The 70293-nt window shown below is 45.6% G+C and overlaps 4 protein-coding genes, 1 long non-coding RNA gene and 2 other non-coding genes across 7 annotated transcripts in view; 3 read left to right on the top strand and 4 right to left on the bottom strand.

Annotated features, from left to right (window-relative positions):
- Mak16 (MAK16 homolog) overlaps positions 1-1734 on the top strand; it is an 8985-nt gene extending 7251 nt beyond the window's left edge. The window contains exons 9-10 of the mRNA XM_059244276.1: positions 211-276; positions 449-1734. Coding sequence (XP_059100259.1) covers positions 211-276; positions 449-649 — 267 coding nt within the window. The 3' untranslated portion in view covers positions 650-1734. The remainder of the gene's footprint in view (positions 1-210; positions 277-448) is intronic.
- Tti2 (TELO2 interacting protein 2) lies at positions 1158-10290 on the bottom strand. Its single transcript, XM_059244275.1, has 7 exons — positions 9449-10290; positions 7428-7614; positions 6757-6849; positions 5194-5381; positions 4974-5117; positions 2726-2888; positions 1158-1330 (listed from the first exon to the last, which is right to left on the bottom strand). Exons 1-7 carry the CDS (start codon positions 10099-10101, stop codon positions 1229-1231), a joined length of 1530 nt encoding a protein of 509 aa, XP_059100258.1. The 5' UTR covers positions 10102-10290; the 3' UTR covers positions 1158-1228.
- Positions 10291-10828: 538 nt separating this feature from the next.
- On the top strand, positions 10829-10933 carry LOC131894799 (small nucleolar RNA U13). Its single transcript, XR_009375028.1, has one exon. It is a non-coding gene; the product is annotated as a small nucleolar RNA U13 (small nucleolar RNA).
- Positions 10934-28882: 17949 nt separating this feature from the next.
- Positions 28883-48819, bottom strand: Rnf122 (ring finger protein 122). Its single transcript, XM_059244351.1, has 6 exons — positions 48450-48819; positions 39562-39718; positions 33588-33633; positions 33296-33337; positions 30166-30248; positions 28883-29910 (listed from the first exon to the last, which is right to left on the bottom strand). Exons 1-6 carry the CDS (start codon positions 48472-48474, stop codon positions 29796-29798), a joined length of 468 nt encoding a protein of 155 aa, XP_059100334.1. The 5' UTR covers positions 48475-48819; the 3' UTR covers positions 28883-29795.
- LOC131894801 (U1 spliceosomal RNA) lies at positions 46359-46522 on the bottom strand. Its single transcript, XR_009375029.1, has one exon. It is a non-coding gene; the product is annotated as a U1 spliceosomal RNA (small nuclear RNA).
- LOC131894161 (uncharacterized) lies at positions 47628-49648 on the top strand. Its single transcript, XR_009374857.1, has 2 exons — positions 47628-48969; positions 49156-49648. It is a non-coding gene; the product is annotated as an uncharacterized LOC131894161 (long non-coding RNA).
- Positions 49649-66717: 17069 nt separating this feature from the next.
- Dusp26 (dual specificity phosphatase 26) overlaps positions 66718-70293 on the bottom strand; it is a 5014-nt gene continuing 1438 nt past the window's right edge. The window contains exons 2-3 of the mRNA XM_059244952.1: positions 69603-69817; positions 66718-67231 (exon numbers count right to left, since the gene is read on the bottom strand). Coding sequence (XP_059100935.1) covers positions 67032-67231; positions 69603-69817 — 415 coding nt within the window. The 3' untranslated portion in view covers positions 66718-67031. The remainder of the gene's footprint in view (positions 67232-69602; positions 69818-70293) is intronic.

Here is a 70293-nt window from a genome sequence, read left to right as displayed (position 1 = left end):
AGAAATTTTCTGCCAGCACCCAATTGGACTAAGAAAGTCTGCCAGCGCCAGATTTCTTTTAATTTATAAACATTAAACTTGAGAGTAATAGATTTTGGTAGCTGAATATGTAGATAGACTCTGCTTCACTTATTTATGAAAAGAGGTAAAATTAGATGTCTAAACTGGATCTTCATTGTTTTTTCCCTAACCTGGTAACTTTTATTTTAGGATGTGGGGAAAAGAGAGTTTGTAGAAGATGATGAAGTAGATGAGAGTGACCTGAGTGATTTTGAGGTGAGCTCTGTGGGACAGAGATTGTCTTGTGGCCTGCAGTAAAGGAGGGAAGGGAGGGATCTGCACGCATGCGCAGATGTGTTCTCTGGTCTGTTCTGAACTGGCTGAGCAAGGCAGGGAGTGTGGAGAAACCGTGCACTTTCCCTGTCTGACTTCTGTCTCCACCTATTAGGATATGGATAAACTGGATGCTGGCAGCGATGAAGAAAAGGATGATGAATCCTCCAGTGAAGAAGAAGAAGAAGAAAAGGCCCTTACGGCCAGACACAAAGGCAAAGCACCCTTGAAAGGACCTTTGCGGAAAAAACGGGCCTATGTGGAAATAGAGTATGAGCAGGAGACAGAGCCCATGACTAAAGCCAAAACCACATGAGTTCCCTTCATCTTTATCCTGGAAAGTCAACACTTCCGACTGTGTTCTTTTGTGCTGTTTCATACTGTATTTATATTGTTAATATTTATGTCACTTCAGTGGAGCAAAAAATCTGGAGTGAATGGAGAAAAGCCTTATATTGTAAAGAGTATTTTTATAACATGTGCTGTAACAGCTTGAGTCTGAGGAGCCTAACAGATGAGTTCCTGGAGCTAGAATGGCATTGTGGCTGTAAATATTCCTAAATTACAAGTGCCTATTCTCCCCTCCCAGTTTTTACTTAGAAATGTGTTTCTTCATCCTTTTTGGTTTTTTGAGACAGGGTTTCTCTGTGTAGCCTAGGCTGTCCTCGAACTCTCTCTTGTAGACTAGGCTGGCCTCAAACTCAGGCTGAACTCGAACTAGCCTCTGCCTCCTGAGTGCTGGGATTAAAGGCATGTGCCACAAGTGCCTGGCTTCAGTTTTTTGTTCAGTTTCTCTTATAAGGACAAACTGAAGGAAACAAAAGTTCCAACTTAAAGTGTTTAATATAAAAATAGACTTTTCCGTAACTCCATCCATATGATCTGGTTAGTCATCTTAAGTGTCATTGCAGGGAACATCTGCAGAGTTCTGCACTTTCCTGATGCAGCTCACCACTGTGCTGTCTTCACAGGATAGGGCAATTTTAGCCAGAAGACCCTGCAACATGAAACCAAACAGGCATTAACTTTGGTAAAACCTATATCCCCATTGTCTTCTTTTCTTCACATACTCAAAAAATGAGCGTGTAGGGCACTGGGAGAGAGTGCTACCATCAGAACAGGTGTTACTTAAAAACTTAAAAGTAGCCCACTGGCTCTGAAGAGCCTCCTTCATTCTAGCCAGAACAACTCAAGCTGGACCTCTGGCTGGAAAACTACAAACAGTTTTAAGGCCTAACCCTAATGAAATGTTTAAAGGAACTGAAAAACAAACTATATTCCCTTTTGGGGCATGAGTTTCTTCTCATGCTCCATTAAACTTTAGAGATTTCTAATTGTGGTAAAAATGGGAAATTAGTCCTTTAATTATATGTAAATAAATGCACTTGTAGATACCATAAACTACAGTCTTCCGAATTCTGTGGACTATGAAACTGAAGGAAGAATTTCCTGCTGGTAAATTAAGTATTTGGAAACTGGGGAGCTAGCTCAGTGGTATGAGCATGAGGGCCTAAGTTCAGTCCCATGTTTAAAGCCCACGCTTGTCATCAGTGGGCACATACACCAAGTAATCTCAGTACTGGAAGGAAACAAGCAGATCCCCGGGGCCTACTTGGCCCACCAGCCAGCCACGCATGCTTGAAAAGTTCCCAGTCAGAGCATGTCTGAAAGAAAAAGTGGGGAGGGACGGTGCTTAAGGAATGACACCCTCCATTGCATTTACCTGCACATGCACACAAGAATAGGCAAACATCTTAGGGGGGCCACGTTCTGGTATCTCAGTTACAGGATTACTCTGTGGCAGCTTACAGCCTCCTTTCTTTGGGCTTTGTTGGTACCGTTTTTTTAAAGATTTATTTCTTTATTTTATACAGTGTTCTGTCTGCACGCCAGAAGAGGGCACCAGATCACATTACAGATGGTTGTAAGCCAACATGTGGTTGTTGGGAATTGAACTCAGGACCTCTGGAAGAGCAGCCAGGGCTCTTAACCTCTGAGCCATCTCTCCAGCCCTGGTACCTGTTTTAATTCATAGTCTAGAACAGAACTTGGAGGTGTCTCACTAGCACAGTAGGTGTCATGTCAATCTTAGAACTTAAATTTTATAAAATCTTGGTGGCGGGGCTTGTTCTTTCTTACCCTGATATGTCAGTAACATCTGATCCTCTAAGTGGTTTGGAACAGTATTAAAAGAGTTCGGCCCTAGCACCAAAAATAAATAGGGTAAGGCATCGAACAAACAGTCCCAGACTAGAGGGTACAGAGGTGGGGGCCTAACACTCTCCATGTTGATGTCCAAACTTGGCTGGCATACGAGTAGCCAGTGACAATCACTGGGGTTACCTAGGAACAATGAGGCCAACTGAAACCTACTTGCAGACTCCTGCCTTACCTTCACCTGCCCCTGAGAACAGTGGTCCAGGAGAATCAGGCAGTCTGTGGCTTCCTGGAGCAGGGCGCTCTTCGTGGCCTCAGTTGTGAGGCTTGTGTCCCTTGCTACATCACATATCAGTTTCAGAAGAGCCTTTAGCAAGACTACAACTCTGCAGGAAATTCTGGAACCAGGAAGAAAAGCTTCATATTCTAAACTGGAATGTTAAACTTGGACAAGTCTTGGTCCAGACATGGGAAAACTGAAGTCAAATGATGTTTGCCATTGTAGCTCTGCAAACAGGACCAAAGACAAGACTGCAGATTGTGAGCCTCAAAGTTACTTTCTACAGCACCCAGCCTGTGTACACACACTGACTTGCTCAAGAACACTTTCTACCAGTCAGAAGCAGAGACAGGTGGATCTCTGAGTTTCTGAGCAGCCAGGGCTACAGCCAGGCCCTGTCTCAAACAAACAAAAATACCAGAAAACTCAACTTGGTTTCCTGCCAATGCTTGATTCTGTTCAAGGAAACTGCCCTATTATGTATGGACTGAGAATAAGGTGAGCCAAGATCTCTCCTGTTCAAGGCCCCGTAATTTAGACCTGAGAATAAGGTGAGCCAAGATCTCTCCTGTTCCAGGTCCCGTAATTTAGACTTGAGATGAGACAGCCCACAGTCAAGTAACTTAATGCCCGGACATTAAAGTGAGGCTGCAGGTATTGGTCTGTGATTATAATCCCAACACTTAGAACATGGGAGGATCTAGAACTTGAGCTTTACTACAGAAAAACCTTGCCTTAGAGAAATAAGGGTGACTGGTAGTGCTTAAGTGGCAATACGAACTTTCAGTCACTGGCCACTGTGGTGATATTTTGTTGTATGTACTCTAATAAAATTTGCCTGAAGTATCAGAAGACAGAGCCAGCCACTAGATTAAACATAAAGGTCAGGCAGTGGTGGCACACACCTTTAATCCAATCACTTGGGAGGCAGAGATCGTCTGGATCTCTGTGAGTTCAAAGCCACCCTGGACTACAGAAGATTAATCCAGTCTAAAAGAAACAGAGCCAGGCAGTGGTGGGACACACCTGTAATCCCAGCACTTGAGATCTCATGCCTTTGCTACCAGTATTTGGGAAGCACACAAGCTATTAATCCCAGCACTAGGAAGGTTGAGACAGGAAATGATATGGCTGGGTGGACAATCCAATCACTGCTCTGCAAATGGTGAGAGATGTGCCTTGAAGCACTCCATTTTTCAATTAGACTGAGGACCTGTAGGATCAACACAGTTAAACATGCCTATTGAAACACTTCTCTAAGTAGGCTTTTTGGGGAGGAGCGGTGATAAGGATCAAAACCCTTGTGTATAATAGGCAAGTATGCCACCACTTTAGTACACATCAGCCCTAAATAGCCCTTAGTATTTTGATATAAATTATAATTATAATCTGGACAGACCATCTATGTAGTGTGTTGAATGAGAATGGACCCCATAGGCTCATATATTTGAATACTGGGTCCCAGTTGGTGGGACTGTTAGGAGGTGTGGGACTAGGGGTGGGCTTTGAAGTTTTAAAAGCCCATGCCATTTCTAGCTGGCTCTCTCTTCCTTCATCCTCCATGTCTCAAGATGTGAGCTCTGAGTTCGTGCCCCATAGCCATAGCCAGGTTGCCTTCTGTGATGGTCATGGACTCTAACCCTCTGAAACTGTAAGCCCCAAATAAACTTTCTTCTGTAAACTGCCTTGGTCATGGTGTCTTACCACAGCAATAGAAAAGTAAGACAACCTGCAAAGTTTCCCAACTTATGTGACCATAGAATTGTTTGTTGTTGGTTTGTGTGTGAGTTTTTTTGTTTGTTTGTTTTATTTTTTGTCTTTTTGAGAAAGGGTCTTTCTATGTAGCCCAGGGTGACCTGAAACTCATTATATAGATTAGCTGGCCTCAAACCTACAGAGGTCTGCCTGCCTCTGCCTCCTAAGTGCTAGAATTAAAAAAAGGCTGTGCCACAGTGCCCAGCCTTAGAACTTCTAAGGAACAGAAGTGATTTAACTGTCAGAACTTAGAACTACTGGCTGATGAAAGCAGTTCAAATAAGGGGTTCAAATATGAGTATCAGAAGTAGCTGTAATCCTAGAAATGAAGACAGTGAAAAAGATTCAGAAACACTGAATGTCCTGAATATTTTACCCAGACAAGTTCTGAAGAGAAAGTCAACCTAACCATGCCCTTTTAGCACATCTGTCAGCTTGGATGCTATACCTAGGCCAAGTATACTGCATGACAAGTTTCAGGGTTTCCAGTATCTTCAACCTGGTTTCTTCTTCTGGTCCATCATAAACCTCCAGATAACCAATGATAACTTTCTCCAGCCTCTTCAAGTGCCGGACAGTTAGGATCCCCAGCCTAAAAATAAGAGAAAATGTGGTGATAAGAAGTTGAACATGGCACATATGACCAGAGCAGAAGCCCAGGTGCTCACTTCTTCACAAAAGCTGGCAGGTTTCTGGCATAAGTCCTCCGTAAGAGAAGGCGATGCTCTGGCTCCATGTGGGTGAGGATCAGCTGTAGTACGTCATGACAGTGTGTAGTGGCTCGAGCTGCATCTCCCTTCCAGTGCAGAGCTTTCTCTAGGACAGGAAATAAATCTAGGAGGCACAGCAGCACAGCCTACGAAGAAAGAATGGAAAGAAACCACAGTTCATTCATTTGCATTCACAACATTTCTGACTTTTCTAAGATCCTCATTAATCTACTGTCTCTAGGATATGTCACAGAATTCTAAAAGATACCCATAACTAAAGTACAAGGTACATATTACTGCAAATTTTCAAACTTCCTCTCCAGAACTGTTCTTCACTAATCTGTGAAATGGAAAGATTGGCGAGCTCAGGCCTTCCTTAACCCAGGGATCTAGGTCTATTGTCCCTTAGACTCAGTGACACATGATAGTTATGGGCATTTTACATCAATCTGCTCCACGGAATCTAAGATGGTTCAAACTCCTTTATCTGAAGTTATGGTGTCTAGGCTTTCCTTTTTAGCTCTCTGAGGAACTCAGGCTTTTCTAGCTGTCTGATGATTTTAAAAATCTCCTTTCTCCATCATGTTAATAAATTTTCCATCTGAGAGTAACTGGATTCTCAGTACCCAAAACATTAGAGGTAGAGACAGCACAAAACAGAAGCCAGGAGGAGCTGCTGGACACTGTGTTGTGCACCTGCCATCCCAGCACTTAGTAGCCAGGGCCAGTGCAGGTCCCAGGCCAGCCTGGGCTAGAATCAGACTCTTCACAAAAAACAAAAGCAGCAGGTTGAGGAGGCTCAGTACAGGGCACTTTCCTTGCATGTATGAGGATTGGGATTCAATACCAGCACAAAGAAAAACAAGAGGTCCCCACTTTGTGTAGCTTGTTTCTTGTCTTTAGTTTTCTTCTCCCTCCCAAGAAACTACTTTTTACCCTTCATAAACATTATCCCGTCAGTCCCACAGTCTCCTAAAGCCACCCTCAACCTCGCTAGGTGCCTGTTGCTGCTGGTCACACTTTACACCTCTTGTAATATAGCTATTGCTGGACTGCACATACACAGAGATATATGTGTACAGTTATATATTTATATAGAAGTCTTCCAAAGGGTTTCAAGGCAGAAACACTCTGAGTCACTTATTCTTGGAACCTCTATAGACACGTAATAGGTATCAGGTAATGGCTGTTGACTGGGAGAATGACATTAAAGTATCTACACACAAGAGATTTCAAATACATGTGTTGACATGGAGCAGCAGAGAGGAAGAACATTTAACTTAATAAAAACAGACCTACCCCCAAGCGGCATAGGTTAACACTCATAAAGATAAAACCTGGGCCACTCTGAGGATGCTCAGGAGAGTGGATGCCCACTTAACATGGAGATGCTCTCTAGTAGACAGCAGCTTTCAGGTGCTCTCATTTTCCAAGGGGAAAACAGGTCTAAAGCGCTCCTGCTTACATAGTACTACCTTCTCCTGCCGGAACCCAGACAGTTAGGAGTATATCTTACAATACCTGAATGAGGTCGTGCTCTGGCATGTACAAGTGATTAAAAAGGGCATGGTAGAGGACCTGGGCTCTGTTGTACTGCAGCAAATCAGCAGCTGGCTGTAAACACACAAATTATCCAGTTAAAAGTTTCTCAAGAGTGGCAAAATATAGAAAATTTTAAGTTAGATATGGGCATATGGAGAGTCAGTAAACCACTATCTACTTTTGCGTGCCTTTTAAAAGCTCCATAATACAAAAGTCTCCTTCAGTAACACTTTGCACATTTTGGTATGGTTCCTTTTGAGTTCTGATTTTTTTTTTTTTAAACTTGAGACTACCTGTTAATTTCTATATGTATGCTTTGGTTTTGCTTTTGTTTCATTTTTATAATGAAGCATGATCCCATCTCTTTTAAAATTACCCTTTTATTTATTATAATACCAATGAGATACTACTTCTACCAGGTTGGGAGAGAAAGACACATACATTATATATGTATATATGTACACACACACACACATATATATACACACACACACATAATATATGAAGAAAAATATAAATAAGTGAATTAAATGACAACATGAAAAGGAAGTTACTTATAAGACATAAACATAGAGCAAAAATAGATCAGAAATGAAGAGCAGCCATGAGTAACTGTATAATCAGCATAGGCCAGAGCTGAGGCTGCTTACCACATTAACCACAATGTGATGGAGGCACTGGACACCCAGAATTTTATTCTCAGTCTGATAATCATCTGAGATGAGCAAAGATGGAGGAAGTATCTTTTCCAGATGCTGGCTCAGCCAGGGCTGAGTGACTTGTTGCAGAGTCCATGAGAAAACATGTTTGACAGCAGGATTATTCTTCCAAGATTCCCTTCAAGGACACATGAAACCACACTAAGTAAAATGACATGGCATTAGCAAAGGAAACTAGTTAAGCTTAAAAAGAGGTTTTTTTGTCTTTAACAGATTTATACACATATGTATATGCATATACCTATATGCATATATGTATATATATATATCTTTATATAACTTGTTTTTTAAAATACATTTTATGATTTGAATTGAATTAATTTATATAACTTACACTATATACACTTAGCAATTGCCCAAACTCTGGGTAATATAAGCATTTTCAATAAGTAGCAGCCATTCACAACTACAGCTATGTAAAAGACCTGAGGGGTCAGTGGTGGTCATGTTGGTGGATGATATGAAATGTGCTGAGAAGGGAGAGGAGAGTAAAGGTGTCTTACCAGTACAATGTCAAAGCAATAAACAAATCAGTACATGAGCACCAACTTATAGTTTACAAAAGGAGTTTGCACATGACTCAACCTCCTCAAAATAATAACTGTATAATAGGTATATCGCCTTTAATTACAAATAATTAAACAAGACTCATGGAAGCTACCTGACCTAGTCCTACCCGAAACAATACAAAGAAACACTAAATTGTGCACAGTGTTGCACCTCTGTAATCTAAGCATTGAGGAAACGGAGGCAGGAGATCTCTCAAGGTTGAGGCCAACATGGACTATGTAGGGAGCTCAAAGACAGCCTATAAAGTAAGCATGTCTTTTAAAAAAAGAAAGAGGCACTAGTTTGAAAGCCTTTTAGCTCCAAGTTTATTTTGTCTCATCATTCTGGTGCCAGAGACCTGGGGATCTAGCTCAGTTGATAAGGTGCTTGCTTAACATGCACAAAGCCCTGGCTCAATCCAATGGTAAGGCATGCCTGTGGGGCACATATGCAATCTCAGTACTTGCCTGTAAACCCAGCACTTGGAGGCAGGATCAGAAATTCAGGGCCATCATCCCTGGCTCCATGAAAACCTGCCTGAAGGGGCTAGAGAGATTGCTCAGTGCTCAAGAGCATTTGCTGCTCTTCCTAAGGATCCATACTTAGATCTCAGCAACTCTTATCAGGTGGCTCACAATCATCTGTAAGTCCAGCTCCAAGGGATCAGACACTTCTGGCCTCCTCAGGCACATGCACTCTTATGCAGACACACACCTACACATAATTAAAAATAATACCCACCACTCCCCCCCCAAAAAAACAAAAAACAAAAAAACCTGCCTGGAACAGGTGTGACAGCACACACAGAAATTACAGGTTGACTAATCTTTTAGTTCCATGCTGGTCTAGTTTCGGGGTGGCCAAGGCTATACATAGTGAGACCCTATCTCAAAAATAAATAAATAAAAACAAAATTAAAACCTTGCTCAAAACAAAGCAAAACACTAAAAGTAGCAGGTCAAAACCCACAGCAAGTACTTTAATAGCAATCCGATTCAATCCACTTTATAATAATAAAGGGTTTTCATTATTTATTCCAATTATTACTTCTGTATATAATAATCACCCTAATCTAATAATTAAGAGTTATTAGAGTTAGAGGTCTCAATATTTAAATTCAAGCCGAAAGACTGGGTCATTTCCAAATACCCAAGGGTACTTAGCATAAGATACTTGATTCCATATAAATGGGACACAATTTCCATGGCTATTATCAGAATTTCTAACTTCCCAAGGCAGTCGTTCAGTGCAGAAAACGGAGTTTGAAGACTTCAGTTCTAATCTCGAATTTGCTTCTGTCTGGTTATCTTATTTCTAGCAAGTCACAACCGCTCTGGTCCTTGAGAGATCGAATATGCCAACATCTTTACCTGCCAGGTAAGAGTGAGAAGTGCAGTACTCACTTATTCAAATGGGGTTTAAGGAGCCCCAGGACCGCAGCAAAGCTCCCTCGATCGTCCTCATTTTCTCCGCACAGGAATCCTGCCACGGAACTGCACTCAGTCACTCGAAGCAGTAAGGACAGCACCTCATCGGCCACATGCTGAGACCTTGGACTGGTCCATGGCTGCTGCGATCTGTGTGTGGTGGCAAACACGTACATGGGTCCCGCCAAGTGGCGGAGGCCTGTCTTCCACGCGGGGCAGGCGGGAGAACGCTTAGCAGTCTCAACCTTCCCCAGCAGCTTAAGAAACAGCAACCCAGCTTCAGTTGCTTTCTCAGCCACTCCGGAGTGCCCATCGCCTCCATCTACCTTCTCCTTGGGTGGGGCTGCGAACTTCTCCAGGGCTTTCGCCACCTGTCCCAGGATCTCCGGCATCCCCCGGAGCGGCGACTCGCCACTCCTACTCCCCTCAAATAATCTGTCACTCTCGGCGGCTTCTAGTAAAGCACCGAGGTCCTTAAGAATGGCATTTCTTGCGTCGCCCGGTCCGGACTCTCGGCGGCTAAGACCGTGCAGCATCTTGGAGAAGGCATGTTCGAGGGAAGGGGGAGACCCCTCTGCGGCCGGGGAGGGGCCGTCCCGTGGTTTCTCCTCTGCGCTGTCAAGCTTCATTCCTGATCGCACCCGGGTGGGTGGGTTGGTTCCCCCGCGGGGCCGGAGACCAAAGCGGGGAGGGATCTGGAGTCTCAGAGGGAAGATCTCCCCGGGGCTGGGAGTCCCCCAATGGACAGAACTACAACCATGTACGGTGGGACACGCGAGCTTTTTAACCAGTGGGACCCGGTTAAGTGGGTGTAAAAGGGGGCCCTGCTATGGTGAGAGCCTCAAACTCCTACCACGTGAAGGAATTAATCTTTCTGAAGACTCAAGAACAACGACAACAACAACAAAAAGTTAAGTGTTAAAGATAAACTACTGAGCCGTGACACCAACAACGTTCCCGGTACCTAGAGTTCTCCCCGTAGAGCCTCTGTATCCAGCAACTTCCGGCCCCAGGTAACCCTCGTTGCCGTAAAGTGCAAAACTAACTTCCGCCAGGGGAGCCGCAACGCTTCTTTTCACGACTCACGGCCGAAAAGCAACAAACAGCCCGGCGGAGGACGAGTAAAAGGTGGAGCTATGGGGAATATATTTGCATAATTAAGCGTCCGCTCACTAATTTTACTTCTGATTTCATTTTCTCGGGCAGAAACAAGAGAATGCTCACAAAACCTCCCCAGAAGTTTTTAATTGTATGGGATTTGGTGTGTAAAAACCAAATAGATCGGCACTACGCTAGTCACCCTCTGTGAAAACTGGTAGGACTGACTTGATCCTTCCCCACGGAAGCAACACCCTGATCCTTTTTTGGTTCATAAGCGTGATGATTGGGAATTCACGCCCATGCGTGATGTGTGCCGCCCATTAAACCTTGTTACGACATTGGCACATTACCCGTCTGACGTGAACTTAAGAGGATCCACCAGTTTTGTTTTAATCTTAGTTTCAACTCTTTGTTTCTTTAAAGTCGCGCTTGCTGGGTTATTTCTGCTTGGGGTCTATCTTGGGCTCATGTTAGCCTGAAATAGCACAGTTAAGAAAAGTGTCAGAGTTGTGCCTCATACAGGTGCTTTGGTGCATATACTTGTGTTAAGAAAAGTTACCTTGTTATTCTATGCTCATAAGTGTTTTGTCTACACGCCTATCTGTACAACTCGTGCGTGCCTGGTCGGTCCCTGTGGAAGCCAGAAAAGAGTATCTTTGAACTTGAATTTCGGAATGTTTGTCAGCCATGATATGCTCTTCACTGCTGAGCCATCCATCCCTTCAGCTCCGTGGCATGCACTTCTTACTACATTATTTGCAACTACCCTATCTGTGATGCCTGTCTGCTTCCCCACCACCCACCTGTGTGACCTTCCGCAAAAGTGCGATAGCTCAGATCTCTGTGTCTCAACTTCTGTACTGAAGGAGAAATGTAGATAATAATTCTAAGTTCGTAGGGCTGTTGGGAGATTTTTTTTTTTAAGGTTTAATGTACCTAAATACTGAGAACAATATCTGATCAACAAAGTTTGTACAGATGTTAGCTCCTATTGTTATGCCACAGCACTAGCAATAACTTACATTTCTTCTTGCCAAGGAAATTTGGTCATTAGACTCCTAACTCGAGGTCTCTTTCATTTGGCTTTTCCTACTCTGACCAATTGGTGGCACTCCTGATCAATCACTGTTAACCACATCCAAGGGAACCTTCCCATACAAAGGCCCAAGTGCAGCATGATGCTGGTCAATAAGAGGTTATTGTGTCCACTCTGTGTGGTTCGTTTCTTTTCAGTAACATGTGCCCCTGTGCTCAGTGGATCCAGGCGTGCTCTTGGACTTAAGGAATGCTCTTTATTGTAGAGATCTCGTGCTGAGCTTCCTGAAACCAGAGCTGGCTTTGTTTTTACTCCTAGTGCCTGGCACAATTTATAGTCAAGCAACAAATGTATCCTGAACCCCCATGACCACACACAGAGGACAGACTGAATTGATCACGGTCCAGCCACACAATGCAGCTGGGTACAGCTGCACTGAGAAGAAGAGAGCAATCTTTGTGTAATGCTGTGAAACTCCAGGATATATAGACAGGTGAAAAGAGTAGGAGGAGGCAGTGTAGATTTCATCTTCTTGTAAAACAGATGGGAAAATAGAGAGCAAAATGTATGCATTGCTTTGTGTGTCAATAAAGTAGATATGCAGTCTAAATAACAAACTAATAAAAAATTACACGTAGGGTGTACTGGTTTGTTTTGTGTCAACTTGACACAAGCTAGAGTCATTGGAGAGGAAGGAGCCTCAGCTGAGGAAATGCCTTCTTGAGATCCAGCTGTAAGGCATTTTCTCAATTAGTGATCAATGTGGGAGAGCCCAGTCCATGGTGGGTGGGGTTATCCCTGGGCTGGTGGCTCTAGTTCTGTAAGACAGCAGGCTGAGCAAGCCAGGGGGAGCAAGCCAGTAATCAGTACCCCTCCCCCCCACCACCACCACCACGGCCTCTGCATCAGCTCCTGCCTCCAGGATCTTGCCCTGTTTGGATTCCTGTCCTGACTTCCTTCGATGATGAACACTCCTGTGGAAGTGTAAAGCTGAATGAACTCTTTCCTCCCCAACTTTCTTTTTGGTCATGGTGTTTCTTTGCAGCAAAAGAAACCCTAACCAAGACATAGGGGAATAATAGAATGAATGGAATAGGAATGAAAGCTAGACCTCTCTATACATACGTCAACAGTTTTGACTTTGAAATCATGTGAATGCCTTACATAGTTATTTTTGAGAGAAAATAAATCAGGCGTGTTGGCACATGACTGTAATACTAACATTTGGGAGGCTAAGACAGGAAGATCCAGGCCAGCCTGGGGTAAATAGTAATGTAGCTCATCTGGGAGCATGCTTGCCTAGCATGCACAAGACAATGGACTAGAACCCCCAGCACCACATGAAACTAGTTATGCTGGTATATGCCCGGAATCCCAGCAGTCAGATAAGAAGTTCAAGGCCAACCTGAGCTACATGAAGCCCTTGCTTGAGAGAGAGAGAGAGAGAGAGAGAGAGAGAGAGAGAGAGAGAGAGAGAAGAAGAAGGAGGAGGAGGAGGAGGAGGAGGAGGAGGAGGAGGAGGAGGAGGAGGAGGAGGAGGAGGAGGAGGAGAAGGAGGAGGAGAAGGAGGAGGAGAAGGAGGAGGAGGAGGAGGAGGAGGAGGAGGAGGAGAGAATTACAAAATCACATTCACTAGAATGCCTAGAAACAAAAAGCACTGAAAATTTTTGCCAAGGATCTGGGGAAACTGGGAAATAACATGAAATGCCCACATGGTGGGGAATGAAGGGCTGCAAATGTTGTGGAACAGTCTGACAGTTTCTCTGAGAACTGAACAGCGTTAACCCAGAGTTGAACAGGATTCAACAGTTCTCTTCCTAGATACATAGCCAAGACAACTAAATTCGAGTACTGATACAAAAACTTGGACTTGAATGTTCACAGCTACAATCTTCTTAGGCAGTGAAATCAGTTCAACAGGAAAAAAAATGGATAAGTGCTCTAGCTCACAAGTCAAGTGTCACCCTAAGGTCCATATCAAAGGCTCGTTCCCCCAGTGGTCCTGTCCGGAGATAGTTGAAACTTCAAGAAGGGAGGTTCTGCCAATCAGGCATGCGTTGCTGTGACAAATACTTGAGACTGTTCGTTTCTTTTTTTCTTTTTCTTTTTCTTTTTCTTTTTTTTTTGGTTTTTCGAGACAGGGTTTCTCTGTGTAGCTTTGGAGCCTGTCCTGGAACTCACTTGGTAGCCCAGGCTGGCCTCGAACTCATAGAGATCTGCCTGCCTCTGCCTCCCAAGTGCTGGGATTAAAGGCGTGTGCCACCACCGCCCGGTGAGACTGTTCTTATAAAGAGGGAAGGATTATTTTGGCTCATGGTCCCAGATGTTCTCTGCCTTTGAGTCTGTGGTGATACTGTAGATCATGGTGGGAGAAAATGGAAAAAGCTGCTCCTCTTGTGGATTCTGAGAAGAAAGAGAGTCAGAGACAGGCAGGCATGCGCGCACGCGCACGCACACACACACACACACACACACACACACACAGAGAAAGAGAGAGAGAGAGAGAGAGAGAGAGAGAGAGAGAGAGAGAGAGAGAGAGAGAGAGAGAGGAGAGAGAGGGAGAGAGAGAGAATGACTAGAATCATATCTCCAATGTCTCCTTTGAAGGTAGGCTTCTGTTGATCCAAATACTTCCTACCAGCCTTACTTCTAACAGTTCTACCACCTTGCAGTAGTACCACAAGTTAGGGAACAAACTTTTAGCACATGGGCCTTTAGGGTTTTAGTTCATATCCAAACAAGCCTATGAGGTAAGTGATTGTGTTCTGCCATAGACTCCCTGGATGATGCACCACAGGTCCAATGCAACCTGGCCAATAGATCATATACTAGATCATATACTATATAGATCATATACTATAATCTGCAAAACTATGAAACAAACCTTTTTCTTCATAACTGGACTACCCCAGCTGCTTTGTTATGATGACTAACACTAAAGAGTAAATGAAGTGTGATCAAGACACAAAGCTGGGTTTTGCTTAGCCATAATTAATGGAAGTTTTTGGTTTGTTCTGTTCTGTTTGATGAGCTTGCTTAGTGCTGGGAATTGAACCTGTGGTCTTACCCATGCCAAACACATGCTGCATCACTGAGCTGGACCCTTAGCTGTAAGTGAGATTCTGATGCATACTACAAAATAGATGAACTTTCAAGACATTATGCAAAGTAAAAGAAGCTAGTGATAAAGGCATATGTTATATAATTTCACTGACATGAAACTCCCAGAATACACATACCAATAAAGTCACATCATAGAACAGTGGTTCCTAGGAGATGGGAGGGGGAAATGGAGGATGGCTGTGAACATTTACAGGGATTCCTTTTAGGATGCTAAAAATGTCCTGGATGTGGCTAGCGGTAGTGATTGCCCAATCTTGCAAAAATTTAGGAGCTGTACACGCTAAAATGGAATATTATGATTTGCACATTAAATTTCAGTTAAAAGGCGCTAAAAATAAAAAATAAAAATAAAAATCCCAAACAAACACTAAAACCATTTCAGGTGAAAATGTCTTCATAAGGAAAAATAAAATGAGAGAAAGTCAAAAAGAGCAATCTGGTTTCTTCATTTTACTGAGAACAACAACTACAGTGATTGAAACATGACATTATTCCCAATTGGGCTGTCAAGGTCCCTGTGGCCCAGTCGCGGTTTATAACGGATTTCAAAATACCATAAGACAATTATTGCTGAATAAGTCCTCCAGCCACACTTTCTTTGAGTTATTCGTCATTATCCCCAGTTTTAGGAATTGTGCAATAGTATACTCCATTAGCTTTGCTTTGGATATCACCTGAGACGGGTCATGATGGTGGCAACTTTTCCCCCCAGGAAATCAGAGGTAATTCACATAAGCTGAAAACCCAGACCCTTCTTCACTTGTGCCCAACACTGTAACCTGAGAGCGCTCACATCAAGGGCTTAGCATGCACCCTGTGAAGAGCGGGACATGTAAGCATCTATAGACTTTCCTTCCGATTGCCTTGCAATGGGTTTTTCAGGCAGGGAAATGGAACGCTGAGGCTTTCTGTCAACACAGATTTTTTTTTTTCAAAACTGGCTCTGGACCCATTGTGAAACTGCCAGTTGGACCAATTCACTACAAAAAGCTGAACCCCAAACGATGCAGGGCCTTGCTTTCTATACATTTTCAGCTCCTTTGTCTCCACTTCTATATTAACGTCCATTCTCATTGGGCACTCATAAGGCTATAGGAAGATGACTGGGCTGTGCCAGCATATACTCCTCCCCTTTGTGGAAGAAACTCTTACCACAGCCTGTTCCCACTCTCCAGACTACCATGTCTCTGTCTTCTTCTAAGTGCCCCTAAATCTTATCTCCAGGGAGGAGTACTCGAGATTTGGGGTTCCTGTCTACTTGTTTGGGGCTGCCTGTGAGTAAACTTTGTTTCAGTGACTGCTTTCCTGTATCGTTGGTAAAACAAGCTTGGTCTGGTAACAGGACAAAGCAACTACTGTGGCGTTGTTCATATGGGACTGTAAACTCTTTGACATTAATTGTAAAGACTGCTTTACAAGAACACACTTATTTATTTTGAAGAGCATACTAGTGAGACAGATGTGCCCTTTATTTAGTAGGGGGGTGGGACTCATAGTGAAAACTGCAAGTCGGGCCACTACTTTTATTCATGTGGCCCACTGTCAGTCTCCATAGTGTGCTGAAAGAATAGGGTTGTTCACTTATGTTGCAGGACCAAGACTGGATTTAAAAAGAAAAATTAAAGGCTGAAGTGGCAAGGTCTGGAGCGCTGAGGAAGAGGAATGAGAGGGCTTGTAGCCCAAAATGATAAACAAATAATAAAGAGGGATAGAGACCTGGGCCAGTAATGGCAGGCCAACTGGCCCCCCTTGAAGCCCTTGAGGAAGGTGTGTAAGGTGCATATCCTAGCTTATTTTTTGGTTTTTCAAGACAGAGTTTCTCTGTGTAATAGCCTTGGCTGTAGCGTAACTTGCTTTGTAGACCAGGCTGGCCTCAAACTCACTTAGATCTGCCTGCCTCTGTCTCCTGAGTCCTGGGATTAAAGGTGTGCACCACCACTGCCCGGCTCATCTCCTAGTTTCTAATGCAGCTGATTGTAACAGACTAAGTAATGACAGCTTCTAAAAATGCCTCCACTTGTTTTAAGGAACTGCAGACCATCCTGTAGACAAAAAAGTTAACTAAGAATAATTGTCACTTTTTGGTCACCATAAGGAACAAAGAGATCTTAAAATAATTAATAGCACTTGACTCACTTGCAACATTGGGCAGTAATACCAGCCAAGCGATGAGCAGAGAGCCAAGGTCAATAGCTAACAAAGTCAGAGACAAAGTTGAACAGGAGGGGGTTTCCACCACCCCTAACTTGGTGTACAGTGCATAAACAGAGTGTGATTCTCTCCCTAGTTGGGCCAGTACACATGCCTAGAGTGTACAGGTCCATCACTGGCTTCACCCATGATAGCTAGAGCTGATCAATCCTTATAGCAAGTTTCTGAGTTTCTGCTATAACTCTATAAAAATTCTAGACCAGAAATGACTTTTTCCTTTTTGGAAATCATACCCTCCATTGGGAGTTTCTCTCATTTTCCCCTAATTTCTCATTTTTCCTCAATGTTTCATTTTTTTTTCTTCTGGAATTCTCCTTAGTAAATTTCCACTTTGCCTACACCCACCCACAGCAGTCCATCGCTTTAATCTGCATTGATGTAAGACAACAAACTCAAGAGTCATTCACTACCCCTGGTTGTTATTTGGTGACTGTATGTGGCACCCTAGATCCTTGGTGCCCAAGACATAACTAGACTGACGGTTCTGTTATACTCAAAAGCCCTTTATCACAAACACGCTAAAATTTGTGTTGGTAAAGTTGATAGAAGCATGTCGGAATCTTAGTGAAACAAAAACCTTTGAAAAAGTGAGAATATACCTATAAACAAGAGTGTTGTGAACAAGAACTCACCATCAAAATAACAACGGGAGCATCCATATTGAAAGTCGGGCTAACTCTGCTTTCTTCCTTGTGATGGAAACATCTCATCCCCCAAGTACTGTTCATTCTCCAGTCTCCAGGATCGTTTAGCTTCCTTTTTTGCCCCATGCCTTCATTTTGTGTTTGCTGCAATCAACTTTTTTAGGGTAGGACAGGACCTACCCCAAAGCTTGTCTTTCCACGGGGGCAGCTCCTTCTGTCTGTTTCTAGTAGCCCCCTCTGATTTTCTTCCCTTTGCCTCCTGTTTTCCAGCCATTCTCTTTATTGCGCCCAAATGCTCAGTTTCATCGTGAACATGTTCTCCCTGGGGCCACATTCCTTCCAGCAACTATATTATTTCTCTGAGACACAAATTGTTTAAAAACAAAACAACAAACAATGTACATGACTGGGTTCCCTACCTGTCATTCTCCTAGCACTGCAATTCTCTTTAGTTAGAGAAAGTTAGCATTTGGTTATGTCTCTCAAATATTTAAGACTTTGCAATGAGTTATTTTGTTTGCTTTTTTCATTCGGCTAAGTGACTTAGCTACCCCCACAGCCGTATAATAGTTTGTTTGCCTCTTTAATGCCATTTCGAGAGTTATAACTAGTGGTAGAGCTAATTCGTATACACAAGGCAAATAAACAGGGCCATTTGTCCTATAAAGTGTCCAGAAACTGCATTTAGCATATTGCTTGTTCTTACTATTTTTTGTAAGTTTCTAGGGATCAAACTCAAGCCTCATATATACCAGGTAGATGCTCTCTGAGCTATATCCTCCATCCGATTTTTTTTTAAACTTGGAATCATTTAATTTATTACGCTAAATCCTCTTTTCCTGGCTTGGGGGTATAGCTTTTTTGAGAGGTTGATTTGTTATAAATATCCACATCTTCTTTCCCTTGGTGGCTTTAACAGAACCACCCCACGATTGTTGCTTAATTTCATTACTTCATTAAGATTACAAAATGGGAATTTTCTAATTTTATTTCCTTTGGCATTCTTTTAGTGGGAACTACTCCTTAAGCGGGACTTTCCATCTGTAGCTAGTTATGCGATCGCCCTGAATACATCTTGCGCAGGGACGACAGGGAAAATGCCTGATTTTTCCCCTTGATGTACCAGTGTTTACAGTAATGAGCGTCGTGCCCCAGTGGCCTTCAATCGACCCTCAGCATTTGCCCATCTGCTGTTCCTGTCAGTCTCATCTGGTCTCAAGGAACTCTGTAGATGTAATGACTCTTTCCCAAAAGTTATACTCCGATTGCCCAGACCATTGCCAACAGAAGTCTTTTCATTTTGGCTACTGGGTCTCTGTCACGTAACCTTGGAATGTTTCCCGGATTTTCAGAAATGCAGATTGCATCAGTCATTTCTCCAAAGCGGCCCGGTACTTTTGGAGAGGAACATTATTTAAAAGTCACAGCTGAGCACTGATATGCCATCTCTACGAGAGCTCCAATCTATTCCCTTCTTCGGCATCCACTAATCTTTCTTGTGAACACACCTAGGAAGTACAGACTTTGGTATCAGAAACTAACCTGAGCTTAATTCCTCCCCTTCCCACATGGAACCTATCAGAACATTTTGTTGATTTTTTTTTAACCTCTAAAATATACCTTCAATTCTCCTCCTCCTCCTTTTCTTCCTCCAGTGCTATAGATTGAACCCAGGGCTTCATCATGCCAAACCATTATTTGACCATTAAGCTACAGTCCCAGTTCCCTCTCCCATTTGCTATCACCCCTGCCTCATGCCAAGCCCACTTACAAGCCTTCAAATTGACTTTTTTTCATTCATGCCCACAATTTTATTTCTATTAAAAATTCAGACACCATCACTTTTCTGTTCAAGTCTCATTGCCATAACTGAAACTCCTTAATACGGCTGCTCGGCCCTACATGGTCTTCCTGTGTCTCTTAAATCTCATCTTGTCCCTTTCTTCCTTGTCCTGCTATGCTCCAGATATGTGGCATTTGTCTCCTCCACTCTAAGTTCTGTTGGGGCTCCAAGTTCTTCTATCTGCCCTTCTGCCTGGACTCCATTTCCCGCCATGCTTCTGTTCTTAGCGGAGACACCTGCTTGGAAAGGCCTTATTCCACGCCCAGCTCAGTTTAGTGTAGATAGACACTGCATAGCTGACCGTGGTTGCGGATGTGGACATTCATGTTTGTTTAATATCCATGTCTCTCAGGACTCTGGGGTGTGTGTGTGTGTGGGAATCATTTAGTGCTTGGCCACTAGAATAGTACTGGTGTCTACAAGGCACACAGTTAATATGTGCTAGCTGGTGAAAGTTTTGACATTTGAAAGTTTTGACAGAGTAAGATTACCCACGTCAGACTTCTCTACGAACGGCATATTCAGTGGATGTCAGCTATTTCCACTTGAAGTAGAGCAAATCCTGACTAGAGTCCTGTGACACAGCTATGGTCAGCCCGGAAAACAAGAGCTGCATTCATCCACATGGCTGCTTTGCTGTTTATTCAATTGTTTTGTCTTTTTTTTGTTTGTTTGTTTGTTTGTTTTTGTTTTTCGAGACAGGGTTTCTCTGTGTAGCTTTGCGCCTTTCCTGGGACTCACTTGGTAGCCCAGGCTGGCCTCGAACTCACAGAGATCCGCCTGGCTCTGCCTCCCGAGTGCTGGGATTAAAGGCGTGCGCCACCACCGCCCGGCTGTTTTGTCTTTTGACACTGGGTCTCGCTATGTAGTCCAGGCTGGTCTGGAACTCACTTTGCAGACCAGGTTAGCCTCAAACATGCAGCAATCCTCCTGTCTCTGCCTCCTGACGGCTGGGATTACACACTGAGCTACATTTTATGATTTCTCCCCGCTCTTCCCCCACGTGTACGTGTGCGGGTGAATGTATGTTTACAGGTGCGTGTGTGCATTTGAGTTTAAGCATGTGGAGGCCAGGGGTTGACATCCCTGTCTTCATCAGTCCCTCTTCAGTTTATATATTGGGGCAGGGGCTCTTGTATTTGGAGCTCATGAGTTTCCCTAGTTTGCTAACTTGCCCTGAGCATCTCCTGTCTGTGCCTCCTAGGTACTGGGATCTCACGGTGTGGTGGACATCACATGATATGGCATTCACATGGGTGCCAGGAATCCAAATTCTGGTCTTCACACTTGATAAGCATTTTACCCGCTGAGCCACCAGCTCAGTCCATTTTGTTATGTCTTATAGTCTTTGTATCCAGTCTTCCTTGTTTATTTGCATAGCTCCCTATGACCCTAGATGTGAAAATAGCCCCTATTACAACTTTGAGATTTTTTTTTTTTTTTTTTTTTTGGTTTTTCGAGACAGGGTTTCTCTGTGTAGTTTTGCGCCTTTCCTGGAACTCACTTTGTAGACCAGGCTGGCCTTGAACTCACAGAGATCCGCCTGCCTCTGTCTCCCGAGTGCTGGGATTAAAGGCGTGCGCCACCACCACCCGGCTAACTTTGAGATTTGTATGTATGCTCTTGCATATGTTTTCCTTAACCGCATTCTGAGGCATTTCCTATTACCTCCATTTACGCGAGAGGGACAATGCATCCAGCACTGCTTAGGACTTGACCTGACTAGGGTGATGAAGAAATAAAGAAGGGACAGACACACAGACACATCTAGAAGAAGAGCTAGGATCAGATGGGTCTTTTCATATGTCAACTCTACAGATCCACTCAGGACTTCATTCTCTCCTCACACATTCATTTACACAGGCATCTCTTGACTCCCCACAAGGGAAAACTGAGCTTAGAAAGATTGAGAAACTAGTTGGGCAAGATGACACACATTTAAGGTCAGCCTTGGATACACAGTGAGTTCGAGGCCAGATTTTGGGGGACATGAGACACTGTTTCACACACACACACCCTCCATGATATGTTTTAGAAGAAAGGAGAAAAATCAAGGCGCTAGACTGGGAATTCCCAGCTAAGGTGAGAGAAGGCTCGCTTTAAACTCAGTCTTTGGATTCCAGTCTTAGCTTTGTTTACTCCACTACATCTCGTAATGAGGAGAGGAGAGTATCCGTATTTTCCTAAAACACAGCCACATGTCACCACTGATTCTTGGCAGTGGATTTTTTGTTTATAAAATATTGGGAACTCGGGGGTTGGAGAGATGACTCAGCAGTTAAGAGCACTTGCTGTTCTTCCAGAAGGACCCACGTTCAAGTTCCCAGCACTCATAATGGATGGCTCATGACTGCCTGTAACTTCAGCTCCAGGAGCTCCGACACCTTCTTCTGGTCTCCATGGGTACCCACACACGTAGCATAAGTACATACATACCCATAAGTAAAATATTTTTTTTATTTTCAACTTTATTATTAAAAATAAAATGCTGCAAATAAAAAAAAATCACACATAGAAATAAACCAGACCCAAAGACTATACAACTCAATGAACTTCAATACAGTTGGAATAAAACATATAAATAAAATATTGGGAACCAACTGTCTTGTGTTTGCTAATGAGGCAGGAGGACTACCAGTTCAAGGGTAGCATGGACTACATATGTGTAGTGAGATCCTGTCTCTAAAACAGCAAAGCTAACGCCTGCTTTAAGATCCCAGGATAGCCGGGCGGTGGTGGCGCACACCTTTAATCCCAGCACTTGGGAGGCAGAGGCAGGCGGATCTCTGTGAGTTCAAGGCCAGCCTGGGCTACCAAGTGAGTCCCAGGAAAGGCGCATAGCTACACAGAGAAACCCTGTCTCGAAAAAACCAAAAAAAAAAAAAAAAAACAAAAAACAAAAAAAAAAAAAACCCAAAAACAAAGATCCCAGGATAATCAAGAAGAGACCATGCACAATAGGCCAGTTTGACAGTCCCTTCCTCTCAAGGATAGGGCTAGATATGGCCTGGAGTGAAGTCCTCATTGGTCTACAACTGGCAGAGAGGCCTTCTATGGGAAGGGTGCGTTCAAAATGTCACACCCACGGAGTATGGCAGGGGTCATGGAGTTTAGTTTGGTTCAAAGCCTTGCTGGGAACGGGTGGGAGAAAGGGCAGCTTTGAGAATGTTTCAGCACAGGGCTGGGAGTCCCTCGCCTTTTAAAAGTGATAGCCAAGCAAAACTAATTGAGAACTGTTCTTGCCTTGTCTGCGCTCACTTTATGATTTTCTCTAAGTAAGACTTCAAGGAAATTATTTCTAATTACTTTATACACACAACTCACTTGAAAATAAACTCACTATTTTGTATGCATATTTTAAAGTTCTAAGTCTTTGAATCCCACTTTAAAGAATGCTTTGGGGCTAGGGATGTAGTTCAGGGTACAGTGTTTGCCTAGCATGGCCTAGGTCTTGGCTTTGACTCCCCAGTACTGTTTTTGAAAATGCTGCTTTAGCTATCAAAAGATTCGATGTAAAATTCCTTTAATATTAAGAAAAACTCCCTGGCACATGGGAGGTCATTATTCAACTTCATGTACACAACTTCCCAAACACGCAGAGCATGTAATTCATTGTCTGGTGGTGGAGTCTGTTTCTCTTGTGTCTTAATCTGAACATGTAACTCTTGACTCTTACAAACCTGTGATGAATTTTCTGGATTTCTGTCTTTGCGGAGTCATCAGCATATAATAAGACTCTGCTCCTTGGTTGAATGACCAAGTTAGGGACTGCATTTTAAGCATGAGGAAACAATTTTTTTTTCTCCCTTGTCGCATTCCTTTCTAAAAGATTGCTCAAAGTGGTGCTTAAAAGATAATTCTAGCTTGCTAAATTTAGGGTGTGGATAAAGTCCAAAACGAGAATACTCCATCGGTAATTGTGCAAGACATGTTAATATGTAGGGCAAGGGAGGGTATCTCAAACTCCTAATGATTTTTTTCCCTCCCTCCCTCTCTGACACACAACATGTAATTTAACAAGATTCAAAGTGAACCGGGTCAGTGACAAGCTTTTTACCATCATGACTGCATTTTAAATATAAAACAAGGGGAGTTTTAGATATAAAATATGGTTTAGTGGTACAGTACATGCTTAGTATGCGCTAACTCCTGGCTTCAAGTCCTAGCACTATAAAGAAGTAAATAAATGATTTCATATTTGAGATGTTCTACAAAAGCACCTTGAAGCCAGAGATATTCTCAAAATCAGCAAGTTATTTCATTATTTTTGTGGTATTAGGATGTCAAATGTAGGGCACTGGGCAATGCTAGGGAAGTTCATTATCAGCCTTTGAGTTTTTGGTCACTTTGTATCAAAGGCTGGCCTGGAAATCCTGGTCCTCCCACAAAAATCTCCAAGAATGCTGGCTTTACAAAGGTATATTACCGGGCCTAGCTTGCTTACCTTTGTGTTTAAGATATTGTTCAGGTCATCATCAGTCTACTGTGAACAAAACAAACAAACAAACAAACAAACAAACAAACAATAAAAGCAGCAGCAGAGGCTGGAGAGATGGCTCAGTGGTTAAGGGCTCTTCCAGAGGTCCTGAGTTCAATTCCCAGCAACCACATCCCAACCATCTGTAATGAGATCTGGTGCCCTCATCTGGTGTGCAGGCACACATGCAATGTAGACAGAGCACTGTATACATAATAAAGCAGCAGCAGCTCCCTGTACAAAGTGGTACAAGAAGTGTACAATTATCTGTATCCTGCTTTGAAATGCATTAAAACCATATTGATGATGGAAATATGTGATAAAGTAGATGTAGCAACATGTTCTTGGAATAATTCAAGTGGTTCACTCTACAACCTTCTTGCTATAAAAGGATGAAGGAGGCAGGGTACCACATATATTTACTTCCCAGGTAGGACTAACTGAGCTGGTGCCAGACAGGGCAGTCATGGGGCCCTAGATGTCTTCAACTTTGGACATGTCATTAAACTCCTCACCTTCCAACCTGGCCCCAAATGACAGGCTGGTGGTAGTAGTAAGGCCTTTGGGGGCACAAAAGACAATCCAGGGTTAACAAGTACAGAAGGACGGAGTAGAGGGTTTTGATCTCTGGGACATGTTGCAGTTTCAAAGTGAAATGTCCCCGACAGGTTCACATGTTGAACATTTTATACCACAGTCGATATTGCTGTTTGAAGAGGTTATAGAACCTTTAGATGGAGACCTAGCTGGAAAGGTGGTAGGCCTTGAGGTTTTATAGTATGGACCTGCTTCCTGTCTTAATGTAACCAGTTGACACCAACTGTTACCACCACAAAGCCTTTCAGCACCATGCCTTTCCGACAAGGGTGGGTGGGCTGCATGCATCTCTCAAACCATGCAGACAGAATCGTTTCCTCCTTTGCGATGCGTCTTGTTGGGCATCTGATCACAGCAATGAGAACCTGCTATGCAGACAGGATGTAATCTCACCATCTCAGAAAGGAAATGGGCGTGGCTTACAGCAAAAGCGGCTTGCGAAAGGCCACTGGTGGCTTGCTTGTTCTTTGGTCTTCAAACCTCCAGATAGGATTCTTCAGTTTCTTACTCTCTGGGTTTTTTTTTATTTAGTGGGCACTGGAGACAGACTCTAGGGCCTTGCTCATGCTAAGTAAGTGCTCCCTGACCAAGGACACCCCCAAACCCTCCACGGGAGTTTTAAAGCCACCCCTGGCTTTCTATAGACATAAAACCTGAGTCAACCCAACAGAGATTTAAATGTTGAAAGGAGCAAAGAAAACAATCCCCTGGCATTTAGTTTATTCTTGCATTTTGGACTTGAGTTCCAAGAGTTTCTCTGCTTATCGGCCTCTTCATGCTTGTTTTTTTTTTTTTTTTTTTTTTTTAAATTTTCCAGTCATCACAAATATTATTTATGTTTTTGAGGATATCAGCACCTTCTTAAGACACAATGCTTATTCACTGAACATTTAGAATTCGGAGACAGTCTCTGTGGGGATTCATGCCATCATTTAGACATAAACGCTTAGCAATTCCTGTTTTGTTTTCCATTCATGGTAACAGCAGCTCATCTGGAGAATTCTACAATGATATGGTATTCTTAGTGCTATTAGACAATAGGCATAGATGAAGAAAAGTGAGCTATTCTTTGTAAGAGGTCATGACTGGGAACACTCAGTAGCCAAATGTCCCCCATGTCTCCCCCACCCCCAGCTATTCCTCCACAGAGCGCAAATGATGGTCTCTTGATGAGCTGTCACAGAGGGAAAGAACCAAAGCACAAAGGTGACATCTGATGTCTTCCCATCCGAAAGGAAACGGGCATGGCTTTTAATTTCTTGCACTGGATCAGTTGCAATCCAATCCTATGGAGTGGACCACTAAACAGCTTAATATGTTGCAAATTTGGACAAGCTTGTATAACTGGCCACGTTGTCCTTGTTTCCAACGCGATCACATTTGTCCCTCTGACTGAGAGTGACACGGTGAGGACGGTGAAGATGTTGGTATGATGCTCAAAGAGGAGACAATGGAATGGAGGGCAGATGATGGGTAAGGAGTAAAAATGTCAAAACTGAGGAACAAAAGACTAGTGAAACTGGGGAAAGCCCTGGTTGGGGTTGGGTAGGAACTACCATGAGGAAAGGCAAGGCAGTACTGTCCTTTTAAACCAGGGTCTATCTATATAGCCCAGCTATATATTTGGCTACTTACATGGCTGTCCTGGAACTATGTAGGCAGGCTGGCCTTGAACTCAGAGATCCGCCTGCCTCTGCCTCCCAGGTGCTAGGATTAAAGGTGTGTGCCACCATGTCCTGCCCGAGGTGGCATACTTTTGAACTCACCCTCTGTCCCAATCTTCCACTGAATTTCAAATTCTGCCCTAAAAGAGCTCTTTACTCCTCATTTCAGTGACCCATTTTGTAAGTGATGGTTCTTTTTAAGACTTAAGTCAGCCACCATGAAATTAAAACACACAAGCCCCCAAATTAAAACAAAAACAAAAACCATAAATTGCAAGACCCTGCCATGCTCCTAATAATGGCAAGGGTGTTCATCCTGGGACTATGAGGTTTTTGTCTTCTCTGGCTGCATCAGGCTGGACAACACCTTGTCCTTTGAAAGTCTTCAGCATCATCTGCTTTTGAAACGGTGTGGGCGACGCAGCTGGCATTGAACTTGGATCCATGCTGTCTGGGGTTTGTGTGTTAGCCTTGACACTTAAGTGTTTAATTATTGGAGCACTGCTTGTTTTTAACATCCTAATCCTAAATTCAGTGTGTTCAGAATGTATGCAGAAAAGCAAGCAAAATATCTTTTCTTGGGGAAAAAAAAAGCAAGATGAAAACCCTAGGTTACTGAAGCTGGTGTGTATGGCCACGACACAACTTCCTTTGATCTTTTTCCCTTTCGGATGCACTCAGGATAGATAATATATTTGTTAATATAAATAGGACTGGGCATGTTGCAGCTGCCTGTGACTTTGCAGGACGCAGAGGAGAAAATAATCAGCTTAGTTCTCAGGCGGTGCTTAGTGGTTTGTGATTTTAAGTTTTATCTACATAAACCTGAGGGGGCTTACTGTCTATCAAATCCTTCGTTCCTGGCCTCCACCCAGTACTTATCCTCCCCCACCCCCGCTTCCCACCCTACTGCCCTTCCCCACATTAGCTTCATATAGAATGCACTCTCTGGTCCCCAATAGTCTGGCGAGTCACGGTAAATGCCCACATTACAACTCTCAAGGTTGGGCATCATGTCCTGGCACACACTCCTGCTGTTGCTCTCTCTCAGCTGAGTAAAGATCCCTGCCATATGCTCTACCCAAACAATGCTCACACCATTTCTCCAAGGTCCGGATTTTCCTGTTAAGTGGTCGATCTGGGTAGCAGGTGTTCTAGAAAGGCTGAACTAAGTAACAAGACTTCACCAATGACTGTGTGAATTGGGGGACAGATTCTCTAACTGTGCTCAGCCGCTGACAATCCAGTTAGCCAAACAGTATCGTTTTCCCTTCTGTGCACTTGGGAGAAATACAGACTACCATACTTCAACATAACTGAATGGAAGCTCTGGGAATAAAGATATCCCTCCCCACATCATTTTGACCTCAGAATACCGATTTAAAAATCTGTGAAACATGCATTATGCTAACGTTAGTGCTAACGTTTTCATCTAGATGCCAACACTGACGAATTCTCCTGACAGCAAGGAGAGACGGTGAGGTAGGAGATGCAAAGCCAACGTGATCACTTCCCCACCATATTCCAGCGATGCCTCCACCAGTGGCAGGATGGGAAGAGAGGCTGAACGGGCTGAGAAAATACATCTTATTTCTCAATACTCACTAACATTGCTAGAAGAGGCTATGGTGACTCAGTGGAGAGATCAGGTCCCATAAGGCTGGCACCACAAGCAACAGCTACTTAATGTGAAGAATAAGGGCACCTTCCTGCAGAGGACCCCATACTCAGGTACCCAGGTACACCTTGGTATTGTCCAGTCTCCACAAGACAATGGCTGGGTAAGAGGGCACAACACCCACTCTAGGTGGCTGTTACCTGATGGATAGCTCCTGTACATTCGGTATCAAAACTCTATACTGGGCCCAGCAAATGGCTTTCCTGTTCTTAGCACCCAAGAAATATTGCCTGCTTGACTGGCATTGATCTGTGCTACCAAGCATGGGCAACCAGGGTGTAGCTACTTTATACTTAGAAAGGGCATTCCCAACATCATCCCATTCTGTACGCACTCACTGTGATGCAGCAACCCTTGGGAAACTGGCAAGGCAAAGTTGGAGGACATAGCTAGACGATCAGGATGCACACAGGGCCCTAAGTTGCTACCATGTAGAATTCTGGATGGAGTGGAAGAGGCTATGATATGCCAGTCAGGGTGTCAGGGACTAGTAAAGAGATGGGGCATTGGGTAGCTACGTGGACCTTTGAGGTTGCAAGGTCATGAGCAGTCAATTTACAGGTAGAATCCTATCAGTTCCAAGTCTTAGTTGGTGAATGGCACTTGAAAATATTGACTTTAAAGTGTTTCTAAACCTTCTGATGATTGATCCTGGCTTCATCAGGTCTTATTTCACACTGGTGTTCAACAGTTAATCCTTTGTCTTTTTCATTGCCGGAAATTGAACCCAGGTCCAGGTCTTTGAGCATGCTAACCAAGCACGCCATCACTGAGCTACATGCCCAGTTCTCAATTATTATAATTATTTTAAAAGGATTAGAAACTAAGCTACATGACCAGTTCTCAGTTCTTTTCTTTCTTTCTTTCTTTTTTTAAAGATCAGAAATCTCAAGTACACTCTGACTTGGGAAGGAGGAGGGAAGCAGGTGAAGAGCTCTGTTGCCTCTCCTGGCACAGGCCACAACCACAAGCCAAATTTGATTAGAGAAACATGTTATTAAATTTAATTTTCTTTAAATACATAACCTTTGCCCACTCTCAGCCACTGGGCTGAGGAAGGGGAGACTCCACCCCCCCCATCCCCGGGTGGGGGGGCAGCATGTGTAAAGCCTGAGACGGTGATGATGAAGTACAAGAATACTATTTACAGAGGGGAAGCAGACATCTGCACTACTGTAACCTCCAGACACCCCCACCCCAGGGTCCGTTCCAAAAGAAAGCCCCTGGAAATGTGCTGAGGATAGAAAAAGTCCCTTCCCATAGAGTGAGGGTCTCTTCAAAACCAATGAAGAATAGGAAGCTCTGAGATTAACCAGGGTCAGGGAGAGAATGGATAGCACCTCAGATCTTAACAGGGGATGGTTGGTCCCATCACCCTGCAGTGGGCCAGGACGAGGCTGGCCTTTGTTTCCTGCATCCCATGTAAACATTGACTTTTCCCTTTTCTAGGCAGGTCCCTGACTTCCTTTATTTCATGCTGAGTCTTTCACCTTGGTTTCTTGATCTTTTCTCCATCCTTCCCTTTAAACCATCCCAAGGCTCTGGCAAGATGTGAGGGGATGTGGGTGGGGCAGAGCCACGTCATCCTTTCAAGGCCAGAGTCGCTTGTTCTCCAAAGGGAAGTTAAGTGCCCATGTTCACAGTCACAGGGTTGACTCCTTTCCAGGGTAAGGATGAGGCAGGTGGATAGTGGAGTACCAGGATAGAGTAGTCTGGCTGGGTGAGGTCACTGGGACTGGGTAACAGGAAAAGGCGCTCTGGGAGGCAGAGCCTGGGCGAGTCTGGTACTGGTCCGGCACTGCTGGTGGAAGCCCGGCCCTGTCACCCTTGCCTTTAGTTGAGTGCGGAAGAAGAATGTTACCACCCAAGAAAGTCTTGTTCATTGTGTTGAGGAACCCCGGTGCCCACAGAGCGAGCAGTCTGCTCCAGTGTCCACGTACAAGGAGCGCTCACACCAGTTCATCCAACAGGATCCCGAGGCTCTGCGAGGTCTCCGTGGGGCCGGCGATAGGCTTGTTGCACATGGGGCAGACACAACGCACTTCGAGCCACTTCACCAGACACCTGTGAACAAGAGGACCGTTATCTCCGAGGAGACATTCCAGATGGCTCCAGCTGTCTCTGAGTCCAGCTGCTTCTGAGAACAAAGTACCCCTGTGCCTGCCCCGAGCTAACCTCTCTGGCGTGCTGAACCTAGGGCATCACTGTTGAACAGCATTGGCGGGGATTAGAAGGTTCTTATAGATACTCCCTAACTATTTCTTCTCTGCAGGGCCGCCGGGGGCCCCCGCCCCCTCCCCCCATCACATCCCCACATACTTGCGGTGAAAGGCATGTTGGCATGGAAGTACGCCTAGCTCATCCTTCCCCTTGAAGTCTTCCAGACAAACTGCACAGGTCTGCTATGGAGAGGGAGAGAGGGAGGACGAGAATCTGTGAGCTAGGAGTCCAGAGGCCCTCTTTACCCATCCATCCTGAATATCCACCAACTAATTTTCAGACAAGGAAACCAAACTCCAAACCCCACCTCCTTCCTGTGTGAGCCAGACGAAGCTCAGCCATATTTATAAGACTGTATCGACAGGATTAGCAGCCAACAGGGCTGCTTAAACGGAAATCAAGCAAATGAAGAAACTGTAAACATAGCTGCTCAGAAGCACTAGCCACGTTTCTTCAAATGTTTATTTCAATATGAAAACTTGGCCTGGGATGGGGGTCAGTGTGGAGTTTTGCATATCATCTGTGAGACCCTGAATTGGATCCCCTGCCCCACAGTCAGAAACACTAAATAGTGTGTGGTGGTTTTTTGCTGTTAGCGATAGGGCCCTTAGGGGAGGAAACATAGATCTCTCTGCTCAACATCCTGGTTTTATTTTCGGTTTTGTTTTTTGGGGGGACAGACTCACACAGCGCAAGTTAGCCTCAGACTCACTGTATAACCAAGGCTGTCCCTAGAATGTCTAATCTTCCAGCCTCCACCTCCCTATAGTGTTGGGACTGTAGATTTGAGTTACCATGTGCAGTTCATTGTTTATAAGCATGCCAATTCTTCTCCCACAAGGACCTGTTTCCTCACGCTACCACCATCCAGGTTGTTCTGGTGCTCGGTAGCTGCCACCTAACGTATCTAACGAGTCATAATTCGGCCAAATCCCTACAGTACTCCTTAGACATGGATACAACTATTTAATGTCACCGATAACTGCTCAGGTATTCAAATGATGTATATTTTGGCTCAGGAGAGAGAGTTTTGCTCATGGTGCCTACTTAGTGGGGGCAGGCTACTTTGATATGAGTTCTAAGTCTCTCTCATACCCTGGAGGTGGCTGTCCATATTTTCAATGCTCAACAGCTACCTATGGCTGATGGTTCCCAGATGGGAGAGTATAGATTCATAAAATGCTTATTAACACACAAGTTTTTAATTGACAGTACTGGTCTCGAATAGTTCTGTCCTTTCTAGCCTACAGCATGACTAAGGAGGCACACAGTAGGATAGATGTGATGGCTATTCTTGGTTGTCAACTTGACTATATCTGAAATTTACTAAAACCCAAATGGTTGGGCACACCTGAGAGATTTTTCTTCTTTTTCTTTCTTTCTTCCCACTACCTCCCCAGGGTTTCTCTGTGTAGCCCTGGCTGTCCTGGAACTCACTCTGTAGACCAGGCTGGCCTTGAATTCAGAGAGCCACTTGCCTCTGAGTGCTGGGATTAAAGGCATGTACCATCACCACCTGGCAGTGAGGGATTTTTCTTAAATCATTTGAAGTGGGAAGACCCACTTCTACTCTGGATCTTTGAGGTGATAAGATCCACCTTTAATCTGGGCCACACCTTCTGCTGGTAACTTATGTAGAGGATAACAGAAGGAAGTGCACTCTGACTGCTTGCTTTCATTCTCATTGGCAAGTCCATTCCTTCACTGGCATTACAGTCTACTTCTTTGGGATTCCAGTATATAATGAAGACCAGATGAGACATCTAGCCTTGTGGACTAAACTACTAGATTCTTTTGGTAGACTGTGGGAGCCCATTTTCAGGTTCCTTGTGGCTTTACCCAGCAGGTCTGCATAGAAGATGATTAGGGCCACGGGCCTGAGTGCAGGTGTCTGAGATGGTCTGCACTTGGCTGTGCTGGGGGAGGAGGTCTTTTGCTCCACCCCTTGACATCTATAAATACCCTGGGGCAGAGACAGTCGGGGCCCGATGGAAAAGGTTCCAGGCCCTCTGTTTATCTCTGCAATATAAATTCTTCTATCTAATATTTCCTGCTGCTCACACTCAAGAAAACTCTGGGGAGCTATGGGGTTGGTGGGTAAATGCCCCACAGTAGACCACCATTGTTGGACTAGTTGGACCACAGCCTGTAAGCAACTGTAATATATATATTCTATAAGTTGTGTTCCACTAGAGAGCCCTGACTCATACAGATATATGTGCTCAGTCACATTCTCTAAATCCAGACCTATGTCCCCATTTATGAAACTCCAAGGTCTCAGCTCAACTACTGCAAAAGTTAAGAAACACCTGAACTTTCCTTTTAAAGAACCTGTGGTGTAGTAGCAACATGCAAAACAAGAGTAAAATGAGGCCATGTCTAGGGAGTCCCATGCTTGATGAGGCTGGAATCCTATTCATTTTCAGACAACCACAAATGGCTCACTCTGGTTAGGGTGTCTGTGATTATGGATGGGAGCCTTGGGAGGAGTTAGGTAACCTCAAAGGCTGAGGGGACTGATCTGGAAATGGTCCATTAAAAGAGGAGGTGGAGGGGAAAAAAAAAAAAAAAAAAGGAAGGGTGAATGGTGTAATTGTATTTTAACTGAAATAAAAAGGTCAAAGTTGAGCGACTTTATGGAATTGGCCTTATGTGGGGAGTGGGAGAGGCATGGAGGGGAGGGACAGGCCAGAACCATTACAAGGGATACAAGTCACTCATCTGTTAGGACAATGTAATAGACACAAGTAAAAGGTCCTTATTTTCTTTAGTCACAGACCAGAGCATAGGTATCAAATAAAGGGAAAGTTAGCAGCACTCTGCCTATGGCACAGAGTGTGTGACACACTTACTGATTCTGCACACCCGCTCCCTAGGGCATAGAGCCTATGACATGGAACCAGTGGCCACCCTCATATATTCAACACAGCATACTCCCTACGGCATACAGCCTGTCATACCCTTAGAGATTCTACACAGCACTGTCTATGGCATAGAGCCTGTCACACCCTTAAGAGTTTCTGCAAGACTCCTGTTCCATTTACCTTTGTTTCCTGCCTTATCTGACTCCAGACAACATGCATTCATTACCTGCTGGGATGAATTCCTTCTGTTTGGACACAGGTAATCTAAAGGCAGGGAACTAAAGAGCCTGGAGAAGGTCCAAGCGAAGAGCTGGAGAAGGATGCTCTAAGCAGGATCCTTCCAAGGGTTATCCCAAGACACTTACCCCATAGAGCTGCAACTTCTTAGCATCGCCTTTAAGCACCACCTGAGGAGGAAAGATAAAGCTGATGTCTGAAAGGTACCAACCATAGGAGCCAGGGAGATTCACCCAATGGTGTGCACCTCTCTCTTCATGAAGGTGAAAAGTAAACCCAACTTGAGGACAGTGGCAGGAATGGTAAACCTCTGGGGTGCCCAGGAGGTCAGAGAATATGGGCTATAGAAGCTTGGGCTTACTCTCCCTATCAGGGAAAGGGGTGAAGGAGGAAGTTTAATGCAAAGAGATGGTATTTTACCTCCTTGTAGCCATATCGCTCGCTCTGTGCCTGGTTCCGGAGTTTACTAGGTGGAGAAAGAAAGAGAAGAGCAGATTATTATGTTTTGTTTTAAGATACACAAGACAATGACAGTATGTGGGGTGGGCTACTGCTCAGACATATTTCTGGAGCTGAGAAGGGTACTTGTTTCATAGATGCCAATAGGCCAACAAGAGATGATAAGGATTAAGTTTTTATTACCAGGTCCCAGTTACATTCTGGGCTGTTCACCAATAGGGCATCCTAAATGGCTTGTCTGCTTTCTTTGCCTTTTCCCAGTAGGTAAATCCCTCCAGATATCCAAACTACGTAGAGCAACAGTATGCTTACCGTGTGCAGAAGGAGTTAGATATTTTTAAGCAGTGGCCTGCACAAAGCCACTAGATAGCCAAAACACAGCATGTTGTTACCCATAGCAATGGCATACTAAATAGTCAATCCAGGCTATGTTGTGTGTCCCTTGGAGACTGACATTGTCTCACTGAATCCAAACAACTCCAGGAAGGAAGAGGTTTCCATTTTATAGATTGAAAAAAAAGAACCCCAAAGAAATTAAGCAAGTTGCCCAAACTTTCCAGAGTAGATGGGGAGCAGTTCCTGGGTTATAGGTGAGCCGGCCCTCTTTACCACAGAACATGAACATGATCTCCCCCTACCCCTCCATAATTAGGTGGAATACATTGGAGCCCTGAGTTCTTATTTGATCTTGAGGTACACTGCATGCTTTAAGCCTTTGACTTGGGGTGACCCACTGTGCAGATGGCTGGAAGCATCATTATACACCGACTCCGTGCCATCTGACATCAGTGGGGGAATTTTTTTTACAGAGTTCTACACACAGCCCAGACTGACTTCAAGTTCATGATCTTCAAAATGGATTGGGATCATAGGCATGTGCTACTGTGCCCAGCTGCAGGTGGGTACAGATGCCTCCTATACATGGGCACAGAACTTTCACCTTTCTGTTGTTGTTGAGGGCTAGGGATTATTAACCTCAGTGCCTCAGGCATGCTGTAATGATCAAGTGAATTTGATTAAGAAATAGCATAATAGCTCAGTATTAAGTGAAGTATATCTCAGGGTGTGTCTTTGATGTCATTTCCAGACACATTCCAATCATGAGAGTTTTGACCTAGTCCTTCAATGGATTCATGGTATGAGGCATTATGGAAGATTATAGAAAGAGGAATCTAACCTTGGACCCACTGTTTTCTCTGCTTTCTGTCTCTTGTCCAGTAAGAACTGACAAATAGCCTGTTACCTGCCACCCCAATTTTCTGCTTAAGCATTTGAGACTAAGTGACCATGGATGAGATCCCCCCTCCCCCGTGAAACCACAAATTGGGTATCTTTGATAGCAATGATAAAAGTATATTTGTTATATAATACACCAAGCGCTTCCTAACATAGATCTGTCTGGAGTATGGGAGGGAAGCCTTGCCATACTGGAGTAGGGCAAAGTCCACCTCACTCCTTGTTCTTACAGGGTCGACAGGCTAAGAACAGCCTTTATTTATTTATTTTTTTTCTTGAGACAGGGTTTCTCTGTGTAGCTCTGACTGTCCTGGATCTCGCTCTGTAGACCAGGCTGGCCTCGAACTCACAGAGATCTACTTGGCTCTGCCTCCTGAGTGCTGGGATTAAAGGCGTGCACCACCACCGCCGCCTGGCTAAAAACAGCTTTTGTTTTTCACTGGGTAAAGATAGAAGGAAAAAAAATAACACTTCATAGTACACACACTTTTATCTCACGACCTGAAACTTTAGGGGTGTAGCTTAGCAATAGAGCACTTGTTTCCCACGCATGAAAGCCTGGGTTTGGTCCCCAACATGACAGAAGAAAAATTCATTTTTTTAAAAATGCCACTGGTTCATCAGTTGACGCACTGTCTATGACTGCCTTTGGGACTGGCTACGATGGCGTAGTAGAACTGCTAGTTGGTTGTGATGGAGACTTTACAGCCCAGAAAGCCAGTAAATAAAAAGGTGGCTGGCCTGAGCGACACACACAGAACACCTCATTTCAGTGGATGCAGCTCCTCCCGGAGTGGTGAAGAAGCAGAGGGATAGACAGCCATGCCTGAGAGAGGTGGGTCAGGACAGATAAGATCTGGCCACCAGCCTCCTCCATCCTTCCTGATAGGAAGTCACGTGGTCTGGCAAGGCTGAATGTTCCTGGAGCCTCTGGGAAAGTCCCAGCCAGGTGGATTCCTGCCAGGGCTTGGGGCTGAGGCGTCATGGCCACCCCCATCCCCCACCCCTGCTTCTCTCTACCGAGTGTTTTCTGCTCACTTTTAGGCCTGCACCGACCAGAGCTCCCCAACTGTATGATCCTTAATGTGCAGAACTCTCCAGTCCTGAAAAGGTTTTCATATATAATGCAAGTGTGTCTTTGTCTCACCTTCCAAAGGAGATGGGCTGGGAAGGGTGTGTCCAAAGCAAGAGTGAGCTATTACCTAGCCATACTGTGCGTGGTCTTTCTTTAGAAGAAAACTTTCATTTTCTTTCCTGTTTTTTTTTTTTTTTTTTTTCCAGAGTCTTACATAACCCAGGCTGGCCTCAAACTGGCTACGTAGCCTAGCCAAGGATGACCTTGAACTTCTGGTCTTCCTTCCTCAATCTCTGAGATGCTAGGGTTATGAGAGCACCTTGCCTGCTAGGCACTTTCCAGCTTAGATCTAACCTAGTCCATCTGCACTCCTGAGCTCATTCTTTCCCCACCCTCTAAGCCTAAGGACCAAATGCTTGATAGGTCACTAAGCTACATTCCAACCCTGTCTGGGGGTAGTTTAAATGAGAGAATGCCACACATCTTTTTTTTTTTTTTAAAAGGTTCAACTGCCTCATCAACAACACGGATACATTTGTGCAGTGTGTGTGTGCTATGCTTTATGACCGCTGGGTCCTAGTGCCTGGGGTCCTCTCCCCTAAGGCAGGCTCTCTTTAATGGAGGGATCTAGAACTCTCAAAGCTCCATCTTCATTCTGCATGGCTTTCAGCTCAGGAAGGATTAGGTCATGAGGAGATGGGGCTCAAAAGGTTACAAAGAAGACAGCAAAAAGCATACTCTGGGCCATCCCAGCTGGGGATGGAGAGCCAAACAACTCCGGACAGGTGGCTTTCTCAGCTGTTGGCTGAGCAAAGCAACTAAAAATACCACGATCTCAATGAGACCATCGCAAGCCACCGCCAGCACGCTCTCCCTTCCCTTCCCTTCCCTCTTTCCCCTTTGAGAGCAAACAATGCAACCAGCTCCAGAAAATAATTGTTCCTTTCCTGCCCGATTTGTATTCCACTGGCCCCTCCATCCTGTGTAAGCAGAGGTCAGCTCTGAGGGGAAAGAGGAGAAACAAGGGGCAGCTGGCAGTTGAGGCGTCCTTGGCTCAGGAGCTCACCGGGTCAGGAGTGGCAGCCGTGGGCCTATTTTGGCTGAGGTGGAAACTGAGAAGCAGGGAGAGGAAGTGGCCTCTGTGCCTGTGTGTTTTTCTATATATAGACACATATACCACACGCCAGTGAGCCTTTGGAACCATGAGACCCAGGGGTCAGCTGGCTCTGGACAGGCTACAGGACACAGGGTAGGGTGATGAGGGAGCAGAATACTGCAGAAGGGACAGGTGGCACCACAGTGGGGGGGCTGTTAGTACCATGTGGTCACTACTCTCTGTTCTTCTGCTACAACCAAAACAAAACAAATCAGAACCAGCTAGAACCAGAGCCTGTCTCCTGCAGGACCCTGACACCCAGCTGACAGGGGCTGGCCATGGAGGTCTCATCAGCTCTACTTCCCATGCAAGGAAGAAGGCACCAAAAAGACAAACGTGGAGGAGAGCATGAAAGGTTAAATCGTCACCTCAATCAGCACCTTCCTGGACAAATTCCTAACTGTCTGGACATGAATGTCTTCATTTATGCAGCTCCCTGACCCTTACACCGGAAACTTGTTCCCAGAATTGGGTGAGCTAAATGGTCTACCACAATGCCTGGCACAAGAAGGTCCTTAGCAAAGAAAGACTAGCCCAAAACACGAGGTCATGCCTATTAGTGGCAATTAGGAAACAAACCTCAGTCATCTACTTGTTGGTCAGAGTGTTAGCCTCTGGATTTTCTTTTGTTCATCATCTTTGGGGCGTGCGTGCGTGCGTGCGTGCGTGCGTAGAAAGGAGCCAAATAGAGAAATATAGTTTTTTTAAATAAAATTTTATAATTTTATATTTCTATTAGTCACATTCTAAAAAAAATCTGTGATACTTGAAACATGTATACCTTTACCCTTCACGAGAATTGGTTAACTGCTTGATAAAGAGGTTGAGGGAAAAGACCAATGAATAATAGTTTTGGGAGGGAAATCATAGGGATTGTAGAATAGAAAAGAGGAAGTCTACATTTACTCCCACTTAGCAGGTAAATGTGAATTTTGCACTTATTGTTTCAGAGGAAAATTTAAAGCACCATTTTCTCTGCACACTTAGGTGGAGAAATTCAAGTTTTTGTTGTTGTTGTTTTTGTTTGTTTGTTTGTTTTTGTTTTGTTTTGTGTAGCTTTGAGCCTGTCTGTCCTGGATCTTGCTCTGTCGACCAGGCTGGCCTTGAATCAGAGATCACCCTGCCTCTTACCTCCTAAGTGCTGGTATTAAAGGTGTGTGCCACCACTGCCCGGCTGAGAAATTCAAGTTTTAAAGACACCTGTCTCTTAATTTTCTACATTTATTTGATTAAAGACTCCAAAGATAGCCGGGCGGTGGTGGCGCACGCCTGTAATCCCAGCACTCGTGAGGCAGAGGCAGGTAGATCTTTGTGAGTTCGAGGCCAGCCTGGTCTACAGAGTGAGATCCAGGACAGGCTCCAAAGCTGCAGAGAAACCCTGTCTCGAAAAACAAACCAACAAACAAAAAGACTCCAAAGATTATTACCATGTTCTATTGGCCAGACAGATGTCCTACTCTCCAATGTCCAGGGCAGACCCATGGGACAGAGACCCACAGCATGCACCAATCGAACACCCCATTAGAACTCTGCTTTTGTTTCTGCTCTAAGTACCAAGCACGTCCAACACTTTCCTCCATGTGCATGTAGATTCCTATGCGTATAAGCACACATGTGTATATTTAGGATACTGACACTGGCAGTCTTCCTCAGTGGCTCTCTACCTTATTCACAAAGGCAGCTTCTTTCCCTTGAACTCAGAGCTCTCTGATATGGTTGGTCTAGCTAGCCAGCTTGCTCTAGGGATCCCATCTTCACATTCTAGGGCTGGAATTACCTCAGGCCATCATGCTCACCCAGCATTAACATGGGTTCTGTATTCAAATTCCACTCCTGATATAGGCGCTTTAAGCAATGGACCATCCATTAGCTTAACATCCATAATTAGCAGATAACATCCATAAGCTCCTGTGTCCTTCACCTTAAGGAGAAATAGTTCCTGGGACTTAGCGACCCCTGCCAAGCTCAAGTCCTTCTCTTGATCCCTAAGCAACTAAGAGTGTCATTTGTCCTTTCCACTCTCAGAGTTTTCTACCATGAGCTTGCTAACATCAACATTGGGAGAGCTGGCAATTTCACAGAAGAACAAAAGAACTGATACCTACCTACCTACCTATCCCTGGCTGTGAGTGGGAAGCCGGTTAAGAGTGCAGGCTTTATCACTCAGCCAACAGTCGCTCTAGGCAACTTTAGAATAACTAACTGGCCAAGAGGTGGGATGCAGTCCAACCCTTGGTGACCTTATGTGCTCTGGGATAACTTGATAAGGCTGATATAAATAGAACCACCAGACCTCAAGGGTCCAAGAGAAGGGCGGGCTAATGTGCATCCTCCCACCAGAGGCCCGGCACAAGGCTCTGATGTGTCTGTGTGGGAGGGTGGGTGGGAGCACCTTGCTCAATATCTTCCATGGCCCAGGCTCCTTCCTTCTTGAGTTCCCTCCCCAAATCAGCCAGCAAGCAACCAACCTGATGAAGTAGCAGCAGAAGATGAGGCTGAGCATGAAGACAAAGACGCCTGTACCGAAGATGACCATGTAGATGTTGAGAGGGAGGTCTTGGAAACTGATAGGTGGCATTGAGCAGGACTTGTTGGTACTAACCAGTCCCAGGCCACAGAAACACCCTGCAAAACAAGAGGCAAATAGTTCTAAAGTTAGACACTTACCACTGGAACCCGTGGCACACTGTGTTAGCCAGAATGTCAGGTTCTAACTTAAGCTTATATCCCAGCACTAACTACTAACTATGTACATGGTCCTGAATAAGTTACTTAGCCAATCTATGAAATGGAATGTTAGGCAAAGCACTTGAATGGATTAAGAATTTATGGGGTTGGGGATTTAGCTCAGTGGTAGAGCGCTTGCCTAGCAAGTGCAAGGCCCTGGGTTCGGTCCTCAGCTCTGGAGAAAAAAAAAAAAAAAAGCAGCCGGGCGTTGGTGGCGCACGCCTTTAATCCCAGCACTCGGGAGGCAGAGCCAGGCGGAGCTCTGTGAGTTCGAGGCCAACCTGGGCTACCAAGTGAGTTCCAGGAAAAGGCACAAAGCTACACAGAGAAACCCTGTCTCGAAAAACCAAAAAAGAAAAAAAGGATTTAGAAGGCTGGTGTGTGGAGCATGCCTTTAGTCTCAGCACTCCAGAGGCAGAGGCAGGTGGATGTCTGAGTTCAAGTCCAGCCTGGTCTACAGAATGAGTTCCAGGACAGCTACAGCTACAGAGAAAATTATGTCTCAAAAAACAAACAAGGAAGCCGGGCAGTGGTGGTGCACACCTTTAATCCCAGCACCCGGGAGGCAGAGGCAGGTGGATCTCTTGAGTTCCAGGACAGGCTTCAAAAAGCTACACAAAGAAGTCCTGTCTCAAAAAATCAAAACCAACCAACCAACCAACCAACCAAACAAACAAAAAAAGGAATTTAGGCAAGGACAGAAAGTAGAAAAAAACAAGAATAAAACTTCCTCCAGCCGGGCAGTGGTGGCTCACGCCTTTAATCCCAGCACTCAGGAGGCAGAGGCAGGAGGATCCTTGTGAGTTCGAGGCCAGCCTGGTCTACAGAGTGAGATCCAGGAAAGGCACAAAGCTACAGAGAAACCGGGTCTCGAAAAACAAAAAACAAAAAAACAAAAAACTTCCTCCAAGTAGGAAACACTCATTGGGTACATTGCAAAAAGAAGCACCTAGGTAAGAAAAATATATTGTTTGAGTCCTGACTCATGTCTCCAAAGCTAACTACGTGATGTTCATGGAGTTATCACTATGGAATTAACCTCATCATAGGAAAACTAGCCAAGTAGAGGAATAGAAATGATGATTTGAGAAATAATAAGCCACAAAGAGAAATTAATTGCAAAGGTCATTTGTCACTCTTAACCACCTGTTCTAGAAGACAAGCTGTGCCAGAACCAGAATAGAAATTGTTCACTAGAACTCCAGGCCAGCATTCCAGAAGGTGGTGATGAGGACTGGTGCCAGGGAATACGGGCTTCTACTCTCAGCCTCAAGGTCCCATCCTTGAGTATATCTCCTAAGAACTTGGTAGAAATGTGCAATCTTAGCTGGGCCTTGGTGGCACACGCCTTTAATCCCAGCACTCAGGAGGCGGAGCCAGGTTGATCTCTGTGAGTTCTAGGCCAGCCTGGTCTACAGAGGGAGATCCAGGACAGGCACCACTACACAGAGAAACCTTGTCTCGAGGGGAAAAAAAAAAAAAAAGAAACGTGCAGTCTTAAGTCTATACCACACTAAATGAAGTGGATTAATCATTAGGAAGACCCTTGGAGATTCTCCTGCACATTCAGCTTGGAAGCACTGGCTGGCCACTAGCTGCTTCCCTTCTCACTGGCCCTCCCATGAGGCAATCATCTTCCCTTGCCCATGCCTGGTGTCCAAGTGGGTGGGTGCTCAGACTCTGGGCAATAAACCAAAGAAAGTCTTCAGAGAAAGGCAAGATTTTCTTAGCTGGGCACAATATTATACTCCTAATTATCTGGGAAGTGTCTACTCAGGAGGCTGGAACAAGGGAATCATGAGTTTCAGGGTAGCCTGAGCTATGCAGCGATACCCTTGGCTACCTCCCACACCCTGCAAAAAAAAAAAAAAAAAAAAAAAAAAAAGCTGGGCCTTGGTGGCACACGCCTTTAATCCCAGCACTTGGGAGGCAGAGCCAGGCGGATCTCTGTGAGTTCAAGGCCAGCCTGGGCTACCTAATGAGTTCCAGGAAAGGCACAAAGCTACACAAAAGGCACAAAGCTACACAGAGAAACCCTGTCTCGAACTCCCCCGCCCCCAAACAAAAACAAAAACAACCCACCACAAAGAATCAAATTCCTTTTAGGAAATATTTTCTTCTTCTATCACCTCAGACATCTAGGAAGGTAAGATAAGACAACTGGAAAGAGAATAGCCAAAAGCATTCAAGAGTGATATCCATGATTAACCAGAATCTGTGTCCTACATACATTCCAACCACCTTCTACACTCCTAGCCTTTTTACTTCCCCAAGATCTGCCAGACCTCAGGGGCTAGGCTCTCTCCTGGCTTTTTGGTTAGTAGCCAGGATTCGACCTGGTGATTACCAGGACTGAGTGCTACCACAAGTCTGCAGCAGACCAGCTACAGACCGCAATCAATTGTGACACTGTGTTATGGTCCAGACTTGAGGCTTCCCTGCAGCAGGCTTAGATGTTCCTCTCTGCTCCTTGGACCCCAGGAGGTAAAGCTACCTCTTCCCCATTTGCCTGTTGTTCAAGTCTTAGATGGGCTTTTAACAAAAAACCCAGAGCCAAATATTGGGGTGAAAGCCGAAACAGAGAAGCAGAGCAAACCACAGCTAACCTCACCTCGCCAACTCCTCAGCCAATCCCGTTTCCACGAATCCTCAGAATGAAAGCTTCTGAGTCTTCACCCAAAAGGGTCTCAGCTGAACTGCCTTAGTTTCTGTCTCCTCACACCTTATATACTGTTCTCTGCCCAGCCACGTCACTTCCTGGGATTAAAGGCGTCACTTCCTGGGATTAAAGGTGTGTGTGCTTCCCAGTATGGAGATTAAAGGTGTGTGTGCCACAACTGCCTGGCCGTTTCCAGTGTGGCCTTGAACTCAGAGATACAGATGGATCTCTGCCTCCCAAGTGTGAGGATTAAAGGTGTGTGCCACCACTGCATGACCTCTATGTCTAATCTAGTGGCTGGCTCTGTCCTCTGATCCTCAGGCAAGTTTATTAGGCAAGTATATATCACCACACTTGATATACTTCAACCTCAAAAAGTCATGTGCCAAGGCGGGCGGTGGTGGCGCACGCCTTTAATCCCAGCACTTGGGAGGCAGAGCCAGGCGGATCTCTGTGAGTTCGAGGCCATCCTGGACTACCAAGTGAGTTCCAGGAAAGGCGCAAAGCTACACAGAGAAACCCTGTCTCGAAAAACCAAAAAAAAAAAAAACCAAAAAAAAAAAAAAAACCCAAAAAAAAAAAAAAAAGTCATGTGCTAAAATTTTCTAAGTTGTGTATGACTATGATTCTGTCACAGTGATGACAAAACTAAGTGTCACAGTGATGACAAAACTAAGTGTCACACATGGTACATCATTCCTCTGTGTCCCTTATATCAGTGGGTGACCTAAGCCTTCATCCAAAAGTCGGACTATGCCACATACATTTTTACAGACATTGCCTACTCCTGACTTATTGATGTCACGACTATTTCTTCTAATTATCCTACATATCTGGTACATCTCCCAAGCTCCATTTACCATGCAATTTCCAGACTCCTGTCTGGTCTCAAGTCTGTATGAACGTGCACCCTGCCCCCTTACAATATCCTGTCAGTGTTCTCCACCTGGGCCAGTCTTATTTTATCTTGCCCAACCATGTCATGTCTGTCTCCACACCTTTGTCTATATGTAGCCTTCTCTGCCTAGAATTCTTTCCTTTCTGAAGTCTAGTCTTGGTCTTGTGATAACTTTCCTTCCCAACGTCAGGGCTGTGGGTTGAACTAGTTAGCACCTTGCATAGGCTAGGCAGTGAGTGACCTACTATTGAGCTGAATCTTCAGGCCCCGCAAGGTCTTTAGGATATTCCAATGATCTCTGTCACCGAATTCTACAATGCTAAGAACTTGCATCACTAGTCATGGTTTTTGCTCAGCATATCTTCCGTTACCCTGTTGTTGCTAGTATCAACTTAATTTGACTCTTGTTCCACTCTGCATTGATTATACGATAAGCATGGGGCTGGAGAGAGAGGGCTGCCTCAGCTCTTAAAGGCTAGGCTCACAACTATAACCTTAGGACAAGCATGATAGTTGAGATTAAAAGAGCACAGAGGAATGGCTAGACGACTTTCCACGAGGGAAAGAGACAAGACTCAAGCACCTTCCTTGACCAAAGTTAGATGTGATCGTAGAGGTGAGTCTATAGTTCTGAGAGCAAAGACCGAGCCAGAGAATAAGGGTAGTCCTCCCAACAAGCCTGAACCCTCCTAGGCCTGGGCATACCAACTTGGACTCCTAAACACTCTGCAGTGCCCTGAGCTAGGGTTTGGTCGGTCTACATAGCTAGTTAACAGACAGCTCCCTGCTTTCTCAAAGCAACCTAGTCTCTCCTTGGCAAAAGCTCCTACTTCAAAGTAGGAAGACTGATGTTTGGGAAAACTGCCCAGAAACTGCCCTCAGCTAATAAATCACCAGTCAGCCAACAGGTTTTGTTCTGGGTGTGTTTTATACACTGACCTAGACCTTGTGGGGAAACAGACAGCGAAAGAAGTTCTTGTTCTGAAGGAATTTTCAATTAGGGGAAATTAAAGAAGCAATTAGCTACTAAAATTTGCTTTGCTCAAAAGGATGTTTCTTGCTTCTAGGCTCCACTGGAGGGTTAGAAAGAATACCATTTTCCTCACTGGTTCCCACTTGAGGATTTGCTTTCCCGTGGGTCTTTCACAGAGCAACTCTCTGCTAAGCTATCATGCTAGACCTGCCCCAGCCAGCATCCTTCACTCCGTACCAGTAAAGGGTCTCAGGAACTCTCTTCCAGAAAATTGTACCTTCAGGACCACCAGGACCTTCTACTGCACCTCCTTTATTCTGCCACAGAAATGTTGGAAGCTGTAAGAGGGCCAGCATCCTCTTCACATTTGCCATGGCTCTCCTATGGACCTTACATAAGCAGGACCCTGGCATCTACTGGGTCCTAGAGAACCTCCTATTTCTATTCTGAAAAGCTTGTTGTGTACAGAGGATATTCGCTAGCACCCTGCTGGTACTTTGGTTCCAGCAGTCCCAGCTTTTTTTTTTTTTTCTTTGGTTTTTCGAGACAGGGTTTCTCTGTGTAGCTTTGTGCCTTTCCTGGGACTCACTTGGTAGTCCAGGCTGGCCTCGAACTCACAGAGATCCGCCTGGCTCTGCCTCCCGAGTGCTGGGATTAAAGGCGTGCGCCACCACCGCCCGGCAGTCCCAGATCAATTTATCTCCAATCTTTTCTCATCTCCTAAAAGGGTTTCCCTGGGGCTCTGGGACTGAATCAGTGAACTTGGGACTTTGTGGACTATATAAGGAGGCAGCTTCAAGAATAGATGTTCAAGCATGTGTTGAATAACAGTTTCCTCTGAGATTAAAAGACTTCATTCTGCAGGAAGCTCCTTACGCAGGAAGGTAAACAACTCGAATAGCTTCAGGAAGTCCCTGAAACTGATCAGATTCACCAGGGGCCTCCCCACCTCGCTGCTAGAGTAAACAACAAAAGCTGAGAATCTGAACTCGGATAGAAGGAAGCTGAGCTGCAAAGACTCTTAAGAATCAGACCAGCTACCTAGAAGAGGTTTAGACGAGTCACTTGGAAAGGGCACGCTCCAACTTGTTGAGCTGCAGGCTGTGCAGCGTGTTCCAGGTTTCCCAGCTCTTGGGAGCAGTCACCCATGCTGGAGTGGGCTTTGGTGATACAGCTATCTGAGTCATTGCTGCTTCTGTGAGTAACCCCTCATCCATAATCCTGTAAGTAACCCCAGTAAAACTCATTGGTTCATCCAAGTTGGACTTCATATTCATAACTTTGGTCTGTTGTGGAATCCCTAGCTAGCGTGAATAGACAGACATGAGTTGCATTTCCCCAGGAAAGAGCTTTGTCACCCAACAGCCTGCAGTCATAGGAGCTCATGTGTGTGACCCCTGCAGTCTGAGGGGTGCAGGCAGAACTGAGTTTTCCTGAGGCCAGCATGGGTGACAGTAAAAACCCATTGAGTACATTCATACTTTTGAGAACAAAATTGGTTTGATTTCTTTTTTTCTTTTGAGAAGGGTTTCTCTGTGTAGCCTTGGCTGTCCTGGAACTCATTCTATAGACCAGGCTGTCCTGGAACTCACGAGATCCGCCTGCCTCCAACTCCCAAGTGCTGTGATTAAAGGCGTGTGCCACCACTGCTCGAAGATTTGAAATATTTTTTTAAAAGATTTATTTATTATGTATACAGTGCAGAACACCAGAAAAGGGCACCAGATCTCATTACAGATGGTTGAGCGCCACCATGTAGTTGCTGGGAATTGAACTCAGGACCTCTGGAAGAACAGCCAGTGCTCTTAACCTCTGAGACATCTTGCCAGCCCCTCAAATATTTTTACATTAGAATATTTGTACAGGGCCGTGGTGGTGGCACATGCCTTTAATTCCAGCACTTTGGAGTCTGGAGGCAGGCGGATCTCTGTGAGTTCCAGGCCAGCCTGGTCTATAGAGTAAGTTCCAGGGCAGCTAGGACTGTTTCACAGAGAAATCTTTTTTTTAACAGGGGAGAGCGCGAACGCAGTCCCCCACTACCACAAATTATGCAGTCGAGTTTCCCGCATTTGGGGAAATCGCAGGGGTCAGCACATCCGGAGTGCAATGGATAAGCCTCGCCCTGGGAAAACCACCTTCGTGATCATGGTATCTCCCTTGCCAGGTAAGTATCACAGAGAAATCTTAACTCTAAACACCAAAAAGAATATTTGTACATAGTGTGATTATCTCCAGGATAGGGCTCAAGTCTAAACATGAAATTCATCCTATGTTTTATACACCTTATTCATGCAGCCTGAAGATAACTTTACACATTTTATTTTGTGCATGAAGCAAAGTTTAATGCTGTGAAATTTTCTCTTGTGATATCACATTTGAATTTTATACAATTTGAACTTTCCAGGATTTTTAATTTTCAGATAGGGAATGTTCAACGTGTCCTCTTGAAGAGAAAAAAAAAGTTATTGTCCAAATTGGACAGTAAAGTTTTCCCTTAAAATTTTAAGGTCAAAGAATACCCATCCCAGATATGGGGTTCTCTAACAGGTTTTTCAAGGGGAGCAGAAATGCGGTTGCATTCCCTCTGGAGTCAAGAGAGGGGATCTGCCAATCACTTTAAGATAAAGGGTGCATTGCAGGTCAGTGATGGAGTGTGTTTAGGGTGAGCAAGGCCTGGGTTCCAACACTACGGGGGTGGGGGTAGGGCAGCGAAAGATAAAACATTTTCAAAGGGAGCACAGCACAGAAGAAGGTCAGGGATACTGACAGCTTAGTCCTCCCTAGGTGTCTGGCCCATTGTCTTCGACTTTGACACCAGAATGTCTCATCTCAGCTGGCAGGCTGCAAGCAGGAATGACGTCAGAGCAGGTCTGGCCGAGACCAACGGATCTGGGAACTGCTTCTTTCCAGCCAAAGGGAATCTTTCCCAGATGCTGGGATACACCGTCAGGCCTCAACCCCCATCCCCCGCCCCTCTCCATTACCCGCCTATCACACACAGCTTGGTTCATTTTCAGGAAATTAGATCCGACCAGCAAGAGGAGGAAGGGGGGGGGGGATGGGGGCCACTCATACACATGCGGCCCAAACCCTGCCTTAAAACAAAAGCCTCTTGAAATAATTAATCCAAGATCTGGCAGAAGGCTACTCAAGAATGGTTTTTTCCCCCCTGAGTAACCAGCCAGCCATACCAAAAAAAAAAAAAAAAAAAAAAAAAAACAAGCGCCAGCTGCTTTCCACCTCTTCATGTTTAGAAAAAGTGGCCAAGATTCTGGGGGCCCTTGGGGGAAGGGTGGGTGGTATTAACATCTAAAGCTTAAGTGACCGGCTCAGAAAGATCCAACGGGTAGCTTAAGACAGCAAATCCAGAACCGCTCCTAACCCATAACACCTGAGCCACCCAAAAAGCCTCAGGTGAACTAATTTAACATCATTACCCCCTGGGGTGTGGGGTAGGGGTTGGTGGCGGGTGGCTGGGTCTGGAGGCGCTGTCACCATTTAGGCTGAAAGCAGACCCCACCGTCTGGCCTCCTTGCCAGAAAGCAAAGCTCTTGCCAGGCCAGCCCTGAGCTGGGGGGCCCCAGCAATCTGCAAGGCTTTATCTATTCAGTAAAGCGACGCTCTTTAATCCAGTCTTGCCCCCTGGAAGCCGGTGGGAACCAACAAAGATGAGGAAAAGTCACCCCGCGCCCTGTCCCGCACGTTGCACTGTATACATATTTAAAATAGCCTGCAAAGTTTCAGGACCGGAACTTGAGCTCCCTCTAGGAGATACTAGCCCGAGCGCGGATTTAATTCTCCAACCACCACAACAAAGAACAGAGTTTGAGAGCGCACAAAGGCAGGCGAAGGGGGTAGAAGAGAGCCGGACCGCCACACAAAGGCCGGGAAGCCCTCGGCTCGCACGCTCCTGGCCCTCCACTCGCTTCCAGACCCTTTTTTAATCCCCAAACACTGAAAATGGGTCGTTTCAAACTGTGCGCTGTGCAGAGCACCGCAGGACGCCAGGATGCTTTCTGGGCCGTCCCAGAGACGGGGAAACTTGGCTGAGGACCTGGACCTGAGCGGTGTCGGCTCATCCGCCCATCCCGGGACTCACCGTTACACCACTGGAATGGGTGCATCAATGAAGTCAAGGTCGGCTTCCCGGAGCGAACGGAGACGGGGTGTTGAGACCTGGCGGGGGCTGTGCTCGGCGATTGCCGGGCTGGAAGATGCAACTCCCCGGAGGAGTCAAGGGCTGCAGAGAGGCCGGTTTGCAGAGCAACAAAGACGGCAGAGGAGGAAACAAACAAAAGTCTTTCTGAGCGGAGCCCTGCGGAGGGCAATCGCGGAGGGCCCCGGACCGGGTGGGCAGCGGAGTGGGCCGGGAAGTCCGGCCGAGGAGACAGCAGCCGGGGCACGAAGCCGGGCTGGGGGGTCCCACCGCGCCTAGCAGTGCGCGCTGGGATTCCGAAAACTGACACCGCGAGGCGCACACCCCCTCCCTTTGACTGCCCCCTCCCGGGAGCCCGCCCCCTGCTCGTCACCTGCCCTCCGGCCAATGGGAGCCTTTCTCCTGCCCCCGTGTATTATTTACAGGCGGTTCCCCCCTCTGGAAAGGGGAGCCTTTTTGCTGGGTAAGCTTTTACCCCCGCCTCCTAACCAGACCTGGGGAGTCCCCGGTCTGCAGAGAAGCGTGAGGGGCGACGCCCGCAGGGGGCGGGGACCACCGCCTCCCAGGACCGGGACGGGGAGTGGGGGTGGGGGAGTAGGGGAAGGGGAACGACCCGACGATTAGTGCCACTTTTGTTTTCCGCATACAGATCCGTGCCTGTCTCGAATTTCTATAGCTGTGTGGCAGCCAGTCCTAAAGCGTTGTGCGTGGCAACCAACTAGCGCATTCCCAGACCCACTGCGAAAGGAGGGAACTCAAGACAAGAAGGCAAAGCAGACGAAACTCAAAACCGGATCTTCAAAGGCTATTGTTCTCACCTCCCTTCAGGACAGCGCCTTCTCCGCCAAACAGGGATTTAAGGCCTCAAGCTGGAGATCATCACTTGCCAGGGTTCCAGTCTCCCAGATTGTGACTGAAATCCAGAAGCTGGTTTTGTCAATGCAGAGGTCTTGTGTCGGTGTTGAACGAACAGCGAAAGACAGCCTCAGCTCTCTGTGCAGTATTACTTATTTTGCATGACATTCCATCGTTTATTTCATTCTTTTAATAGAAATTTATTTAGTCCCGACTGGCCTCCAACTCAGAGAAATCTGCCCTCCTCTGCTTCCTGATTGCTTGGATTACAGGCGTATGCTACCACACCCAACTGGTTTATTTCTGTTTTTGTGTATCTTTCCACTTAAAGTATTACCATCAAGTGTACAGTATCATTCAAAGTACCTTGGTACAGGAGCCACATCCAGGGTCAGAGGCAGTGTGTGCGGAGACCCACAAATAAGCAGACAAAATGTCCTACTCTTCGTGTGACACTTTTTATCCCTCTATTGATCTGTCCATTGGAACCCAGTACTTTCCCTAACTCTGGGGAGTTCCTGGCACCTAAGTAAGCTAATGCATGTGAGTGCTTTGCCATTTCAAAGTATAGTCGTTAAAGTATCAAATGTCTTGCCCAGCACCACAGAGCTGCTGGAACAAAGGCAGTCTTCATATCTCTGGGGATGGTCAGAAGGTCTCCAAATTCAGAAGGCCCTTGTGGGCAGCGACATGGTGTTTGCGAGTAAGACACCCTTAAGGTTAAAACATCTTTCCCTCCTAATATTTGCATAATTTGACAATGTGGAGGGTTCACTGTAGTTTATCAACTGCTTCCTTAACAATTCTGTTCTTTCAGAGCTAGTCTGGGGGGTTGTGTCCCATGCAGATCTAATTGCCTTCTCTGTTTTTTTGTTTTGTTTTGTTTTTGTTTTTTTGTGACAGGGTTTCTCCATGTAGTTTTGGTGCCTGTCCTGGATCTCACTCTGTAGACCAGGCTAGCCTTGAACTCACAGGGATCCACCTGCCTCTGCCTCCTGAGTACTGGGATTAAAGATGTGCGCCACCACCGCCCAGCCTTTTGTTTGTTTGTTTGTTTGTTTTGAGACAGGGTTTTAAGAATGTAGGTCTGGGTGAGCTGGAACTTACTATATATGACTAGACAGGCCTGGAAATCAAAGAGATCATTGGCCTGCCTCCTCCTCCTGCATACTGGGATTAAAGACGTCTCAGGAATGACACATTTCCTCTGGGTTCTTAATGAGATCACTGCAAAGACTTCCTAATGGCCTCTCTGATCCTCCTCTATGCCTCTGACGTCAGAGTCACAGGAATCACGCTAATGGCAGACATGTGACATCTACCGACACCCAAGCTTGAGCCCAGAGATTCTGTTTGAAAAATGTGCTCCAGAAATCCTTCTGATAGGCCTTGTTTCCTGTAACAATCCTGCAGTTGTTGAGAGAAGTAGTACTCTGATTTGATAGTGACCCAGGGTTATTTTTCTGATTATTTCCTTTGCTTAATAGCTTTTACTGGTTTCTGGGGCTTGCAGGTTCATGTCCCTTCAGCTCTCAGTTTTTCTTATACAGAAGCTCTCTTTTTTTCAGTTGTGGGGTGCTGTACATGCCACTGCTTGAGCATTGAAATGGAGGACAACTTGTGGAAGTCACTTTTCTCCTTCCACTGTTTGAGTTCTGGGGCTCAAATTCAGTGTGAGAGGCTTGGTAACAAGTGCCTTGAGCCATACCCACTGAGCCATCTCAATACCTGTGTGTGTGTGTGTGTGTGTGTGTGTGTGTGTGTGTGTGTATGTGTGTGTATGTTAGTTAAGGTTACATAAGCCGGGGTTGGCCTCCAACTCTCTTTCTGCCACACCCTCCAGCTGGCGTGGATCTTGCTCTGTAAACCAGGATAGCCCTGAACTCACGGAGATTCTGCCTCCTGAGTTGGTATTAAAAGTGGGGGCCACCTCATCTGTATAGGTTAAACCGTTGTAACACACCTACCATTTTGGTGGGGGATATTGGTAATGGGGGAGGTTGTGCATGTGTTGAGACAGGAAGAAGATGGGAATTTTCTGATGCTTCCTGTCCATTTTGCTGTGACCTAAAACTACAAAGAAAAAAAAAAAACCTTAATTCTGGTTGAAAATCAAATTCCAAGTGTGCACAATGTGTATTAGACAGATAGCCATTTCTACTCATGGGTTCCAAGTCAGGTGTGATAGGTGATCCTGCTTTCTTAAGGATGTCAGCTAGGTGCCTCTAGCACAGAGTTGTGAAAGAGGAAGAGCCTTTGAAGAGGAAAGTGACAGGAAGGGAGAAGGTCCTTCCCTACCCATTCCCCTCAGGCTAAAACAAGACGCCTCCTCCATGGGAAAACACCTAAAAGGCCAGGCCAATGGAGGTGCTTATGCAGATAACTTGCCTAGCTGAGCCGTGAATATCCCAGGTTATCCTCACAGGAAGCCTGCCACAGTGGGTACCATGTGGTCTGTAATTTATACTTCTGTGCATGCCATTTCAGCTCCCAGTAAATTCTCCCGAGGTGAGGTGCTACCCTTATCTTTCCTGACACCGTGGCTACAGTTCAGGGCCTCAGATGATGGCTGGCAGTGGGCGCAGCAGATTGGAGTAAGGGTTGGCCTTGGGCATTTTAATAATTTGCCTCATCAGAAATCAATCTGTACCCAGACAGTGACTGGTTTCTAAGGAAAGTACCAAGAAGAGCGGAGAAGAGACAGTCAATAACCGGTGTCGGGGGAACTGCATATGCACAAGAATAAAAGTAGATCTCTCCTTATCATCAACCCCCCAAAGCAACTCAAAGTGAATCCCAGATCTGGATATTAAGCCTGAAATCCAAAGCTGGAGATGGTCGCTCACACTTCCAATCCTACCACCGTCTGGGAGGCGGAGGTAGGAAAACTGCTGTGCCAGGCCAGCCTGGGCTGCTGGGTGGGACCCCTGTCACCAAACAAAACCCAAATAACAACAAAACAAAAAACACACAACACAACACAAATCCTGGAACTAGAATGTGACTGCAAGAAGGCTGGGGAGGGGTTGGGGATTTAGCTCAGTAGTAGAGCGCTTGCCTAGCAAACCCAAGGCTCTGGGTTCGGTCCTCAGCTCCTGGAAAAAACAAACAAACAAAAGGCTGGGGACACACTTCAAGACATTGGTTTAGGTAGTACAGCTTTAGATAAAACCCCAAAGGTACAGGCCACAAAAGCAAAAACACACCCATGGATTCTATAAAAAGATGACGCTTTGACACAGCAAAGGAAATAATATATTTAAAAGACAGTGCAGCATAGTGGCACATACCTTTAATCCCAACATTCATGAGGCAGAAGCAGGCAAATCCCCGAGTTCAAGGTCAACCTGGTCTACAGAGCGAGTTCCAGGATATCCAGGGCTACACAGAGAAACCCTGTTTTGAAAAACCAACCAACCGCATGGTGGTGGCACAGACCTTTAATCCTAGCACTCAGGAGACAAGAGGCAGGCAGATCTCTGTGAGTTCCAGGCCAGCCTAGCCCACAACACGAGTTCCAGGACAGTCAGAGCTACACAGTGAAACCCTGTCTCAAAACAAACAAACAGGTTGGGGATTTAGCTCAGCAGTAGAGCACTTGCCTAGCAAGCACAAGGCCCTGGGTTCGATCCTCAGCTCAAAAAACAAACAAACAAACAAACAAACAAACAAAACAAACAAACAAACAAAAACAGAAAAAGAAAAATCAAACAAACAAAAATGTCTAATTCTTGGCCGCTCTGGTTCTTGGGTCATTTGCTCTGAGGGTGAGTCACTACCGTGCCATAAAGACACTTACCCGTGGAGAAGCCACATGGTGAGGAGCTAGGTTTGGCTCTCTGACAACACCAGAGAGCAAGCTTGAGAGTGGATGTTGTTGACTGTTGTGGTGACCACAGCGCTGGCTGCCACCTCCTGAGAGATCCTGAGGCAGACAGCAGAGATTTGCTCTGCAGAATGACCCACGGAAATCACGAGACAATAACAGGTACTTGGGTTTGAATTATTATTTTGCTTATTTTTGAGACAGGGTCTTACAATGCAGCCACGGGCCTCGGCTTTGCAAAACTTTGCCTGCATCGGCTTCCTGATCATTGGGATCTGTTTCCCCGATCATTGGGATTGGCTTCTCCAGGCAGCTCCATGAAGCAAAGCAGATCCCATGTCTGTGCCCTCAGTCAAGTCTTTCTTGCAATGGAGGGATTTTATTCGTTTGTTGTAGTAGATCTTTGCCAGTCATATGTCCTGTGTTACAGCCCAAGGGAAAGGAACCCAAGAGGGAAGGGCCAGCCTTTTCCTTGGAAGAAACAGAGCCCTGCTGCCCGTGAGAACTTTGTCCCATGGTTACATTTCTCTGCAAGATTATGTGGAACATCATCTGTAGCTGGGCATTGATGTATGTGGCTAAACTCAGGGCGATTTTGTTAATGTGAGGAAGATGGGGTGCCAAATGGGGTGACAGATGCTAGCGGGGGTCCTGACAGTACTCCCACCTGACCCCGGGCTTTGGTTTTCTTTCTCTTCCCTTCCTCCTTCTCTCTTTCCTTCCCTCCCTCCCTTCCTTTATCCTGACCCCATTTTATTGACAAAACTTCATACAGACCAGTATGACCTAGAACTCAAGATCTAGCCAAGGATGGCCTTGAACGCTTGATCCTCTTGCCTTCATCTCCCAAGTATTGAAATAACACACGTGGCTTTTTAAAAAAAATGTGTGTGTGTGTGTGTGTGTGTGTGTAAGTGCAGGCACACGTGTGCCACAGTATATGTGTGGAAGGCAAAGCACAAGAATAAATCTTAGGAGTTGGTTCTCTGTTGAGTCCTAGGATTGAGCTAAGATTGTCAGACCCATGAGCAAGGGACTCTGCCCACCATGCCATCTTGCCTGCCCCCCCCACCTGGCTTTTATATCGTATTTTTTTGCCTTCTAGTCACTTGTTTCTCTTGTATCTAAAGGGGAGGGTTGGATATGATTGCTAGTTTACAAGTTTATCTTTAGCACAGAATCTTGTGTTTGAAAATAAATGGCAAGGGCTGATATACCTCAGTGGCAGTGCGTGTCCTTAGCACACATGAGTTTTCGATCTCCTGTAATAAAAAGACCGAAATAAAACCTGCAAGTATAAGACAGAAACAGAATTGTTTCTTTGAATCACAATGGGCTCCCTTACCCGTTCTCCCAGGAAAAGCTACTTGAAATACTAGGGCTCAGGGTTGGGGGTACAGCTTCCTGGTAACACACCTGCCTCCTGTGTGCCAGTTCCTGGGTTCAATCCCTAGCTCAACAAAGGAAAACAAAGTCACTCACTTAACATCTGTCTTCAAAAAATATAGAAGTGTATAAATAAGCAAGAGGTTAATGTCTACATGACATACGTGTTTAAATGTTGCTTTCTTCTGAATCCTAGGTACCATGAATAGAAAAAAGGAACAGATACTGGGGCTAGAGGGATGGTAGATCATTAAGCGCTCTTGCTACTTTGCCAGAGGATCCAAGTTCGGTTCCCAGCACCCACATCAGGCAGCTCACATCCTCCTGTAATTCCAGCTCCAGGGTATATGGATCCCTTGCCTGGCCTCCCCAGGCACACACGGATATACATTTATGCACACACATAAATCAAAATAATAAAAGTATGTCTTGAAAAAGAGCAGATGTATTTACCCACAACATACCATAACTCATCCAACAGCATAAACTTCCTGCCGAGGCATTTATCTGTTGATGCTGCCTAGAACTCTCTCACTTGTGTTAGCATGTGGGAGCATACATTTTGTGGTCCTATATATACAAGGATCTTGAACTAATAATGTTGATTCCAGATGGTTGTTTTCTTGTATTGTCTTTTTAAAGCATCACCAGCTGAGAAGGGAAGCATACTGTTTACAAATATGTTTTAAAAACGTTTGCCAAAATTTTGGTGGAATCCTTAATAAAGCTGTTTGTCTCCTGCATAAATCTGAAAAAGAAAGAAAAAGGAAGAAAGAAACAGAAGGAGGGGTGTCACTGACCTTGACATTCTCCTGGCTTCCTTCCAGCTGTGGTGTTTTTGAGGTTGTGATTATTCACCTGTGTGAACCTACCAAACCTCTTGTGGCTTGGCAGCAGGGAGACTTTTGTACCAGGCAGGTATTGCCAAAAAGAAAATGGAATGAGCCCCTGCCTGAGTGTCCAGCTTCGCTTCACTTCTTCATACTCCTTAGGCGACAAATCTTGGGACATGCTTCTCCTTAATTCTAATAAAAGTGAGGGGGGTTGGGGATTTAGCTCAGTGGTAGAGCGTTTTCCTAGCATGTGCAAGGCCCTGGGTCTGGTCCTCAGCTCCAGAAAAAAAAAAAAAGTGCAGGCCCCTTCTCTCCCTGGTGCAAGGGTCAAGACGCATGGGGCTGGGATGGAGTGTTGTGAGGGGTTAGTGTCTTTGAGCTTCTGCCAGGAAGCCTCCTGGCCTGGACTTAGATGTTCTCAGAGCAGAGTGTGCTCTGTCTCCAGGTTAATATTTCTATTTACCCTCTGTGTCCTCTCCAGGCTAGGATTGGTCATTGGTCTCATTTGGGATTAGGAGCTCAGACTCTTTCAAGGTAATGGGCTGAGACTATGGACTCACCCAGCTTTGACCCAGTTTATGAGTAAACTCTGTGAGTAAGGGAGGACGGGCTGGGTTTAGTCTCTGTGTCTATTAACAACAGACTGACCAGGGAAAGTTACCTGGGCAGGGTGGAGGCTTGTGTCTTACTGTCTGCAAAACCCCAGAAGCTGGCCCATGAGCTGACAAACACTCCCTGCCTCCTGGGGACAGGGCTGGGCTCCTCTCCAAGCTTTCTGCTGGAGAACCTCATAGTGCCAGCCCCCTTCTCCCAGTTGGCTCCCGGTGCTGACTGGGAATTTGATTTGTCTGTCAGATCAGAGGGGGAAATCCCAGACTACTTAGAAGACTACAAACTACTGCCCGCAAACCAAGGAACAGCAAAGGTAGACAGGCATTAGGAGAAAGTCTGGAAAGGTAGGCTAATGGGGATCTCTTAGGATCAAGGGATCAGGGATCTCATATTTCTGGGTAAGATATTAGGCATAGGGCCGGGTGGTTTGTCCCAGAGGCTGAAGGCAGATTATTATTATTTTTTTAAATTTTCATTTCATGGCTGAGGACCGAACCCAGGGCCTTGCGCTTGCCAGGCAAGCACTCTACCACTGAGCTAAATCCCCAAACCCCACCCCACCTTTTTTTTGACAGGGTTTCTGTGTAGCCCTGGCTGTCCCAGAACTTGCTGTGTTGACCAGACTGGCCTTGAATTCACAGAGATCCTCCTGCCTCTGCCTCCTAGAGTCCTGGGTTTAAAGGTGTACATCATTTCACCTGGTTTAAAACCTTTCTGGTTTTTTTTTCTTTTTGACACAGGTTCTCACTTTGTAGCCCAGGCTGGCCTAGAATTCACTATGTAGACCAGGATGGTCTGGAACTCACAGAGATCTGCCTGCCTCTGCAATGCTGGGATTAAAGGCGTGAGCCAGGGGAGTCAAGCAGGTCTGGTGTCAGGAAATGGGTAAAGAGTGAGAGGGCAGGAGAGCAGGTGCTCTCTCAAAGGGACAGCCGTGCCCCATAGAGCTGTCGTGTACACAGGTGCCTTATCTTCCACTGTTTAATGCAAACTGGCAGAACAAATGTTATGAGGTATAAGACAGTGAATAAAATACCCTCTGCTGTTGGGCATATCTGCTCAGTCTCCAGTTCCTCCCTCCTCCTGCCTTTGCCAGAGACCATTCCTATTATTTATTTACTTTAATTATTATTTTACGTTACGAGTATTTTTACCTGAAAGGATGTCTGTGCACCCTGCATGTGCCTGGTCCCCAAGAAGGTTAAAAGAGGACATTAGATGCCCTGGAACTGGAGTTATAGATGGTAGTAAGTTGACATGTGGGTCCTCGGAATTCAACCCAGGTCCTCTGCAAGAGCAACAGGTACCTCATCATTTCTGAGCCATGTCTCCAGCCCCTGGTTTTTGTTTTCAAGACAAGATCTCTCCATTTAGCACAAGCTTCCTTTAACTCAAGATCTTTCCTTTTTTTAGATTTATTTATTTATTATGTATACAGTGTTCTGCTGCATGTACGCCTGCATTCCAGAAGAGGGTGCCAGATCTCATTACAGATGGTTGTGAGCCACCATGTGGTTGCTGGGAATTGAACTCATGACCTCTGGAAGAACAGCCAGTGCTCTTAACCTCTGAGCTATCTGTCCAGCCTCCAACTCAAGATCTTTCTGCCTCAGCCTTCAAAACACTGGGATCACACACCTTCACCACCACACCTAGCTAGCTTTTTTTTTTTTTTTTACATATACATGCAATGTTTATTAGTTTCTTTCTTTGATACTTTCATACATGTGTATAATACATTCTTGTTACTCTGACTCCCATCCCTGTGAAACTCCCCTTCCTCTTTAAAGTTCCTTTCTCACATTTATGTCTTGGTGTTTTGTCACTGTCTTCGTTAGGGTTTCTGTTGCTGTGAAGAGACACCATGACCATGGCAGCTCCTACAAAGGAAAACATTTCATTGAGGTGGCGGCTTACTGTTCAGAGGTTCAGTCCATTATCATCATGGCAGGAAGTCTGGCAGCATGTAGGCAGACATGGTGCTGGCTACATCTTTTTTGTTTGTTTGTTTGTTCTTTTGAGACAGGATTTCTCTGTGTAGCTTTGCGCCTTTCCTGGAACTCACTCTGCAGCCCAGGCTGGACTTGAACTCAAAGAGATCCGCCTGCCTCTGCCTCCTGAGTGCTGGGATTAAAGGCGTGCGCCACCACCGCTAAGCCGCTGGCTACATCTTGATCATAAGACAACAGGCAGTAGACAATCACACTGGACATGGCTTGGGCATATATGAGCTCTCAAAGCCTACCTCTATGGTGACATACTTCCTCCAAGAAAGCCAAACTTACTCCAACAAAGCCACACCTCCTAGTAATGCCACTCCCTATGAGTTTATGGGGGTCAATTACATTCAAACTACCACATTCCACTCCCTGGCCCCCATAAGTGTGTAATAATAAAATGCAAAATGCATTTAGTCCAATTTCAAAAGTCCCCACAGTCTATCACACTCTCAACAATGTTTAAAAGTTCAAAGTTCAATGTGGTGTTGGGGTGCCCAAAACAGCTTGACCACAGAGCTACCATGACAGGCAACACTAGATCCAGGAAAAGCCATAAACTGACACCACCCAGGAATCCACCCAGAGATGGGCCAGCATCTTAGGGGAAGTACCTGACATCCCAAACATTCCAACTGTTGGATAAGATTAGATAAGATCAACAGATGTCTCTGAGCCTAGCACACACCTATTTCCCCTTTTTAGTAAGATACCTGTAGACAAATGTCAGCCAATCAGGGTCTTGAACCCTGGAAATCCCCCCACCCCAACCTCTGCTATGATAAAAATCCTACCCTGCCTGGGCTCAGTGGTCTCTGCTCTCACAGCTTCATTGAACAGACAGAGAAACCAAGCTTGAGCTTGAAATAAAGGCTCTTTGCTTTTACATATGGGATTCGGTCTCCAGGGTGGTCTTTTTGGGGTTCCTGAGATCTGGGTATAACATTCAAAGTCTCTTCTGAGGTTCATGCAATCTCTTAACTGTAATCCCTTGTCTTAGTTAGGGTTTCTATTGCTACAACAAAATGCCAGAAAGCAAGTTGGGGAGGAAAGGGCTTATTTGTCTTATACTTCAGCATTGCTGTTCATCACTGAAGGAAGTCAGGACAGGAACTCAACAGGGTGGGATCCTGGAGGCAGGAGCTGATGCAGAGGCCATGGTGGGGGGAGCTGCTTACTAGCTTGCTTCTCATGGCTTACTCAGCCTGCTTTCTTATAGGATCCAGGACCAGTAGCTGGGGGATGGCACTACCTACCATGGGCTGGGCCCTTCCCCATTGATCACTAGATGAGAAAAAGCCTTACAGCTGGATCTCAAGGAGGCATTTCCTCAGCTGAGGCTCCTTCCTCTGATGGCTCTTGCTTGTGTCAAGTTGACATAGAAAATTATACAGTACATCCCCTATAAAATCAAAATTAAAAAAACATCATATACCTCCAACATATAATGGCACAAGATATACATTACCATTCCAAAATGTAGGAAAGGGAGCATAGTGAGGGAATACTGGACCAAAGCAAGACCAAAAACCAGCCAGGCAAACTCTAAACTCTGCATCTCCATGTCTGATATCAAAACGCTCTTCAGATCTGCAGCTCCATTCATCTCTGTTGACTGTTGACGCACTTCTTTCTCTTGGGCTATTTTCACTCCCTGTTAACAGCTTCCCTCAGCAGGTATCACATGGCTCTGGTATCTCCAACATCTTTGATTCTCCAAGGCAATCCAGGCTTCAACTTCACAGCTTCATGAAATGACTTCTCTAGGTCTCCATTCAAGGACACCCCTGACACATGCCTGGCCTCAGCATCTGTCCCTAATCTTGGGGGCAAATTCCATAACCTGGTTCTTCTGTCCTTGACTCTAAAAGCTGGAACCACATATATGGTAGAAGCTGCCAAGTTCTGCTGCTTGTTTGGGCTGAAAAAATGGCCCCCTTGTCCAATTACATCTTCACCAGCTTTGTGTCCTTCACTGCCTACGCTTGGCTGTCCTGAAACTGTATCTCTAGACCAGGCTGGCCTCAAACTCAGAGATCCACCTGCCTCTGCCTTCCAAGTGCTGAGATTAAAGGTGGGCCCTATCACACACAGCTCTAAGTTTTTCTTTTTTCTTTTTATGTTTTATTTTATTTTTATGTGCATTTGTGTTTTTGCCATGGGTGTCGGGGTCCCCTGAAACTGGAGTTACAGACAGGTGTGAGCTGCCATGTGGGTGCTGGGAATTAAACTCGGGTCCTCTGGAAGAAGAGTCAGCGCTCTTAACCCCTGAGCCATCTCTCCAGCCCTCTAAGCTTTTCTTTCATTTCTTTCCACAAATTGGAAACTTCGCTGGGTGGGATCTTGCCCTGAGGTCACTACTCCCTTTATTCCACTTTTTTTTTTTAAATCAGTTTATCTCCTTGAACACAGGATTTAGCTCCATTCCACTTTCTGCTGCTCTTTTTTTTTCCTCAAAATTTACATTTTGTAATTTACTCTGCTCGGCTTGCTTCTTTCCGTTATAAATCTTCATTAGAGTGACCACTAATAACCATATGACAGAGTCTATACTAGGCTGTTGTGAGATTTCCTCTGCCAATAGAATTAATCCAAAACTATTTAGCCTCAGGCAGACTCTTCAGACAAGGACAAAAGGCAGTCACTTTCTTCACCAAAATATCCCAAGAACAATCTCTAGACCACATAGTAGTATTCGCCTCTTCTGAAAACTCTTGAGCCAGCCCCCTACTGTTCAAATCATTCTCAGCACCACTGTCTTCCATGCTCCTACTAGTATGGCCCATGAAGCAGAGCTTAAAGCATTCCACTGCTTTCCTAAACCCAAAGTGTACACAAGTCCAAATTCTTCCAAACAAAAGCATGGTCAGGCCTATCACAGCAATACCCCTGGTACCAACTTCTACCTCAGTTAGGGTTTCTATTGCTATGAAGAGACATCATGACCAAGGCAAAACTTATAAAGGGAAACATTTCATTGAGGTGGTGGCTTATATATAGTTCAGAGGTTCAGTCTATTATCATCATGGCAGGGAGCATGGCAGCATACAGGCAGACATGGTGCTGGCTACATCTTGATCAGAAGACAACAGGAAGTAGACTGTCATACTGAGTGTGGCTTGGGCATATATGTGCTCTCAGAGCCCATCCCCACAGTGACATACTTCCTCCAATAAGGCCATACCTACTCCAACAAAGCCACACCTCCTAATAGTGCCACTTTCTATGAGCTTATGGTGGCCAATTATATTCAAACTACTATAGTTACCCACTGATTTATCCATTGGAGTCTTGTGGGCTCACTTGTGGGTACATAAGTGAAAACAATGATTGTGTCTATCCAGAATCCAACAGCATCCGATAGTTAAGCAGAGTGGTCCTAGCATTCATAGCCCTTTTCATGATCTTCTGGCTCTCACATGCTTTCTGTCCACTCTTTCTCAATGTTCTCTCACCTCAGAGAAGTTGGTACAGGTGCCCTGTTTAGGGCTGACCTCTGAACTGTCATGTATTCTCAGTACCTTGAGCAGTTGCGAGTCTGTATTTACCGCAGTTCATTGCAAAGGGAAGTTGGCTGAAGACTAGGTGTAGCATTTGTCTATGGGTAAAAATATGACTGTTTAGAAGGCAGTTTGGCATCATCATGTCTCTTTAACTAAACAGCTGTGATAAGTTCCCTCCTAGGCCCTAAGACCAACACACAGAGGCATACACACACACATTTTATTTTTTTTTTTTAATCTAGAGTGTGCATACGAGGAAAACACACAGCATTTGTCTTTCTGAGTCTGGCTTATTTCAGTTAGCGCATCGGTCTCTAGCTCTACTCATTTTCCAACAAATGTTACGACTTCGTTTTCCTTTATGGCTGAAAAAAATTTCCATTGTGCATATGGACCAGTGTTGTCGTTTTCAGTGAGGGCTATACATCGGGAAAGGTCTTCATGGTAAGACCAAAGGCTTATATTAGTTTCCTATCGATGCTCTAAAGCTATCACCATCTTGATGGATTAACAAACACACATGGATTATCTTACAGCTAGGTGAGTCACATGTCTGACAGATCTCCCTGGATCTATTTCTAGCAGGGGCCCCTGGGTGCAGCGATGTGGAGCCCTCTGGGAACCAGCATAATTCCAAGGTAGCTACCCGTCTTGTTCCAGATGAGCCTGCCTCCTTGGGCTCCCAAGCAGCAGCTTGCTCTGAGCTGTACTGCTGGTGGTTCCTCCCAGCTGGGATTAGTTACAGGGGTGAAGAGTTGGGCAAGCATTCCTCCCTTTCCCCAGAGGCAGCTAGGTCTCTTAGGCCTACTTCAAGGGCTTGAGTCAACACTGCAGAGGAGGAGGCTGGAGACAAGAGACGGAGCACAATGACTAGACAGACTGGAACCAGTTCCAGAGGGTTCTAGAGAGTTCCAGAGGATTGTGGCTCAGTCAGCTGGAAGCACAGCCTGCTGTATCTAACACAATTATTCTGAGGGTCAAATGGTCAACTGCCCAAGGAGAGGATGGAGGAAGCTGGATATTGAACTGTTTTCATAGGTTGGAGCCAGATCACCTATGACAAGTGTCACATACCTGGCTTGGATGATGGGACTGTGTGATGATAAGGCTGTGGGCCCCTCTTGTTCCCTTTGAGCCAGATCGGTCCTTTTTAGAGAGATGGGATCTTTAAAAAAGCCAGAGAGGTCCTCAACTAACAGGTGCCTCGGCTGTCCAGCCAAGTCAGTAAGTGTGGGCTGCTGGTTCTTAAACACTGGGCAGTTGTTTACTAGCAATTCCTTTTCCTACACCTGACCACACACACACACACACACACACACACACACACACACACACACACACACACCCCAGCAAGGGGAGGGGATTAGGATGGGCTGGGGACTGAAGGCCAAGCATAGCAGTATGGTTATTAAACACACAGACCCTAGAATCAGAGAACCCAGGTTCAAATGACAGCTCTGCCGTTTTCTATTTGCACGATCTTAGGCAGACTAGTTAACTTTGACTTCCCTGTTACTCAACAAGGGTTAGTTCACAAGGGTTAGTATCTGTGAACACAGACTTAGGCTTCGGCCCAGCCATCATGTGGCTTTAATAACTATGCTGGTTAGTCTTTAAAAATATTTATTTATGGGTGTGTGTGTGTCTGTATGTTCACATGCTGGAAGAGGTTGGAGTGATGTCGGATCCCTTGGAGCTAGAGTTACACACAGTTGTCAATTACTGTTGTGGGTCCTGGAGATCAAACTCAAGTCATGTGTAAGAACAATGTACATGCTGAGCACCATATTGGTTAGTTTTAATTGTCCATTTGACATACCTAGACTCAGCTTGGAAGAGAGTCTTACTGAGGAATTCTTTAGACCAGATTGGCTTGTGGCCATGTCAAGGGGTGGGAGGTGATTGCCATCTAATTGACAGGGAGACCCAGCCCATTATGAGAGACGCTATTCCCTATGCTGGGCTCTGAACCGTGGAAGACTAGAGAAAGCTTGGGCTGAGTACTAGAGCAAACAACCAAGGATCCATGTGTTTCTTCTCTCTGTACTCTTGACTGCGGATATGATGCTTTAAGTTCCTGTCTTGGCTACCAGGAAATCACAGGCTGTGAGCTCAAATGGTGAGCCAAATAAGCACTCCCCCTCCCCTAAGTTGTCGTTTGTCAAGACATTTCATCACAGCCAGAGAAATAAAGCCAGGACATTAACTAATGACAGTATATAATCTATCCTGGGGGATAATCTTGAAGCCTGTTCCTCACGCATATAGACTCCAGAAGCCATGCTTTTCTGCTAGAAATTAGAGTCAACATCTCAAGTTATTCATCATGAGGAAAATCTAGGCCACAACCTGGACTGGACAAATATGGTGGTGGCCAGTGGGACATGTTCCTAGTGAAGCACATTTTAGATGACCATTCCACTGCATGCTATACTGCTGGAATCCTAGTTGTAGTGAGTCCTTCTATGAGCTTCAGTTATTTTTTTTTTAGTCATCATCATCATCACCTTCATCATCATCATCTGTGGTGTTGGGGATTGAATACAGGACCTTTTGCAAAAAAATGTAGGCAAGTATTCTGCCATTAGCTATATTCCCACCCCCTGAGTTACTTTTAATTATATTTATTTTTTTAATTAAAATTTATTTTGGCTGCTCTTTTTCATTTTTGAAGGTTTATTTAATCATGTATAGACTGTTCTGCCTGTGTGCCACCAGAGGGCACCAGATCTCATTATGGATGGGTGTGAGCCACCATGTGGCTGCCGGGAATTGAACTCCCGGACTCTGGAAGAGCAGGCAATGCCCTTAATCACTGGGCAATCTCTCCGGCCTCCTGTTGTTCTTTTTCAAGACAGAGTTTCTCTGTGTAACAGCCCTGACCATCTTAAAACTGACTCTGTAGACCAGGCTGGCCTCAAACTCACAGAGATCCACCTGCCTCTGCCTCCTGAGTGCTGGGATTAAAGGCGTGTGCCATTTCCGCCTGGCTTATATTTAATTCTTTTGACACATGGTTTTCTTTATTGACTGTGACGAGTTCTGTGTAACGAGGCTGGCCTGGGACTCTCAATGCCCGTTCTCCATGCCCAGAGTGCTGGAATTACACACGTGCCCCACCGCAGCTGGCTTTGGCTCATGGCTCTAATAGGGAACGGACCCATTTTGATTAGAAACAGCACTGCTTATGAAGGCTTCTCTGTCCCTTTGGTAAATGTGTCCTCAGAGAAGACCACATTTTGAGTTCCCAGCTGATGAACCCGCTTTCCTCCCCATCTCCCAGGTTTCCCTGGAGGTTCAGGGTCTGTAAATTCTGAGATGAGAATTCTGCTTCCTACAAGTAGGGAGAGATGCCAGGATCGGTAAGGCCGGCGGGGTAAATGGAAAGATGACAAATGCAGATGTTCTCGAACAAACAGCTCTTGGTGTGGAAGTACCAGGTCAGAAGAGAACCACGTGAGCTAGGCTCAAACCAGAGAACTCCCTCTTCATCTCAAGAGGTGGTGGAGTAAGTGTGAGCAAGAGATGGTGACAGATTCCACGGCCCCCTAGATGGCAAGCTTAACTCCCACCTATTAAATGATCAGCCACCCCACAGAGGCAGCCAGAACTAGCGCCGGTAAATGGGACTTAGAGATGCTGAGGTGGAGTGAGGGTGATGTGGTTTCCGGTCAACAGAGATGCTCAAGCATAGAGAGGTGAGACATTTATGCCTCTTAGAGACCAGAGAAACACAGTCAGTGGAGGCACCTTCCAACTTTAGGATGCTATGCTCTGTAGTGGGATATACACTTCATACATAAGTGACTTGAGAATCTTTAGGAAGTATATTTGTGTGTGACCGTGTGTGTGTGTGTGTGTGTGTGTGTGTGTGTGTGTGTGTGTGTTTGTGTGTGTGTGTGTGTGTGTGTGTGTGTGTGTTTGTGTGTGTGTGTGTGTGTGTGTGTTACAGCATTCACATGAAAGGCAGAGGACACCTTTCGGGACTCAGTTTTTTTTTTTTTCTCCCCTGCTATTATGTGAGTCCCAGGATCAAACCTAGATCATCAGGTTTGCTGGTAACAGCCTTTACTGGCTGCTGAGCTATCTTGCTGGCTCATTATTTTCCCTTGTACTTCTGTCTATCCTCTCTTCCCATTCTAATAGATAATGAGCACACACTTTTTTTTTTTTTTTTTGGCAAGAGTTGTGGTGGGTGTCTGGCAGTTGAGACAACATGCCATTCTTCCTGGCTAAGTTTTTTTTTTTTTTTTTTTTTTTTTTTTTTTTTTAATGAAACTTAACTAAGGTTACATTCCTCTGAGAAAACCCTGGAAGACTTAGAAAACAACTGTCCCTTAAAACTTTGGCACCTGAAGTAGGGCACTTAAGGCTGATCTTGATTTAAGATTAATATTCTAGGGGTGGTGGTGGTGGTGGTGGTGGTGGTGGTGGTGGTGGTGGTGGTGGTGCACACCTTTAATCCCAGCACTTGGGAGGCAGAGCCAGGTGGATCTCTGTGAGTTCAAGGCCAGCCTGGTCTACAAAGTGAGACCCAGGACAGGCACCAAAACTACACAGAAAAACCCTGTCTTGAAAAACAAAACAAAACAAAAGATTAATATTCTGTTGTCTTCGTCAGCCCTAGGGGACAGAGGGACCTATCCTTGGAAGATACAAGCTAGTGCCAGCATCCTGAAGTGGCTACAGACCTCAAGTTTTTGGTCCTCTGCTGCTTCCTTGTGGTCAAGTTAGGAATAACAGCTCAAGATTTCATGGGGCTACGTAAGAATTGGTGGAGGGTTAGTGAGCAGGTAAGGGAGACTTAGGTTTCCAGATAAGAGGGGTCAAACTGTTAACGATGCAGAGACACTCTCCTCTTTTTCAACTCTTTATTTTTACTCCAGACACATGGTTTTCAGTGAGAATATGACCACCTAAAGACTCCCTCCTTGAACCTCGAGCAGCTCCTCTGGGGTGTCATATCTATCAGTCTTCCCACACCTCCTCTTCCTGGAGTTGCACACCTGTAGGTTTCTCCCTCTGGCTTTGTGGCTTCCACACCACTCCATCACCGACTCTATCTCCACTGTTTTCTGCAACCTGTACACCTTCCCTCACATCCACGCTCCTGCATCCTTGACACACACACCCACTCCCTGCACTGTTCAGGTACTGCTCAGCGGCCGGTCCTTTTGTTTGGAAAGTGAGAGAGGGGAACACTTGAACACATGAGGGGAAGGGGTTCTGAGTCACTGGGCACACCCTGCTGGAATCTGGTGCTGTCCTAATCACAGAAACTACAGCCCAGCTGCTTCCTTCCCGAGTCAGCAGCCCCCACCTACCACACTGCCCGACTTGGCTCTCCATCCCCTTCCACAGAGTCACAGTGGCCTCGGAGGGGCCCTTCCCTCTCCTGCCATTGGGGGAGGATGGGTTGTCTGGCCTTTCTACTACCTGCCACCTGGGTCTCCTCTTCCCAACTGGGAGCCAGGAAACTACCCAGGAACCTGGCCCGCTTGCTTTCCCTGCTCTCATGCCTCCAGACCCTGCCGAAGCCTCCGGTCCAGGGCTAGGAGCTGCCTCAAGAAGCCCCGGTTGGGGATGATGCCCCGGTGATCCTTGACTTTCTTGATGGCCTCCACGAGGGTGAAGTGATGATAAAGCATGAGGTAGGCCAGCACCAGGGTGGCCGATCTGCTCACTCCCACGGCACAGTGTACCAGGATCTTCCCTGTGAAGAGGCAGACAGAGCGACATCTGAGACACTGCAGAGTGATGGCCTGGAAGAGAGAGGCTTAGGAAGAGGTCAGCACAGGCCGAGTGAACGGAAGAAGGTAAACCGAGGCACACGGAGGCAGGGATGGGCGAGGATGAGTGGTGTTTAGAATGCAGATCCTGGGCTGGTGAGATGGCTCAGTGGGGAAGGCATTTTCCACACAAGCCCAACGACTTGAGTTTCTGGCCCCAGAACCCAAGGAAAGATCAGAGACCTGACTCCACATCATTGTCCCCTGACTTCCACAGATCCACCGGGACATACATGTGTGCACACCACACACACACACACACACACACACACACACACACACACACACACACACATATACTCAGCAGCAGCAGAGTGTGTGCTTAGCATGAGCAAGGCCCCAGGTTTGATCCCCAGCACTTTAAACAAATAATGAAGGTCCCTGGCAAAGGGGTGAGGCCTGGGCAGAATAGAATGGAGAAGGAATTCTGAAACTTGGTGTTCAGGAACCTGAGCAGAGCTCAGGGGTGGCACTCATTCCTGTTGTAAACCAGAGCCTTGAACAGAGCACGGACTCCGCCTACACTGGCTGAATGCATCCACAGGAATCCTTCTGTGTTGAGTTTAGCCTGTGTTAGGTCTCCCCAACTCTTCTTTTGTGTACGTGTGTATGATGGATGTATGTGTATGTGTATGTGTATGTGGTGTGTGTGTGTGTGTGTGTGTGTGTGTGTGTGTGTGTGTGTGTGTTGGAGCCCATTTGGGTTTCCTAGTGGCTTTACCCAGCAGGTCTACATAAAGAGGGTAATTGGATCATGGGCCTGAGTACCAGGTGCTTGGAAGGGTCTATCCTTGGCTGTATCTCGCAAGGGGGGAGGTCTTTGCTCCTCCCCTTGACATTGTCATAAAGAGCCCTTTGGTTTTTTTTTTTTTTTTTTTTTTTTTTTTTTTTTCGAGACAGGGTTTCTCTGTGTAGCTTTGCGCCTTTCCTGGAACTCACTTGGTAGTCCAGGCTGGCCTCAAACTCACAGAGATCTGCCTGGCTCTGCCTCCCGAGTGCTGGGATTAAAGGCGTGCGCCACCACCGCCCGGCTATAAAGAGCCCTTTGGAGTGAAGTTCTGGGCTGGGTTTGGAACCAGTTCCTCTTGTCGTCTAGGTATCTATTTCTATCTAAATATTCCTCACTTCTCCCTGCTCAAGAGTACCCTGGGGGAATAAGGGGGAGCTGGTCTCCCTCGTGTGTGTGTGTGTGTGTGTGTGTGTGTGTGTGTGTGTGTGTGTACAGATGCGAGTGTGCTTGTGGAGGCCAGAAGTCAATGTTGGGTGCCATCTTTTTTTTTTTTTTTTTTTTTTTGACACAGGGTCTCTTGCTGAACCTGGAGTCTGCAGAACAGACTAGACAGGCTGCCCAGCAAGCCCCGGGAGCCTCCTAAACTTGGCCTCCCCAGTGTTAGGAGACAGTGCCTTTGCATGACAAGTTCTTTAGTACCTGAGTCATCCGCCTAGTTCCTCCCTAACTCTTCTGTTGCTTGAATTTTTGGTGTTTGAGACTGAGTCTTGCTATGTCGCCCAGGCTAACCTCAAGCTGTCATTCAGACAGGGCTCCTGTCTTAGCCTCTGGAGTAGTTGGACAATGGGCACATTACACCTTACTTTCTCACCTTTCTATCTTACAGTTTCTCTCAACCACTGACGATATTTTTATCTATGTATATGGTTGTTTCTTGATTTTTCAGAGTGGATTAATTCCTGGAAAACCTCCCCATTACCAACACCCATGGATATTCCCACATATAAAATGATATAGCCCTTACACCCCCCACACCCTCTTGTATACTTTCAATCATCCCTGGATTATTTATGTCTATAATACAATGTAAATTCTCTGTAAATACATGTTATGCTATATTGTCCTTGGAATAATAAAAGGAAGTCTAAACACATTCTGTATGTACTTCTACACCCAAATATTTTCAATCTGTGCATGGTTGAATCCAATGATGCAGAACTCAGTTATACAGAGGGCCAACTGTATTTTTTCCCCTGATAACTAAAGCATTTTAAAACCATGTTTAATTTTTTTTTTTTTAATGTCAGGAAAGTATGGAAATAGGTTTAAAAAAAAAGCATAGAAGTTACAACACTCATATCCTCAGCATCTAGGAGTAGCTTTCCACTTTAAATGATGCCCTCATCACCTTTCAAAATACTACCTGGAAAAAGAGGATCGAGAGAACATTTTTCTTTCCTTAGCGCCGTTTGCTTATTGCTAAACTCTTGCTCCATCCTTGGACCCTGGGGCTTCTGAATGCCACACCCATTGCCCTTCCCCTCCCTTTCTGCTTTCTCTCCTACCTCCTGGCTGGCTCAGTGCCCGATGGATGAAGTCCGCAGCAGTCTGAAAGTGGATGCTCATGTCAAAGGCTGGCGAGTCATGGGCCTCGACCCCCAGGTAGCGGATGCCCAGTCCCTCGTAGGCCTCGGGGGTGCCCCTCCACCGGCTGTGTGAGGCATTGAGGACATGGGTGATGCCCAGGCGACGAAGCTCACGGCGGTTGTTGGCCATGTCCCTGTGTTAAATAGAAGTTACAAAGGGAAATGGGAATCCAGGATGCCAGGAAGCTTCGGCCTAGAGGCTGTGGTTGGCTGCAACCTCCATGGTGCTTAACTAACGCCCTAGAGCAGTGGAAGAGGGCAGATGTAGGGGGACTCATCCTGTGAGCAGTGTCTGAGAGGTAACGATTGGGCTAGGGAAGAGAATCGAAGGGGATGGGGTCAAGATGACTGTAATCAAATATTGGGAGTACTCTCAGGAAGTGGAATTTTCCTCGTAGGGCTCTGAAGGATGGAAGGAGGATCAAGGGATTCAAGATCTGGAACACCGATGTTGATTTCATGTGAGGGAAGTGCTCATTAAGAGAGAACTCTAGCTGGAGAGAGGTTAGAGCACTTCAAGAGTCATTCTTCTGACACCGGGGTGTCCAGCCAGAGAGAAGTCCTCAGTGGACAGAGCCTGGGAACTGTGGATGGATGTGTGCACCGGAGA

The sequence above is a fragment of the Peromyscus eremicus genome, chromosome 17 (assembly GCF_949786415.1).
Source record: "Peromyscus eremicus chromosome 17, PerEre_H2_v1, whole genome shotgun sequence".
Lineage (NCBI taxonomy): Eukaryota > Metazoa > Chordata > Mammalia > Rodentia > Cricetidae > Peromyscus > Peromyscus eremicus.
Note: the sequence above shows the minus strand (reverse complement) of the source record. Positions and strands in the feature narration are given on the sequence as shown.

What these genes read in the sequence shown, in the direction of transcription:
- Tti2 (XM_059244275.1), bottom strand. Translation starts at nt 10,101, where the DNA reads ATGAAGCTTGACAGCGCAGAGGAGAAACCACGGGACGGCCCCTCCCCG. An exon ending in ATCACATTGTGGTTAATGTG is followed by an intron (nt 6,850 to 7,427) that starts GTAAGCAGCCTC and finishes GTGTGTTTACAG; the next exon opens with CCAGCTGCTGATTTGCTGCA. An exon ending in CTGCCAGCTTTTGTGAAGAA is followed by an intron (nt 5,118 to 5,193) that starts GTGAGCACCTGG and finishes TCTTATTTTTAG; the next exon opens with GCTGGGGATCCTAACTGTCC.
- Rnf122 (XM_059244351.1), bottom strand. Translation starts at nt 48,474, where the DNA reads ATGCACCCATTCCAGTGGTGTAACG. An exon ending in CCCATTCCAGTGGTGTAACG is followed by an intron (nt 39,719 to 48,449) that starts GTGAGTCCCGGG and finishes CTTGTTTTGCAG; the next exon opens with GGTGTTTCTGTGGCCTGGGA. An exon ending in AGAAGTTGCAGCTCTATGGG is followed by an intron (nt 30,249 to 33,295) that starts GTAAGTGTCTTG and finishes CCCTCTCCATAG; the next exon opens with CAGACCTGTGCAGTTTGTCT.